General features: G+C 42.9%; 3 protein-coding genes and 2 non-coding genes across 7 annotated transcripts in view; 3 read left to right on the forward strand and 2 right to left on the reverse strand.

Moving 5' to 3' along the window:
- Positions 1–1472: 1472 nt before the first annotated feature.
- Positions 1473–10356, forward strand: tmem132a (transmembrane protein 132A). Its single transcript, XM_061085745.1, has 13 exons — positions 1473–1554; positions 2291–2517; positions 2632–2844; positions 2945–3150; positions 4476–4616; positions 4707–4973; positions 5946–6098; positions 6469–6664; positions 6809–6952; positions 7449–7651; positions 8156–8375; positions 8456–8647; positions 9385–10356. Exons 1-13 carry the CDS (start codon positions 1473–1475, stop codon positions 10354–10356), a joined length of 3216 nt encoding a protein of 1071 aa, XP_060941728.1.
- Positions 10357–14388: 4032 nt separating this feature from the next.
- On the reverse strand, positions 14389–45454 carry LOC133022843 (E3 ubiquitin-protein ligase DTX1-like). 2 transcript variants are annotated; one of them, XM_061089760.1, is made up of 12 exons: positions 45116–45454; positions 43835–44061; positions 30751–30965; positions 29725–30614; positions 20117–20178; positions 19833–19994; positions 19550–19611; positions 19286–19452; positions 19045–19198; positions 18852–18941; positions 18633–18731; positions 14389–18140 (listed from the first exon to the last, which is right to left on the reverse strand). In XM_061089760.1, exons 2-12 carry the CDS (start codon positions 44043–44045, stop codon positions 18009–18011), a joined length of 2244 nt encoding a protein of 747 aa, XP_060945743.1. In that variant the 5' UTR covers positions 44046–44061; positions 45116–45454; the 3' UTR covers positions 14389–18008. The 2 variants fall into 2 exon arrangements, with proteins under 2 accessions (XP_060945743.1, XP_060945735.1); XM_061089752.1 differs by lacking the exon at positions 45116–45454 and adding an exon at positions 44346–44744.
- On the reverse strand, positions 20981–21067 carry trnay-gua (transfer RNA tyrosine (anticodon GUA)). The gene is given in 2 exon segments: positions 20981–21016; positions 21031–21067. It is a non-coding gene; the product is annotated as a tRNA-Tyr (tRNA).
- Positions 45455–45966: 512 nt separating the features above from the next.
- trnat-ugu (transfer RNA threonine (anticodon UGU)) lies at positions 45967–46039 on the forward strand. The gene has a single exon. It is a non-coding gene; the product is annotated as a tRNA-Thr (tRNA).
- Positions 46040–64093: 18054 nt separating this feature from the next.
- Positions 64094–72089, forward strand: part of LOC133021370 (ribosomal protein S6 kinase beta-2-like) — an 11884-nt gene continuing 3888 nt past the window's right edge. Inside the window, exons 1-14 of one of the 2 annotated variants that reach the window (XM_061088202.1) lie at positions 64094–64271; positions 65105–65159; positions 65389–65426; positions 66300–66414; positions 66806–66874; positions 67105–67252; positions 67501–67558; positions 67713–67813; positions 68572–68662; positions 68977–69067; positions 69525–69632; positions 70589–70651; positions 71564–71641; positions 72047–72089. The exon at positions 72047–72089 is cut by the window's right edge and continues 65 nt beyond it. In XM_061088202.1, the coding sequence (XP_060944185.1) occupies positions 65106–65159; positions 65389–65426; positions 66300–66414; positions 66806–66874; positions 67105–67252; positions 67501–67558; positions 67713–67813; positions 68572–68662; positions 68977–69067; positions 69525–69632; positions 70589–70651; positions 71564–71641; positions 72047–72089 (1057 nt within the window). In that variant the 5' untranslated portion in view covers positions 64094–64271; position 65105. The remainder of the gene's footprint in view (positions 64272–65104; positions 65160–65388; positions 65427–66299; positions 66415–66805; positions 66875–67104; positions 67253–67500; positions 67559–67712; positions 67814–68571; positions 68663–68976; positions 69068–69524; positions 69633–70588; positions 70652–71563; positions 71642–72046) is intronic. The other variant, XM_061088194.1, reaches the window with a different exon arrangement.

Here is a 72089-nt window from a genome sequence, read left to right on the forward strand (position 1 = left end):
AGGGGTGGGTAAAAGAAGAAACCAAGAAAGGAGGGGTGAGAAAAGGGGGAAGAAAAAGAAGCAAAAAGGAAAAAATGTAATTGTAAAGAAGGGAAGAGAGACGGGATGTGGGGGAGGGAGGGGGATTATTTATCGCTTTAAACACATAAATCTGTATTGTGTGACTCTAGCTCAGAGAGGGAAAGGTTTACAGCTGCAGCAGAGCAGCAAAGTAGAGTGAGAGTAAAGAGCACATTACTGTTTACTTTGATATTAATTTTTAAAACAAGTTTTTCTAGCATCCTGGCGGGAGCTGTGATGTGGATCAGCCTGCTTAAAAATGTCTTGAGGAAAAGATGGAATCTGGAGGTGAAATAGGTAGGTGAAAGAACAGATGTGTGTGTGTGTGTGTGTGTGTGTGTGTGTGTGTGTGTGTGTGTGTGTGTGTGTGTGTGTGTGTGTGTGTGTGTGTGTTTGTGTGTATGTGTGTGTAGGAGGGGAGTGCACTATGTATTCTGTTATCTCATGTGTTACCATGTGAGAACATGTAATAACACACACATCTGATATATTTACTAAATCCACTGATTTAACTTTTTCTGCTGCAGAACACGGTGTCTGAATTTAATCCCATTTCTACCAGCTGACATGTTTGTGTGTTTGTGTGTGTATGTGTGTGTATGTTCACAGGACTAATATTGCTCATGTTTATCTGTCTATGATAAGTTTGCCTTGCGGAGGTTCTGGTTGGTGTGAAATTCTGTGCTCCTGCAGGTGCTGTATACCAGTTGTGAGCACAACCTATAAAACCTCTGTGTTTCTAACATTGACACACAAAGCACAACATGGAGCTGCTCTTTGTAAATGGTAAATGGTAAATGGTTTTGTTTTTATATAGCACTATTCTAGTCTGATGATGACCACTCATAGCTCTTTACAGTACAGTTTTACATTCACCCATTCACACACACATCTAACTCTATGTAGTCATCATCCATTCCTTTACTGGTTTACACTGGTTTTCAAAACAATCTCCAGTCAAGCACCATTGACCTGCATGTTCTAGAGCTTTTGACAGTATCGAATGGTCTTCCTCAACAGCTGATTTGTTCATATTCAGCAGTAGGTGTTCAAACCATTATCCTGAGCATTTCCAGGGCGTCTTGTTCATGTTGTCTTAAGAGCTGAACTCGACAGATTGTGAAAAACTGCCGATGAAGACTGGGATCTGCTCAGAAGCTGCAGAGGAAGCAAATAAACAAGATGAGACTGCTTTTGTTTACATGCAGGGACGGGACATTCCTTCATTATTATAACAGCATTAGCATGGTTCAGAAATATAAGAAATACTAAAAGCACCTGACTGAGGTTGGGAAAATATGGTTGAATATTTAAAGTGTGAATCATTGCATAGGTTTATCAAATGCAGAATAGTTTCCTAATGATTAAATGCAGCAGATCACATGATACTGTGTTGCACCAGGTCACAGGTGATGGCATGTGTCAGCGGGTCTGGTGTGTGGTGGGACAGAAGAGGAGGTAGCATGCTGCTGTTCTTTTGGATTTTCACAGCAGGTGAGTCTTTACTATGGGGATTAGTTTTCTGTCTGTAGAGTCTAACTGAGTTTGACTTCATGTACACGTGTCATACTGCCTGCATATCTGCTTGTGGAACTTTCTGCTTTATTCCTGCTTCATTCTTGTTCGGTTCTTCTCACATATTTTTCTTATTTTTACATTGTTCCAATCAAAGATCCTATCCAGACATTTACCAGTACTTTGTTTTCAACAATACAGTTTATCTAAAACGTTTCACTGCTGGGCACAGTGTGTCTTACTCACTGAAAATTCCATTCTTCAAGTTGTATAGTCCCTGGAAGGTTCTACTGGTGTTAAAGGTGGAGTTTTTATTATGAGCACAGAGAAACGTTCCACCTTCGACAAGAAACGATAAGTCACTCAGTAAAGCTCATACGTCTGCCAAGCTCCAACAGTCCCCTTATGGAACCAAATTTTAATTTATGCTACTAAATCTGAATGTTTATTTTGATCTGCACCAGATTAAACACACATTAATAACAGTCCCCATAAGAAATCATCATTTTTTTTATCACTTCCTGACTGTTGTGTAGTTTGACTATTGACAAATTAGGTTTATTTCCTGTTGTCTTCCTGTTGTCCCTTTATTAAGAAGAACAGGAAAAGGATAAGAGTGGGATTGTTTTCTTCATTGTGGACTTTCTTTCATGCCTCATTCTCTAAACATTTTGCTTCACAACTTTACCTTCTTTTTTCGTGTTTATCCCCTCAGTCCGCCCATCCCTCCTCCAGCCTCCTTTCCCTCTCTCCCTGCCAGTCCACATGTCAGTTATCCCTCATCCTTGGCAGTTCCTCCCTCTGTCCCAGGCAGAGCTTGGCCCTCTTTTCTCCAACTCCAGCCCCTTCTCTTTCTCAAAGAGCCTCTTCATGTTGTCCCCACCCAGCTGGGGCCCCAGACCGGGCCTCCAAGCTTCATTTGGCCCTTACTCAGTGACACAGGTAAGAGGAAAAGGACAGCTGAGATCTGTTGGTGGGTTAACTGTCGATGGTAATGCAAGCTAGTTCTGTTCCTACCTCAGGAAGCTAACTACCTAACTCTGTGTCTTTCCACAGCTCATATCAGAGGCTGTCCTCCCTCTCTCCCCCCCTTTGTCTGCCTCCCTCCTCTCAGAGCATGTAGAGAGAGGGAGGGATGAGGCAGGGCAGGAAAGGTTCCTGGTGAGGACACTGTTCCACAAGTGGGGTGACACAAGCACCCGAAGGACCTGTGTTACCCTGCATGCCTTTAAGGATACAGAGGAGCACAAGGCCTCCTGTGTAACACAGGTGAAAACTGCAGTGCTTTCTCTCCGTCTTTCGCAGTCATTCATTGCACCTTCTCCCTCAACTAGTTTTGATCTGTCCATCAACCTATCCTGTCTCCCAGCCTCCTCTAGGGCTATGTGTAGCTACTCTCACGCTGCCCAGTGACTGGTTTGAGGATCAGAACCCAAATCGATCACATCCGGATTTGCACAAGTGGCAAAGTAACGTCCACCCTCATAATCGCATCCACAGGCGGGAACGGCAGCGGAGTGGACATCATCACAGCAACCCCGTCAACCGTCAGCGTGTGTCTTCTCCTTCACTGAGGTGAGGTGCTAAAGTTTGTTATTTCTTCTTAAATAAGTTCTCACATTTATATTGGTCAGCCAAAGTCACACTACACACTACTCCGCCCCTCTGCTCCCTTCACTGGCTACGTGAGTACTAGTGTCTTGAAGCGAATGCAGGCACCCACTAGTACTTACGTACCGTTCTGTGAACGCATCGGGTCCAGCCTTCATCCAGGACATGGTCAGACTTTACACCAAGCCCGTCCACTCCGCTCTGCATCTGCATCCAATTGGCTTGCTGCTTTCTCACTAGTCACTCAACAAAATCATGACTGTTTGCTCCCCATTGACATCAGGACGTCTACAAATCTCAAACCCTGGCTAAAGACACTCTTCCGACTACACCTTGGTGAAGAAGATGATGTCTAATGAACCACCGTCAGCTCATTGAGAAAAAAAAAATCTGTTCAGTTGCACTCACAGGTAACACTTTGTAGTCTGGCTTTTTGAAGCAAATTGTACTTAATTGTTTCTTGCTGTTCACGGTTTTTACCCTCATGGTTGAATGCACTTATTGTAAGTCACTGTGGATACAGCGCCAGCTAAATGAGAAGTAATGTAGCATAAAGCCACTTCATGGTGAATATATAATTATGTTAACATTAATATTAACACAAAACAATAGATATGACAATGTCTTCAGAGTTTTTATTTTCTTAGTGCACAATGTGCTTGAACAAAGAGCAATTGTCTGAGTATATTCAATTATGTGTGGCTTTGTTCAAAGCTACGGAACAAGGAATGACTTCAATGTGTACCTCATGAATCAGGAATTGTGGTGGATGTTGGACATGTAACCACAAAGCTTGACTGGGACATTACTCACAATACACATTATATAATAGTAATCCTCTACATTATAGCAGAGATACTGGAACTGTAGTGCCTGTGTGTGTTAGTGTGGCAGGGATTGCACAGCTGCTGATGGTCATGATGTTGGATTCAACATTGTGATGATTGTTGGTATCATCCAGTGGCCAAACTCTATTCTCTACAACACCACAGTTCTGGAGAACTGTTTGCAGTGTGAAAATTATTTTTATTCTTTGCGTTCATCAGTAACAATAAATAAAGCCAATGAACAAACACCACAAACAAGCGAGACAGTTTACTAAATGTAACTTGGAACATAAGAAAAAGCGAGACTTTGAAACAGGATCATGAACATGTGGACATTCAAGCTTCAAGATTCATACACAGGTGTGTTTAAAGCCACAAATCCTAGTTGTCCTTCGTGAGCTGAAGATGATGACGATCCTTAGCAGTTACACGTGTGATACATGAATTTATGTCATGATTCAGGTACCATCCAGGTGTTGATGGGGACACCCACGCAGATGTTCCACAGGCCCTCAGATACCCAAGGGGCCCTACGAGAAGCCAAATACAGCTCTACTACTCCACTTTTGACACGGTGGCCAACCTGAAGCTGACACCACCAGGGTATGTTGCATTGAGTGTGATTCTCTCTCTGACTCTCTTCTCTCAACAATGTTTGTCTGATCTACTTGTACCCACTGAACATCCATCCAGATGTGTGGAGGACCGAGAGGCTCAGTCCCAGAGGCAGCTTCTTTATATCAAAGCAGTGGCACTGAGGGAGGAGGAGAGGGAGAAGAATACAGGGCAGAGGAGGACCAAAGAAAAAGAAGCCTGCTTGAACAGGCAGGATGGGGAGGAGCTTAGCTTGGACTCCCATGTCGTGATTCGCTACCACAGGGGACCAGTCCTGATAGGACAGCCAATCAGGATGTCTGTGAATCTAAGATCCAACTTCAGCGCCGAGTTTGTTGTCATAAGGTGAGCACTAAATTATATCAGTTTTTGTCAATTCTCAATTCAATTAGTATTAACGCCAAATCACAACATCATCTCGAGGCACTTTACATAGAAGGTCCAGACCCGACAGTATTATAGAGAAGCCCAGCAGTTCCCACAACAAGCAGCACTGATGACTGTGGAGAGAAAAAACTCAATTTTAACTGGATGGAAATTCTAGAACCAGACTCAATGTGGGCGGCCATCTGCCTCAACCTGTTGGGTGAGCGGAAGAAATGGGGTAGAGAGGAGAGGTGGGTAGGAGAGAGAGAGAGAGAGAGAGAGAGAGAGAGAGAGAGAGAGAGAGAGAGAGAGAGAGAGAGAGAGAGAGAGAGAGAGAGAGAGAGAGAGAGAAGAGAAAAGAGAAAAGTAACAGCTGTGTAACTGTTGTTTTAAAACAGACTGGTTGTTAAAATGATTTTTTTTAAAGATGTAATCATTTTATTAATGATAACCGAATTAGTTGATAGTATTAGTTGTAACAATATTCCTAATCATAATCAGATTTATAAAAGTAGTTATAATTGCAGATCTGGATCCTGCAGCTCTGGAGCCTGGTAGTTGAAGACCCTATCTCCCATTCTACTCATTCTAAGTGATCTATTTGGATAATACAGCTCTATGAGCTCTTTAGTATAGGATGGGACTTTGTCTGTGAAGAGCATGATCTTGAATTCTATTCTACTTTTACAGAGAGCAAATGCTGAGACATGAGTAATATGATGTCGTCTTCTAGGACCAGCTGGAGGATTTTCACAGACGTACTGGGACATTGTGATGTTAAGGAATATTTTCGCAATATTGAGCGGGTAGAAGAAGGCTGTCCTAGAGAATTATTTTATGTGCTAAGTCAAATGATGCATCCTGGTTTATGTTAGCATTTTTTAAATACTGCCAACAACCTCTTGCAGTTTTACGTTGTAGATCTGTGTTTGTGTTTGTGTGTGTCTTCAGGCTGAAGGTGAAGAAGGGCTTGGTGTCGATGGTGGCTCAGAGAACCCTGACCTCTGACCTGTGGGCAGTGACCTTGGAGAAAAGTCAAGGATCCAAACATGATGTGTTGTCCATCCTCTGCCACAAACACAGTACCCTCAAGCACTCGCACAAGTAGGCAGAGTTTATTTGAACCTCAATTTAGTCTGCCAGTAAAACACAGAGTGACGTTCTGTATAAATGAGAACACAGTTACAGCTAAGGGATGTAAAATCCAATAGTCGTTGAAATGTTTCTACCTCATGTGACCATAAAAGACCAGTTTTTTTATGTTTGGCATCTTTGAAATTTAGCATGTAATGCTGAGCACAGTATTTGGGACCAGCCTCAAGGCCTCAGTAAGCTTTCATTGAAGGACTATTTCAATGGTCTAAGCGCAAGTCACCTGTGTAATGAAGGTGGGATCTTCCCTCTGCAGCTACTGGGTTTCATTAGACGTACTGTGCTGACATACTGACAGCTCAGTCTCTGTGTCGTCCTGCAGTTCCACCCTTCTTCTGCAGGTAGTTTGTCTGTCAGTAGACGGTTTGAAGCGAAGCTTCGGTGTTGCCATGACAGTGTCAGCTAACTGGTGGGTTGAGTACTCTGGGCGCAGTAACCCACCATTGCCACGAGAGGGGACAGTTAGCGCCTTCTCATTCGCTGACAGACACATTGTTGGGATTGCTCCCATAACAGAGGTACTTTTTATACATTACTTTATATGTACTTAAACTTTCTTATTTAATGTATTTATTCATTCCCAAATATTTGAAATCTTCTTAAGGTCCCTCTAATATGATGTGTTTGAAGATAGTTTTGATTATCTGATCATCTGTCCTCAGAGTAACAAGATCATCAACACCGCCATACTGACAAACCAGCGAGTATCTCTTCCTGTCATTGTGCTGGCCATAAGCCATGATGGGAAGCTGTCAGATGTCACCGCTGCAGTCACATGTCACTCTACCAACGAGAACACTCTCAAGGTGCAACACACATCATTAGCCTGGCACACTGATTAATTACTCTATGTTCCTACATGTTTATTTAGACAAGTAAGACAAAAAGCTATCTTATCACACTGTCCCATACTGTATTAGATTTTTAGCAGCAGGTAACAATCAGCAATTTTTCCTGGAGATCCACATCAAATCTGTGAGTTTTAATCAGCAGTTTGGTTTATAGGAATGGTTCTGTGGGGTCAAGACACTTAGTACATAGACCTTACAATATAATAGAGAATCCCAGCAGTTGCCGCAACGAGCAGCACTGATGATTGTGGAGAGTCATGATTTTCCTGGTATATAATAGTATTTAGCCTTTGTTATTATAAATATACTGATGAATGCACCACTAATTTAATGCCATATTTACACATTCTTTTGTAACCCATCTCCTCTACTGACTTACTCGATATACTTTACTGTATACCTCCTGGTGTTTCTTACACTTGTCCTCTCTCCGTCTCCATCCTAACTACAGGTGTCCAGTGATTGCTCCACCCTCTTTGTGGATGGCAGCGAATCAGGTTTGGGCAACACGTGTGCAGTGGTGGAGTTTCTACTGGGCGCGCTCAGCGGCTCTGTGTGTCTGGAGGTCTGGGCTCCGTCTGTGCCCCTGAGAGTTTCCTTGTCAGACCCCATTCTGAACGCCATTAGTGGCTGGAACCACTTCACAGAGAATGGGTAAAAACCAGCTTGAATATGTCCTCACCTTTCAATCATGGTTTCTATATATACAACATGAATTACATTTAATTTAATTTGTGTCTAAAGTCTGAAGTAAATCTGAAAATATTTTAGAATGGTATATCTTTGGGAGCTTTTGAAAAACAGTCTGACTTATTGAGGGTAACTCTAAAAAAAACAAAACTGACCATCTGTGCAAAATCTCTGTGTGATGAGTGTTCAGGAATAATCCTCCTGTCACCACAGCTGTGATTTCTCATTTCTTAGTGACCAAAGAGTTAAGACAGTTTAGTGCTGAGTATGAAAGTGGGAAAAGCTCTTAGGGTCTGCTGAGCATTAACCCTCATCTGTAGTCTGAGGTCACATATGTAACTTCTGTAGGGGTGATCACATGCATCTTTGTAGTCTGCGTCCCTCTCTCACACACACACACACACACACACACACACACACACACGCATACACACACACTAGTTCCTCACGTGTCCCATGTTTCCTCAGGTGTGTGCCGGTGTATCAGCGCTCCACGGTTCAGGTTCTGGCTCAGTTCACAGCTCAGGACTCCCGCAGTAGAACGGTACACCTCCTAAACTCGTCTGATTGGTTCGTGGATGTGACAGAGCTGGTCCGTGAGTGGCTGAGAGTGGAGGACCCTGGAGTGGCTTCCCTCAGCACCCAGAACAACCTGATTGGTTTACGGCCAGGAAAGACTTCACTCTATGTAGGTGATAGTTGTGTATCATGTCAGTTGGATCTCTCTCCTCTATCATCATCATCATCATCTCTCTCTATCTCTCTCAGGTTGTCTCGGAGCAGTGGGATGGCGTGCTGGGCAGATGTGACATCACTGTGACCTCCGAGCCTGTTACCCCTGCAGACCTGTCAGTACAAGTGGTCAATGGCCTCGGCATGTCAGTCATGGGCGGCCCCACACACCCCTCCATTGTCACAACAACAGTGACGGCCTACAATATCCTGTACAACCACCACCAGGTAAGAGAGCAGCCATTTTTGATGTGTGTGTGTGATTTACACTCCTCATCTGCATAAGGCTCCTTCCCTCTAAACCTTTCCAACCTTGGATTTTCTGTAAATGGTCTGTATTTATATGGCACAGCCAACAGGGGCAAGTCTGGGTTCAGTGTTTGTAGTCAACTAGACATGCCTGTGTTTCTTGAAGATGATTCACCTCTCATCCAAATGGGTTGGCCCGCATGCTTAATATAACCACTCTCAGCATAGGTTAAACTCTCTCTTGTCAGTCAGAGCCAAAGCGCTTTGAGTGTTCATCAATACTAGATAAAAGGGTTATATAAATACAGATCACCTTTTAAAAAATACTGAAGAGGTCTAAACCTCTTCAAGAAATATAAGCAAGTCCAGAGGCCAATCTACACTAAATATGTGTAAGTCCTGAACATATAAGGGGAGAATCTTCACAGATATATCATATTAGTGCTCTGCTCTGTGATCGTTCTTTAAAATAAGCTGACCAAAATTCTCCCTCTGAGTGAGGGCTCAGCATCCTGTGTGCCTGTGTTAAGTTGACTGTGATCTTGTCTGTTGGGTTTACAGCTGTAATGAAGCTGAGGTTGGCCTTCTTTCATCCCTCTGATGCCACTATCTGGCTGATACTTGACAATAGTTAACTGTTAAGACAGGTGAGACAGTTAAGAGGACAATGACTTGTGAGGTCTAATTATAATTCCATGCATATCATTTCTCTACAGGAGGCTTCCATCAGCGTTTGGCTTCAGTTTAGCGATGACGCCGCCTCCCTCCTCTCCTCCTTCAGTGACCTTCCCCATTTCCTGCGTCTCTCCTCATTGGCTGAGACTGTGGTTGTGGTGACACCGGGCCCCAACCAACGCATCTTTGCCCAGGGCGATGGAGGTGGGCCGTTACTGCTAGCAGAACTTCTGGTTTCAACCTGCACTGACCAGCCAGTCACCTCCAACTTGATAATCGAAGGCAACACGGATTGGACAGACATAGGGGGAGGAGGCAGGATGACGAGGCTAGCAAGGGGATCTGGTTGGATAAGAGTTAACCTAGACCTGGGCTTCCTGCAGCCAGCAGGGGACAAGGGGGAGGAGGGGGAGGAGTTTGAGTTTGATATATCAGACATGCTGGTTGAGTCAGACAGCAATGTCTATACATCAAACTTTGATGAAGACAACAGTGGGAATGTGAGCAACGACTACTATGACAAGATAAGCGGGGGAGTGACTAATAGAAATTGGAACAAGGAGGGGAACAGAGGGATGGTCAGTCGCAACAATCTGGAAAGAGCTGTTCTGATGCCAAGCCAGAAGGAGGGCTCTGTGTACTTCTCTCCAAGCCATGAGATAGAGGGAGAGAGGGACGAGGAGGGTGGGCAAGGAACTCGAGAGCTGGAAGTTGGTGTCGGTGCCGTCCTCTCTCTGCTCTGTCTCTCTGCCGTCCTCTTCTTGGCAAACTGTCTGCCCTGTGCCCTGCGAGACAGGAGGAGGGCAACGGCTGAGGAGAGGGTGGAAGGGGAACTAGAGGGTGGCACAAAGGAAAAAGAGGAGGAGGAGACGATGAATGAAGAGGCAGAGGACATTGACACAGATGAGAGGAAGAGGACAGAGGGTGAAGACGAGATAAAGCAGAAGCAGCAGCAGGAAGAGGAGGACCAGGACAATAGAGAGGACATTAAAGAAGTGGAGATTATTTGCTGAAACATTCACAGGCTGATCTTCAAATCAAATCTGTCCTCATTCTTACACAAAAGCTACAACGAACATGACGCTGCATTTGAAACCTCTTGGAGGTCTAGCTGCTCCAAATGTCAAGCTAGGGACAGAAAGACGTCTCTGGGGCACTATTCAGAGATTAAACTTTTCCTTTAACCTCCGCGGTGGCTCTAGCACCAGAGCGTGTGTGATGACTATAAGAGGGTCATCCCTGTCTCCCTTTAACCCTGACCCTAACCCCCCGAAGATTCATATAGTGAAAGTACCAGTAACCATGTGATATGGGATATAATGCCAAAGCATTACTCCAATTCACCATTTACAGGTGGTGGTTGCTCATACCCCCAGTGCAACTGTGACATCACTTTGTTTTCGGGTGTTTTGTAGCGTCACTTGTGACACAATGTGAGGATGCACGCTAATGTGTAAATAAACAGGTAAGGTTGTTGGTTTGGATTCTTGAATCCATCTCACACTTGTTTTTCACTATTTCACTCAGATTCAGCTTTATAGTTTTAACTGTGCATAACTGTCATCCTTTGTCATTGGTTTATTTGACTTTAAGTTTTGAGTATGGATGTTTGTTCTATTTGCTATATTTTTCCTGATGCACCAGGGCAAATAACCATTTCACCTTTCAAACATTTGTACAAATTGATAAGGGGACAGCATCACCATCAGGTAGCTCCTAACTGGCTGATTAAGGAAAACCTACTTCGAACAAGGTCTTCCCAGTCCTTATTTAGAGACCTTGAATTTTTAAAGTATTTTACAGCATGACAGCTGAAACTGAGCAATGCTTCGAAAAATAATCTCATGGCCTAAACAGCTCAGTGTATCAGGGTTGGCTTTAGCCATCGCCGCACTTTCAATAAGGTTTAGAAATGTGGTCAAGGGAACATTTACATGTGCAAGGCAGTAGCTCGGCAAGAGCTCCATGTAGTAATCCTGCTGACGCTACAGAATTTATGGTTATAGTTTATACATTTATCAAATCAATCAGGTCTTCACTCAGTCGAACCATGATGCAGTTGTTGATGTGTGGTTATACACATCATTGGACTTGAAAGCAGGTTGACAGAACATGATTTGCTCTTATTAAATAAAATGAAAATTCGTAAGCAGATGAAATTTCCAGACAAGTTGTACCTCTGTGAATTGAGAGCTTTTGATCATCCAGTGTATACTATGTATTAACAGCACATTGAATAATGACTTTGTATTTTGAAACTACATATTTAAATCCAAACCTGAATCTTCTCTTTTCTTAATGTGTCATCTTGTCTGTTGTCTTTATCTGGTCTAAATAAAGTGTTTTTAAATTAAGTAATCGTTTTGAAGGACAGCTGCTCCCCCTGACTTGTAATGACAGAAGTTTGATGAAGTGGAGCTGTGAAACAGTGTGTGTTGTGCACATAGGACTGCATGAGATACGATTGTAAATGAACATGAATTAGACCCCAGACATTGTTTAACTGTCTAAATCTAACAAAAATATTCCATTACACATGTTTGATACAAGCTTGATATCCTTTTTTTATTTCTAGCAAAATTATCTCATCTCATCTTGTGGAATAGCTATTTTCATCCTGTGTCAAAGTCGTCACCTCTTGTATTTTAAAATGAATGGTAACTTGATGAGATTATAGTTAAATATTAATAACCAGCCATTTATATTATTTAATCCACAGTAACAAAGCGATTTATACATTAGTATTTATATGCTTCGCTGTGTAGAACCTTTGTGTTATGTTTGACTGGAACATTTGAACCCTGGCTTAGTTGATAGAGCGGTTGGTCCAACGAACCTGAAGGTCAGCCCTTTGATTCCTGCAGTGACTGATATCAGAGGCACCTAAATTCTATGAATTTGTGTGAGAATGTACAGTATACCCTTGACAAGACTGAACTACTTTTCCTTCCAGGGACAAACTCTCCCACCCATGACCTGACTATTAACTTTGACAACTCCGTGCTGACCCCCACTCAGACTGCTAGGAACCTGGGTGTGACACTCGACTGCCAACTCTCCCTTTCTGCCAACATTACTGCAACAACGCGGTCCTGTAGATTCATGCTTTACAACATCCGGAGAATACGCCCCCTTCTCACTCAGAAGGCGGTGCAGGTTCTGGTCCAGGCCCTGGTCATCTCACGCCTAGACTACTGTAACTCCCTCCTGGCAGGTCTACCTGCTACTGCCATCCGACCTTTGCAGCTCATTCAGAATGCAGCAGCTCGACTGGTTTTTAACCAACCTAAATTCACTCGCACTACTCCGCTCCTCCGCTCCCTACACTGGCTACCAGTGGCTGCCCGCATCCGGTTCAAAACACTAGTACTCGCATACCATGCTGTAAACAGATCAGGTCCGGTTTACATCCAGGACCTGGTCAAACACTACACACCAGCACGTTCACTCCGCTCTGCTTCAGCTAAACGACTCGTTGCTCCTTCACTGCAAGCTAAACACTCATCAAAATCACGACTGTTTGCTGTCCTAGCTCCTAAATAGTGGAATGAGCTCCCACTCGACATCCGGACATCTGAAAGTTTACACATCTTTCGCCGAAAACTAAAAACACACCTCTTCCGACTGTACCTTGAATAAAAAAAACAAACAAAAAAAAAAACTAACCACTTTTGAAAACTAACACTTTGGTAGCACTAAAATGGCACCTACTTATAGCACTTTGTAGTTTTGCTTTATTTCGAAGAAATTGTACTGTCTTGATTCTTGTTGTTCTTGGTTTGTACCCTCAGGGTTGAATGCACTTATTGTAAGTCGCTTTGGATAAAAGCGTCAGCTAAATGAAATGTAATGTAATGTAATAATGTATAGATTGGCTGGTCGTCAGATTTCAACAGGCCTCTGAAGATCGTTGTTTTTTACCGACAGCACTGAAAGACATCAGATTGCAGCGTCCTCTAGCGGCTTAATACTGAAATGTAATATGGAGAATTGGAGATCCAGGCAAACACCGAGTGTGAAGGTTGGAAAAAACACACACTAGCGTCCAGCGTCACACTCATACCCGGTAAATAGGGAGGTTTGAACCCTAAAGTACGCTAGTATCCTATATATAGGGAATGTGCCACGCACGTGAACCGGACAGCAGAGTGGCGCAGCGGAAGCGTGCTGGGCCCATAACCCAGAGGTCGATGGATCGAAACCATCCTCTGCTAGTGACGTTCTTTTTTCATCTCAATTTACAGAAGCTGTTTTTAGACGACGTGTCTACACATTATGCTCATTTACCACTTGCAAGTGCATTCGCGGATGAGATGAGGGACTGGAACGTACGGCCGTAAATTACGAGTCGGAGGGAAAAGCACTTTGCAGAGGAGGAAGTTGAAGACGGAGGGAAAACGTTGAGAAACTGAGTGAAATGAAGTAAAATGATCATAAACATTGATGCAGCTGCCTGTCATATGATGCAGCTCTGATTGTGTTAGTGTGGGAATCATGACACCTCTCTAGAGGCACGGCTCCACCAGTCTATGGGCTGGGCTTGGACAGGTGGAACCCTGACTGCAACATGTCTCTCAGAACTCTTCTCCAGTATTATGCATCTCTCAAATACCTCCCCAGTGTTAGACACCAGTTGGACAGCGACTTATCGACGATGCCATACTGCCAAATAGTACAACTTACATCTTTTAATGCTGGCTTTGAAATTAGATTTTTAATTGTGATTGTAATGATACACTTTATTTATATAACAATGTAAGACACATTTGTAACTATCAATATGTACACCTACACACAACTGGATGAGAATGTTCTTTTCTCATTGAATAAAATGATTGATATCATTTACAGCGATATGACAACGGCAGGGCAGGGTTGGGGGACAAAAGCTAATTAGTCGATAGAAGATGTGTAGATATAGACACAAACAATCAAATGAAATGTCTGTACAGGGTGGGAAATGCTGTTAAAATTGAATAGTGGATTTTTTTCAAGTTTAATGCAGCCTTGTATATGAATACAAAAAATGAGAACAACACAACAGATTTGTTTCATTCGTTCTTTTATTTCTTTTCTTGTATTAATCATTCGTACTCCAGCATTTATTTTTGCAATATTTACACTTTGTTTTTCTAATCACAGGTTTGGATGCTCTCTCTCCCGTGCAGCACCTATGATCCCCTCATCCCCAGCCTCCCCCCACAGGTGAGAAGACGACGTCACGGCAGGCCCTTGTCTGCAGACGTGTGGAGGAGACGCTGCCTTAAGTGGCGATGGGATGGAACGATGAGAAAGAAACCAACAACCGAAGGGAGAAAAACTGAAATGGTTAGTTACGCTGGTCATAGCTGTTTGCTACATTGCTGCCATGGCTGCAGACACTGCACACCATGGATCAGAGCCTTTACCCAACATTCATTCTCCTCCAAAATCATTTGCCGTTCATAATCGTAATTCATGCACCAGGATGAAGGTCTGCTAAAGAGGGACTACATCTCCTTTTAATTCCACAATAACAAAATCCTGATGTTATCAGATTCAGTTAATCTGATTTCACTAAATCAAAAGAAAAGTATTAAATATAGTAATGTTATTTAATTCAATTCCTTGTACACTGTTTGGAAACCAAACCCTTTATTTCTATAACACAAAGTCACATTGAAATCAATGCAAGTGACTATGTGATTATACAAAGTCAGTGTTTGAGCCAACAGAGAGAGTAAACTGCCACAAAACAAGGGGGCATTCATTATGAGATCTTAAAATAATCTGTTCCATCATGTGACCTGCACTTGAATCACTGCTGATAAAAGAGAGGACATGAGATCAGGGTCACTGTTGTTGGGAGTTGCAGTAAGAGACACTCAGTGCAGACCAGGAGCCGGACACATGATGTGTAGAGGAACAGAAGTATCCTCTACCTCACAGACAACGTGATATCATTATATTTCACACTCAGATAAAAGTCTACCATCAAATTCCTTTTCCAAAGAAAAGAACAATTCAGCTTAAAACCTGCTTAACTTCTGTACACAATTCAAATCAAGAACAATAGTGTCTTTGTAAACCAATTGTAACAAATGAAAGAGCGTTATTATTACTATAACATAAATGTAGGAAATGATAAAAAGGCAAAATAATCTATAATAGTGTAAATAAAATGCTAAACATGTAACTATATTTAATATTAAAAATCAATAAAGAAGTTACAGTACAGGGAGAAGCATCATAAATCATCAAAACAGTTTAAGGAGGATGTGATTCCCAAGTACCCAAATAATACTCATACCCGGGAGCATGTTTGTAGTATACACAGTACACAAATCCTCCTCTACACACACACACACACAAACACAAACACACACACACCCATACAGACTGGGAAGCATGGAGATGGCAGGAGAGTTACTGTTGCTGCTGAGATAAAATAAGTCGCTCATCTTTCTGATTAATCACAAATTAAAGGCCCCACATTTAAAATCTTTTCTCAGGCTCAAGATTAGGCTTTTCCTCCTGTTTTGTCCTGAAAACCACTGACCACCAGAGTAATAACCTAAAAGAAATCAAACCTTCTACAGGCTCACAACACTGAACCCGTATTGGCTGTCATCAGCAGCTCATCGCAGTCAAATACAGTCTGATGCTGCACACGGGCCTGATTTGCATTGCCAGTAGCAGCTCAGCTGACTGAAATATAACTTCGGTGATTAGATCTTGTACCTTGTTGTTATGTAAACAAGCGTGTACCTTTTTACCAGATATTTCCTAACATAGATCTTAATCTCTCATACTGATGATTAAACCAGGAGAACGCTGCGCCCATCCGAGTCCTAGAGGAGTGAGTCATGTAACTTTGTTAATTGGAAAAATCTGAGACTCAGGAACCAGGAGCAGCTGAGCATCCTCCCACTTCACAACTCTGAACGTTTTGTTAACTCAAGATTTCTCAACTTAAGTCTCCACTAAATGTCTTAGATTAAATATAAAAAGAGGTTTGAAAAGCATGTAAATATGGGATCTTTAAAAGTGATTTAATTTGACAGGAGCCAAGGTCCTGGTCCACCAGTGGGTCTTCAGTTTCATTGGTGATAATAACTTGATGGTGGATGGTGATTTCTTGCTAGTCAGCGTAAACCACAGATGTCCTGGGATTTCTGTGTATATGCTTCTAATTTGTTGATTTGTATATCACCCAGGACCAAGATACATTCATCTGAAACTTTCTTCTCCTGAGCAGCACCGTGTTTCATCACAGGAGCTTCAGCTCCTCCTCTCTCGATCTCTCCACCCTCTCCAGCCGCCAACTCTCACTCACCGTGAGGGACTTCCTAACTGTAAGACCAGCATCAGGCTCTTAGTTTATTTGTAAGACAGTGAAGCTCATTAAACAATAACTAAACACTGAGGCTTTGAAGCAAATCTTCAGTGCTTAATTCTGGGCAGAAACCCCAACCCCTCTTCATCACATACTCACTGGCTTCCCACTGTTGATAAGACACAGCCCCATCTACATCCAGTGAAACCTCAGGAAGCATCAAAAGGGACAAAAATAAAATAAAGATATACATGTAAATACTGGTACCTGTGTATTTAGGGTTAACTTGTACCACAGTGGCTCGATAGTAAGACTCCAAATATGCCCAAATGACGAGGTCTTGGTTTGGTCTTGTGTTTTTCAACATAGACGTACATTAACTCAGCTTACGTCATATAAACCCAATTCATAAGTAAGAGGTAATGCATGGAATGATGTTACATGAGGATTATAGCAATGATAAAAAATAAAAAGTATTGTTTTGATTCGTTACAGTAGCTTGCAGGCGGAGGTGTAGTTCACAAGGATCGCCGCCAGAGGGAGCACCAGCTCAATACTTCAGCCACAAGCAGGCAGGTGGTTTGAACAAAGCACAGATTTATCTGACCTTCCATCGCTCTTGGTTTCCATGCGTTTTTATTAAAAGCTCTAGTACCTGAACAGTACCACACAAGTTAGTTTTCTCTACTCTTATCCTATGCCACATTCACACACCATCTTGTCTCTTTCTGCTACATTTCTCCTGTTTTCCTTCCTTCAGTTACCTCCCCCACTGCTCCAACTTCTCCCTCCCTTTGTCCTTTCCCTCCCAGTTTTCATTGAACTGCTCAAACTTCCCACCATCTTTTTTTTATGTTACTCTTTTTCTCAGTAAAGTCAACTTGTTCTTGTTCTAAATGTTAGTTCTGGTTCATTCTTACTTTCTCACATTAGTACCTCGCTATAGAGTAGCTGAAACCATGAGAGCCCTTGTTTCTCTGCGTTATTTCTAATCCTCCTGTGCCTCTGCATTGCTTTCTGTGGTGCTGCTCCCGCAAACTTCAACTTGTGTGGATGTGCTTGCTCGAGAGCTGTGAAGTCTGAACTGACTCACACTGACGAGCGAATCCAACAGTGACTCCATCAACATCTAGATAAGTGGTTACCTCTGCAAAACAAACCCAATGTCTTCCATAACCCGAAACGTCCCCCTGCACCCTGTTTGAGTACTGGCAGAGTCTCAGTCCAGTTCCTCCTCTTTTTTCCTCCAGTTATTTTCACGGTGAGGCCCACTGCTCTCCCCATTCACCCGTTAACCCTTCACTGCTCTCTCACTGATGTCTCCTCCTTCTCTGCTGCTCGTTTGTCCGTTCACTTTTCCATCAGTGCGTCGTCCTCTGTGATGCCCTGAGCCCGGAGCTCTTCCAGGACGTTGTCGAGGTGTCCAGGGTCAGGGAAGCCGTGGCCGGTCAGATTGGAGCCAAACTCTGTCTTATGGTGGACCTTGAACACAAAGACAGAGTTGCATTTAGCTTCAGGGATGATAAATCTGATCACAAACCACAGTCACTCTGTATTGCAGTTGTAATTTCTTACCACCACTGTCTGTTAGTTTGTTAGGGTTAGTTAGTTGGTGTAATGGTTGCTTTGTCAGCCGGATAACTCAAAAAACTACTGAAAGGATTTCAGTGAAACTTGGTAGAAGACTTGGACATGGGTCAGGAGATAACCCAATACATTTAGGGACAGATTCAGGTTGTTTTTTTCAATATCTCTAATATTGTGAAGGAATTATTTTGACATTTTGGATCGTGATGAAAAAAATTTGGCATAATTTGGGGACGGTTAAGCACGAGTGTGCAGGTGCGGATCCAAATAAAAATCCAGATTTAAGGGATTTAAATTTGATTACTCGTCACGTTGTTTCACATGGCGAGATAGGGCCCTTGGTGGCGATATGCAGTCTACTGGGTGACATTCTAGTTGAACATGTACCTCATTCCAGATGACGGTGTCAGACTCTCCTGTAGTGCTTGAAGTACCAACTGAGAAGATCAACCTGCGGTCCCACGCTACTAGGAGCAGTCTCAGTACCTGACAAACAGAATTAGGTTCGGGATGAAAGGTTAATTTGAAAAACATGTATTAAAAATGTATCTCTGTTGACAACAGTTGCACATAAGTGTCTGTAACAGCACAGTGGGTTGGGTTTACCTTGCGTCCTTTTTCGCTGTCTGGGAGGTAGCAGTGTCGGGGAAAGCCTCTGGCAGTGAAGGGCTTCCCTGGGTTGGGATGTTCTGGTCCCTGAAAAGGAGAGTGGACACTCGTGCTGATCAGACTGACTCTGACAATGTATTACATCTGATAATAAAACAAACACCCCTGTCAGTCCAGTTCGTAGCAGTACCTGAATTCCTGGCGGTATGTTGTAGATGATGCGTATGGATTTGCTGTCAGGGTGTCCTGGTAGAGAGTGAGGGATGACGTGGTACTCCATCTTGCCTGCCGGTTGGTTGCCTGTCTTCACGCCGTAGATGGTTTTACATGTGGGACACTGAAGACTGAAAGAAAAGGTGGATATTGATAGAATATTGGGCTGATTTCATTTAATCCTCCGAGGGAATGAATGTGTTGAGTCTCTGATCTACCTGCCGTCCTTGTTCCCGTTGTTATACATGGCCACTAGACACTGGAAATGGTACTGATGTCCACACTGTGCCAGTCGCCCAACTGACTCTGCCTTAGAAACGGGCCCCACCCCTGGACCTTTGTACCCAGATGGACCCCCCAAAGGCTCCATACAAATGGTACAGTCCTGGGGGAGATGACAAAAGTGAAAGAAACTCATTATAAAAACATTATAATAAGCTACAGTAGAATTATGAAACACAAAGACAATACACAGGTCCTACCTCCTCTGGTGGACCTTTTACTTTCTGCAGGTACTTCTTTACCACCTCCTCTGGGGTTTTACCTGCAGACGAAGAGGACAGAGAACAGAGGGGAGTGATGAGTGTATGAAAGGCTAGAAAAAACTGTCCAGGCTGTAAACCTGTGTGGCAGCTGATGGACAGACATGACAGAAGGCTGATGATAAACACGAAGACGGAAATTCTTTCTCTCTTATCAGGCTGATGATTTGATGATTTAAAAAAATAACAGTATTTCCAGCACTTAGACTGTTTTCACTCTTACCCTTGCGAGCTTGTTTCTTGGTGGTCTTCCTGCAGCAGTGGCCAAAGTTTGGCACTGGTTTGATGTCGCTCTTGCTGACAGGTGGAGGATGCAGCACAAGTTTAGGAGGCCTGGTCAGACACACAGGCAGAGCGGCAGCACTCATCAAGATTCCTGTGATCCCTGAAATACCAAAGAAAAAAAATGAGATTTAAAAAAATGTGGTAAGAAGAGTGAAATTCAATGATTTTAATTTCCCGAATTAGAGATTTTTCCTCTCTTGGTAAATCAGAGCGTGTTTTTACCGGCAAGGGCAGGGTGAACAGGACTGGATCCGTTGAGGTTCTTCACTGGGACGGTTGGCACACTGCAATAGAAGACACAAACTCTTTAGTAAGGTGGATTTTCGAATTTCCTACAATTGCTTCCAGATCAGACGTTACAGGTTGGGAAAAGTCGACCAAACTGATAACTCACTTTGAAACACTGATGACAGTCATTCTTACAGTCAAAGGTCACAGTCAAGAAAACTAAAACTTCATGCAAAGATGAAAAAAGAAAACCGGCGAATTATGTCAGCTGAATAAATTAGCACCCTGTCCAACTTCCAAAAAAACCTTCAAAATGTGGTAACCAGGAAAGTTTTGGTTATCTTGTTCCTTTGTATTTTTTCTTTTTCACAGCGCTACTACTGTGTTTGCTGGCTGGAGAGCATATGAATGAGTACGCCGGGCTGTCGGTGTGTGTTTACGAGAGCTAATCCACGGAGTTTCCATCTGCTCACTGAGCTCAAAGAGACCGACGTCATACAGCTGCTAGCTGGGGATTACCTGCTGCATCACAAAGCCCATCATCATCATCATCATCATCATCATCATCATCTCTGACGGACAAACACACGTCTCCCACATTCAGACTCAGACCATCAGTTTTCGTAGAGTTGGACAGGATTTTACAGAGTCCAGTGTATTTGATGATAATACTCTGTGTATTTGTTTAGAAATATGAGCTTAATCTTAGAAATGAGTAAATAGTGTAAAGGGTATGATTTGATAACATGATTATACAAAATTGTGCTTAATGTGTTGAAGCACCAATCGCAGATGTGTTAACTAACAGCTTAAAATGTCTGAGTGTGATTATGAGGGGGGTCTAAACAAAAATCAACCTCCTTCGAGCCGGATTTGAACCAGCGACCTAAGGATACCAGCACTAGCCACTACAGTCCTCCGCTCTACCAACTGAGCTATCGAAGGGGATGAAGCTCACCTGTTCACAACCCCGTGTGCACAATGGTAGAGTCCTAACAGAAGGCTAGTGATCATGTTCTGTTTCCTGTTGAAGGTTTAGCTTTAACAGGCTCTGTGTTAGTGCACTAAGCTGCTTTCACTTAACCCTACTCAGTGACACATGACTACGCGCTAGTGAATGATTCACTGGTGTGTGTGTGTGTGTGTGTGTGTGTGTGTGTGTGTGTGTGTGTGTCACGCTGGGAAAGAGTACGAGGTAATGATTGTGTGTGTGTGAAATGAGGTGTTACTTTAGAGAGTAAAAGCAGAGTGTGAGTAGAAGAACAGTAAACATACAGAGTGAGGGGTAAACAACAGAAAGCAGTCATGATAGGAATGAGCAGATGACCCTGATCCACTCTGAGTTTCTTCAAAGTCAATACAATGATGAAATGATGCAATAACATTGGTGGTTTTCCCTTTTTGTCTAGCTCTATCATACGGAGTAGAGCACAGAGGGTCAGAGGAGTAAAGAGGGGGTGGGACTAGTTGCATCATACACAATTCTTCAAGACACATACAAACCAGACATTACAGGTCTCTGCTGTAAACACTGAGCTGCAGGGCCAAAACTTTAAGATAACAAAGAAACAATAAACTCATCCCAACATCTTTTCTTTATTTGTGTATATGATCTTTTTTGTGATATAAAAAAAATTGTGTTTAGCAATTAGAATGCAATATTGTTCAACTGCCATCCAGCCCCATGATTTCTGTGACCAACATCAACTGGGCTTCAAGAACAAGCCAATAGCTAGAGCAATGAAGCTACTGAACCCCCCCCCCCCCCCAGAAATACTGACTAAAATGCAATGAGTACTCTTTTTGGAAGTAAATACATGTAAATTAATACATTTATTGAGATCAGGTACATATCTGAGACACAGAAAAAGGTTCTGCTAACTGTTTACATTACACGCAGGACAACTATCCATTCTCTGACACAGTTGAAAGGATTTTTTGTATAGTACCTCTTATATAGCCCCTGGGACAACTCCACTATTCCTGAATCTGGATCTGTGCGAAAACTCTCTACTTATGCCTGATTTGATCAAAAATAACAAACTATTTGTTTTCTTGTTTAATCAGTGAGAGTACATGGCTGCATGCGGCTACGATCACGTAGTTAATGATAATACATTTCCATAGGCGATGATCCGATTAGTCCGAGCGTCGCTCTGTTTGATGAGTGTTGTGCTGTCGTATGCAGTTGAAGTAGTTTAAGTTCTTACTCTTGTCATCAAGATGTAATTATGACAGTCTCCTTTCAGCAGGCTAATGATGGATGGTAAACACATCTATTAGATAAGCCCAGGATCAAGGCAGTGAGTGACAATGACAGGGATCTCAAACATGCACTACTCACTTGTTGTCAATCACTACAGATCTATAAATAGCATGAATAACACGCTGCTGCGTTAGCAAGGTTGTATTTAGGGGGTGAGGTAAGGAGGAGAGCCAAGTCTGATCATAGATAAGCTTCATGCGGTTCATTTACACACTGATGTGCTGATGACACACACACACAAACACACACACACGCACACACACATACAAACACATTCCTTTGTTAACACAGCTGAGCCACTAAGCATGTTAGTTGCCACATTGGTGACGTTTGGTAAGTGTGTTTATACCTGGTACACATATGATGTAGTTCCTGTAGTATAGTTGACACCAACCTGTGAGAGGCCAAGATCCCTGACCTCAGACAAAAGTCAGGCCTTTTATTGAGGCTAATGGTCCATATTTATATAGACCACTGATTGTATTTAAAATATGCTTTACCACTGTCTCAACTCTAACTAGCCTATCATTCCAACACACAAATAAAGGCATGTGGTCTTTTTTATTTGTACAAAGAAGATTATATAGTTTATGTAGGCAACAATAACAAAAAAGGTGTCATTGTCCAGAGTTTTCCACTGAAGCTTCATGCAAGTTTTAATAAGTAGTACTGTAATGTGTGCTAACAAAAGCAGTCAGTCAGGTTCCTTCTGTACATATACTGTACAAAAGGTTTATATTATAATATGATTTATTTCCATTAATTGGTTTTCATCAAACTGATTTATTCCATTAAGTTTTAACATTCATGCAACAACATTCACAATCAAAAGTTACCTGGTACAAATAACAAATAACCCTATACCACAGCCCTGCAATGGGTACTATTTGTCATATCATGGGAACAGGCGTATTGTAGGACAGATGGTCGGACACCCCCAAAAATAATGCCTTTAGCCACAGCTGTTGCAGGGTGGAGGCATAGAAACAAGTATCCAAATCCCCAAATTCATAAACATTACCTGCCCAATGAACAAAAATCCAGTAGCCAGCTCAAATAAACACATATACATGTAGATGTCCCTATTCATCCTCCATAAAACTACAGAAACAAAGAAGGAGGAAGTATTAGTGGGGAAACAGGAAACCAGGAAGCTCTAAGGGAAAGTGAGACCAGTGAAAAAGAAAAGAACCTCGGGAACTTTAAAAGAGGACTATCCCGTCGCTGCCTGGGGGGGAAGGGCCTGAATGAGACTCCACTCTCTTGACCCCCAGTGACCTCAAATCCACCCTCCTACCCACTGCTCGCCTCCCACCAGATCACACACTCCCACAGCTTTGTCTTACACACTCCCTTTATCCCTCACCCTTCTGCTCCGTCTATTCCCCCAGGCCCAGATGGACATCGGCTGGACTGATTTAGACACCAGACAATAACACACTGACACACATTCTCACACACATCTTGCCACATGCAAATAAAGCTGCATCCACAGCCTCACACACACGCAACACGCAACATGCACACGCACACTACCTTACTATGTTTCAAGCATAGTGAGGTTGACTGGATGTGTCAAATTTCATAAAAACATATAAAATTCATAAAATTATCGAATGACATGCATTTTTTAATAATAATGACTTAATTAGCTCAACATATATGTTCTTCAGAGCCGTGGATGTTGAAAAATGTTCACTATGAAAGTAAAAATGACCAAACAAACATTTAAAAAATGTACTGATGGAAATAATCCCTGTAATGAAGTAACTACATAACGCAGACAGGCAGGCAAACACACAGACTCAGAGGAATCAGGACGGAGCAGCCATCAGCCTCTGACAACAAATGACACAGATGAGTGTTCTTCAGCCTTTTTTATACAGAGATTCCCACTGAATGGCGACGATGCAACAAAATACCTCCCTCTCCATGTTCATATAGAAAGGCGAGGCAGAATAAACATGAACAATTCCTTCCAATGGGTGTGGAGAAGAAGGTGTTTTAGTCTCTGTCAATGTTTTTCCATCCTATATTTTCCCTTTTTGCTTTTATATTGTTGGATATATAAATTTCAAAAGTATGAAAATCAACATAATATAACTTGTCAGCTGCCCAGCTACGGCCTTTACGTTAAAATATTCAATTCAATTCAATATTATTTGTATAGTGTCAGATACCAACATACATTATATTACACTTTGCATATTAAGGTCGAGACCTTAAATATTATACAAAAACGCAACAGTTCCCACAATGAGCAGCACTAAAAAACTCCCCGAATTTGACTTGTCATGTGTCTCCAATGACAACTTTTGATCAGATCTCACTTCCCTGCTCTCTACGTGTACTGCGTGTATGAGAGAGTGAGAGCAGGGTAGGGAAGAGCCGAGTAGTTAATCTGCTGCATACAAAATAAAGCCAATATGTGGGTCACAAACAATACGTCGTATGGTAAGTGTAAAAGTATTTTCAGTTCATTGTTAAACTGAAACAGGTCAGAGGAAACCAGCCGAGTATGCAGTGCTTCAGTGTGACCCAGAATGTGTCAACTTGCATCCGAGACCACCTCTTAATGTGTGTCCACACCTGAACTTAGGGCTGTACATTTGGGTTCAGATGTTAATTCAAGGTCAGAGCAAGGCCCTGAAAGGGTAGATGATAATTTTCGTGTTGACTGTCTTGGCAACAAAGAACTTTTCCTTCTTTAATATTATAACTTATGATGTTTTTTTGTATTTTAAATACATTGAATACATTTAAATTATTTTATGCACAAATATGAATTCATAGTATACAACAAATATTTTAATAAGCCAGATGTACAGATCATGCAGATTTTACACATAGATTCAGTGATCCTAATTGATTTTATTATAAGGATAAAATAGCACAGGGACCCTGGGTGTTACTGAACATATAAATGTCTCCAGGAACTGTGGATCTCTTTAATTTAGTGCTCCTGTTCAATCAAAATATTAAATGTCTAAAACGTACTTAAAAACATGTGAAATGTTCAAATACCAAAGATCACACAGAGACCACGGAAATCAAAATGTATCAGCCACCAGGAGAACAAACACAGCTGTGGAGACAGTTACCCTGGGAACTATCTGTTAAAGGCCATTATGATTGTTGCGGCATGTCATTTTGTATTTTATTCACCAGACCAGTCGCATTCTTTTCAAACATTCCAGGTTATCAGTTTTGTCCAAGGTTTCATTCTGCATGTTTTCTCTGAACGTGTAAAAAAGAAGTAGATAAGATTGGGTCCTACAGCTCCGCTCTGTGCAGGACGAGATAAGAATGAAGCTGCAGCCTGTTGGTGAACCCAACAGGTGCCAACACATTCTCACTGCCCATTTCTGCCTCTGTGTTCTCATCTGATCTGCTCAAACAAAGTCCGACTGTGCAACCACAGTGTGCGCCAGCCTCTCCTCAACATACCAGTTTCTTCTCCACTCATTCATTTCCTTTGTCTTGTTCCTATAATCCTCCACTGCAGAGAGAGCGAACATTCTTCTCGGCAGCTCCAATCAGAATTGTCAATATTTACCTTTTCTGTGTGGGAAAGGAGGACACTACGTGGTTGTGTGCGTGCACGTGTGTGTGTTTGTGTGTGGGTGAATCCATTCACAGCCAGGCATCACTTTGTGAGTGTGCATGTGTCACCTCCTCCTCTCAGTGTGGTGTTGTCCTGATTTCTTGCACCGCTGTGTGATCAATCTTTGACAGTTTGCTGACTCGTTTCTTTGTCTTGTACCCCCCCACCCCCTTCCCATCAGTCCCATGTCTCAGGGCACTGTCTGAGTCTGAGACTTTCTACACACACACACACACATGATTGTGTTTGTCTGGGGGTAGCAACAATGCTGACTGGACCAGCACCATTGTCTGTCTCTTCCCCACCGAAAAATAAAATTCATATTATGAATATGCTGGATCAGTAAAGCCATCTAAATTAGGGGTATTGATACAATGCTTCACCCACCTAAAGCAATTCAAACACCCCAATAAATACTATCAGGGTGAGCTTGAAAGAAAAATATCTATATTAACTGGGATAGCTATGTTTTAAACAGCCCAAACTCAGAAACCCTAAATACTAAAAGAAATGCGCACAGCATGAAATCATCAAAATGTGTTGTATGAGTGTAGTAGAAATACGTAGGAGAAATTAAAAAGAGAGAGCAGGCAGAGTATATGAAAGGGCCAGAGCAGAGAGGGAGAGAGGGGGGGAGAGAGGGGGAAGGAGAGCTGAAGAGAAGGAAGAGAGAAGTGGAGGCTTGACATTGTGCTTCTAATGCAGCCCAGACTTGGGTAATCCAACAAAGGTTACTGTGGAGACCAACAATGAGGCTCTGAGGGGCCCAGACTGCTGAGACGCAACGGGAGAGGCAAGAGGAGAGGAGCCAGGGAAGAGGAGGAGGAGGGGGTAGGGGAATGAGTGACAGGGCCAGGGGAGGGACTACAACTCCAAACTATCTGACCTTGATTTTAGTTCGAGGTGAATAAAAACTCATCATTATTTAAACTAGTAAAATGCATCACTTTTTCACGAAAGATGTGAAACAAACACCTGCAGTTTAGCATGGGAGTTTTTTTAATGAGATGTCTCTATTCATTGTTGTATGACATCATGACTGAAAGTTGGAAATGTCTCAGTGAAATCTAGTGAAATCTATTTTCTGTTCCACACAGAAAACTATTAATTAGCATAACTTTCCTCTCCATGGTACAACTGTGAGGTTTACATCTCATTCTTAGGTTACTTCTACACCACTCTGTAGGTTAAGAGCTGCTAAAAGGAAGTTTAGAAACACTGCTGGTCCCATTTTGGTTTTACAACTCCATGGTTGTGATTTAGTTTGGATGGTCAAAAATGGAGATGTTTGGGAACGATGACGTAGACACTCACAACGGCTTTCTGTGAATGGTCAGGCCAGCGCAGAACCCAACACAGATAATAAATTATAACCATTGCTGACCCTGTTGCCTTTGCTAACAGCTGTTGTGCAGCTAAATTCTGAATTATATAATGGTACTGCTTGCATGCATAGGAGACAAGCTATTATTCGAGCAAGCTGCGACAATGTACATAAGCAGTCACAAGATGTGCATTATCAGGCATGTTAGTCTGGAGGGGGATTACAACTGATACTGAGCCAAAACGCAAGCCTGACAAAGAGAATATTTCAGTTGGAAAAAGCCATTTTCAAACAAAAATGTAGTACTATGGATGCAGCAGGACAGCCCTCCTTCTGTTGTTATGACATTGGTGATCCCTAGTACTAGATTTCCCAACAAACTATCCAGTTGTAAAGAGATTCCACTCAAAACCACACATATGAACCTTGTGGTGGAAATCAGTAACGGAGTTTGTAGGATTTATAATGTAATACAGAAACCATGGTATACATCCAGCAATTGTTGAGAAATTTCTGTCAGGACAAAACTGGTCGAAGCAACTGATAGAGCAACATACACATTGTCATCTAAAGATAGTGTTCCTCATTAAATAACGATAGACTCTGGCAGCTCACCACAGTCTGATTAGTCCTGTGACAGTTTCAAAATGAAACAAAACAGTTTTTATACCACACTCATAATAACATCGAAGATAACGTGATGTTCATTTGATAATTTGCTATATTCTAGCGCTCTGTGCCGCAGATTGATTTGTTACACTTTTTCAACGACCTCCACAGATAGAATCCACTGCATAGAGAATCGATAACAGAACATATAAGCAGGCATTTCAAAAAAGGTCTAAAATATAATCTGCTGTATATGTGCATGTTAATTTTCTAAATAATAAAAATAATAACTTTAGCAGGATGGAAAGTTGACCCAGACCCACTGACATGAGAACCAACCAGAATGAAAGTGAAGGATGTCTACAACATGGATCTGCAAGGCAGCAGAAAGAGGTATACAAGACACAAGTTTCAGGACAAGAGATTTTGTTGGAAAGTTATCATACAGAAGAAAGTCAGAGAAACAAATACATGATAAAGGAGAAATGACAGGAAAGGAGAAGAGGAGGTCAGGGTCTTAACAGTGAATAAAAAGGAGCAGGTGTTGAAGGACAGTGTTCAGGCTGAGTGGAGAGAGGTGGTGGGGGAGGAGAGCAGCTAAGTCTTGCAGTTCACTTGTGTCAAATCCATTGCCTTGTCAGCTGACTCATTGTGTTCTTTACCATAAGTGTTTCCACACTATTACTGGCCATCAAACGAAAGTAAATCAGGTTACACTGACTACATGAACCCACAGACCTGAATTCAATCGACAGACTGAAAGTGCATAAAACTGGACTGTGGTTCCAGTAGGACTACGGGAAGATGGACAGAGGTGTGAGAGAAAAGAAGACTTAAAAGGTTTGTCTTTAAAGTGGAGCGTTGGTGTCTCACTATGATCCTTCAACTCAATTGAGTGCACAGTATATTTAATAGGGTCATTGTGTGATCACAGGTTAGTGGTTGAGACCTGAGACAGAGCTGCTTGCTACTCTTTGAACTTTGCATACCATATGTATTAAATCTTTTTCGAGACAAATTGCCACACACACAGGAATCCAACTAAGGTCAATCTAACTTGTTTTGAAGAATTTGTATTCTCATTAATCTACACAGATTCTTACTTTACATGGATTCAAAAATGTGTTTCACATTTCAAAACCCCCGAAATTCACTGGCTTCTGGTTCTGTTGACCCAAGACAGGATGAAAGGAGGGTGGTGCTGCTGAATCTCATTCATCTCCACTGCCTTCTGTCTGTTCATCTTTAACCTTCATGAGGAATTATTTCAAAACATCACTTTCCCCTGTGTTAATAACATCTGCCTCAACACACCGTATCTTTGATTAAAGATACGCACCAAACTAAATACCAAGATACACTTGGACAACAGCACAAAGAACCTAACATTTTCAAGCGGAATGAATGTGAATCTGAAGAATCACACCTGATATCACACCACTCATCGTCAGTGCAACACCACGCGTTACAACACTCACACATATGACACCCATCAGTGGGAGTGACAAGGGTTGTTTGGGTAAATGTTGGTGTGAATGTGAATATTTAGTGCTGCATGCCCAGGCCTGCTGGATATTTGCATGTTTCAACATGCACATGGGCATACGTCATTGCAGAGGATAGTATTCAGACTGATTACACCAGGACTGCATGATATCTACAAATGTCCAATATGAGATACACTGTAACAATTAAATTAGATGAAAATAAATAGTTCCACTGCCTCAGAAAATTGCTGAAAGTGAAGAAAATGCTTTAAATCAAGCTCCTGGTTCTGTGTGTGTGTTTCCTTCACTCACCCTGATGCTATGAGCGCTCTGGACTGGGCCATTGCAATCCTCTGTAACGCAGGTCTGCTCAGCCCGGCTAAGCTTGACCTCTGTGGCAACGGGGCATGGCACACTGTGGATGCAGACGATGGTGTACGCTGCGGATTCAACACCAATGGAGACGGAGATGGCACTGGAGAAGGGGGCGTGGTCACCTTGCAGGCAGGGGTTATTAATGTGGCAGTTGGCACTGAATCATTGGCTGTGGATGAGGAGTGCTTGGCTGGAATGGGCGGAGGGTTCAGGCCGGGGTTGGAGGATGGAGGCTGAGGAGGCGGGAGGGATGGCGGTGGAGGCCTGTTGGAAGACAAGGAGACACCCAGAGAGGACGTGCCAGCAGTAAGGGCGGCCAGCGACTGAGCGAAGAGCTGGGCGTTCCTTCTTGGCGAGGCTATGTTTCTAGAGATAGCCAGGCCGTGCGGAAGTGTCTGGTAGTAGTTGGAGTTCAGCTGCTGTCCTCGTCCCAGAGTAAATGATTTAGATGGACTCAGAGGTCTGGATGCGACGGGTGCTAAGTTCTTCGGCCGCTGCATGGTTAGTGAGCGTCTGCCAAGAGTCTGTATCCCCGCTGTCCCCCCCCCTGGTCCTACTGTGTTGGTCTTCACACTAAGGACCAATAAGCACTGCTGACAGGAACAGGGCTGACCCAGTCCAGGAGCTGACAAGCCTCCATTAGGGTAGACAGAGCTTCCAATCCCCATGCTGACCCCTGATACTCCCACGCCCAGCAAGGCTCCTGTTAGCCCTCCACCTACTCCAACACCTCCGCCTTTGGGTACAGGGAGCGGACCAGACACTAGAGGGTAGGCCATATCAGCACGTCTCTGGGTCCTCCGACACCTCTGGCTTTGTCTGTTCACCTGCAGCAGGGAAAACAGGTTCACAATGTTTTAACTTTCCAGCTTGAAAGCTTTGTATCATCTATTTGGTAAAAGAACTGGAGGAAGTGTCAAGTTGATTATGTAATTGATGTTGATGTAAAGAAATAAAACAAACCTGTGTCATGTTTTGAAAATCAATGAGGTAGCAGAAACCGAGTGGTGTCAGGTCGAGGCAAGGCTGCTGGCGGTTGTGAGCACTCTCAATGGCAATAGCCACCTCCATGTCATAGGGCGTCCATGAACCTGCATCGTTTTCCCACTCCCACTGCCAGCCCTGACCCGGGGCCGAAGCGGGGTCATAAAAACTCCTTCGTACCGGACGGATGGTTCCTGAGAAGCAAAAAAGAGGAACATTTTTAATTTAAGGAAAGACCTGATTCGGAAGATACAAGAAATAATTTGGCTGTAAACAATGCATTTTTTTTTTCTGATAATTATTCCCCCTTTTCTACCAAGGTCACAAAGAAGTTGTTGGTTGTATTAAAAGCCTTTAGCTCTTTATCACACCCGCACTCTATCTTACAGTTTATTGTGTGTTACGCACCAAATACACCCATGATTTATTTAGAGACAAAGTAAACAAAGACAACTAATTTGAACCATGCATCTGCCTGAGCGACCTTTCGAGGTCAAAAGTACCCAATCTGAAACATTCCCTCCACGTGCTTTAGACCACAAGCTTACATTGTCAAAATAGAGCCCATTATCCTTGAATGAGCACAAATTCAATAAAACAGGTGATGATACAACCTTTTACTTAACCACATTTAGCCTGACAACGAGGAGGCCGGCTTGTGGCAAACTACAAAACACAATGTTGACTTTCAAGAAAAGAGAAGTAGATGGGAAATGTCGCACTGCCATGAAACAAAAATATTTTCATGGCAGTAAAAGACGATTCACTGTGTCTTGTTTGAAGGGACGTGGTTACCGTAATGAAAATGGTCAATCAAGAGTTTGGTAAGAAGCTGAAACCTCATTCAAAATATTTGTGTTTGCAGGCAGTCCTTCACTGTGGCCACTGGCCAGGACCACATTCGTGTTCACACTGCTCAAAGATTGTGGCCACATGTGACCCAGACCACTGCCAAATGTGGTCTGACGTGACCATATCACTATCTGATCTGAGTGCATTCACACCTGTACTGACAGCTGTCCACAAAGCACATGTGAATACCAGGTCTTCACGAGGTCTGAGCGTGTTCTTACTCTGCATCAAAACAATCCTACTGTGACTGAATATTCTGCAAAGTTTGCAAAGTCCCTTCAGGCAGTTGGTGAGAGGTTTCGGTAAAAGAGATGTACCCAAAAGAACAGAACACATTTGTTAAGACTTAAAGTCTGGGACCAGCTGATGAAATCATTGAGCTGAACAACAATGCATAGCTCAAAGCTGCAGTAACAACCTCCTTCTGCTCCACTTCTATAACATATTCGTACACCAGGAGGCTTGCATTTCAATGTGAAAGGAAAATTAGGTACAAAACTAAAATTATGAAAAAGCACTTGAAGATACGTAAGCCATGATGTAGCCTTTCTAACTAGATGCAGTATTTTAATTTAACAATTTGCCTACTTGGGTGAGTGGGTGAACACATCCACCACAATAGTGTCAATAGTGGGGGTTGCCAGCCTCGTGGTCCCAAGTGGTGAGTTAAATAGTTCACAACACTTCATCAACTTTGCACTTTATTTCACATTCACAAACTCACATACTTGGGTTTTAACTTCCAGTCCGACCTATTATTGACAAAGGCACAAACAAGGCTAAACTAAATAAACACAGATGAATGAATAATTAAAAACACAAATATATATCCAGAACACAACAATGTCTCTCTGTCTCCCTGTGGGACAGAGGGATGGGAGGAGGGTCCCTCCACCAACCAACCACAAACCACTTCTTTCTCCAGGGGTAATTCAGTCAATGCCAGGACAAGGAGAGGAAGGTGTGTGTGTGTGTGTGTGTGTGTGTGTGTGTGTGTGTGTGTGTGTGTGTGTGTGTGTGTGTGTGTGTGTGTGTGTGTGTGTGTTTATGTGTGTGTGTGTGTGTGTGTGTGTTTGTGTTTGTGAGTGTGTGTGTTTGTGTGTGAGAGAGAGTAGAGAGACGAGTACAAAGCTCTGATATTGGCAGAGGGACACGGGCACACAGACATCAAGAGAAGTGGTTCAATAGATGGGGGCTGCATTTGTTTTGTGGATAGAGACAGTGAGAGGGTGAATAATTAAAACTGAATTATCACTCACTGAATTGTTTATTGTGTTGTACAGTCTGGCGGTGCAATATAACAATATATATTGTGTAGCGGCACAAAAAGTATTTTAGCATTATTTTTATCGTCTTTTCTTTTTGACACACATCCCCCTCCTTGTCCTAATTTGGACAGTGTGTTATGTTTTGCAGCATGGTACAGATGCAGGCAGGAAATTAGCCTGCAACCAAACAAACAAACATGGGAGTTTGGACATGACACAGAAGGAGGGCGATCTGAAGGATTCTGACCAGAGGAGACAAAACAAGCAGCATCAGCCTGAAACAGGGGCTACTTTCAGTTTGAGATCAGGACTTATTGATTTCATGTGCAGATTTTGGAACGCTCTCAACTCAAATATTTCCTGTCTTTTCTTAGATTCCCTGTGCTCCGGCCTCTAGTCGTGCTGCTGCTGTGTGCATGTCAAACCTCTGCTCTTAGTTTTTTATTTTTTCTGCACTTTGAAATTTTTGGTGCAACAAGTTAAACTATCCGGCCAATGAAATGCCAGGTGTAGTGTTGACGACTGAAATTGTCTGTGTGTTACCTTTATGTCTTTGAGAGCCCTGTATGGGCGGTTATTTAAACCAGATTCAACACTCCTGCCCTCCACTGATTACATCATCATCTATACTCGACCCACTGATTACATCATCATCTATACTCGACCCAATGATTACATCATCATCTATACTCGACCCATTGATTACTACAGTGAGTGAGTCTGTTCTGAGACCGAAGACTGAGACAGCTCCAGACAGTATAAAATAATGTTATCCCTCAAAGGTTTGTTTACTCCACAATAACTCCAGCACTGAATGCCAAATGCATCACATCTTTTAGCACTAAACTTAAAAAGTCATCAGAATAATGACATTACAGGATTATAGGGACACAACTACGGTGTGTGTGAGGGCTGCACCTGTGAGGTAAAGGATCAATATGATGAAGTTGAGAGAATAATTGTTTAGAGAAAGTGTTTTGCTTATTATATGATAGGGGCTTATTAATATGCATTCACAGAAAGTAATTTTATAATGACGTGTATCTGTTTTTCAAAGTGCTATTTATATTGTTACAAAACTGCTGACCATAGATGCACTGTATGAATGTTTGTGTGAATGGATGATTGGCAATAAACTGTACTACAAAGCGCTTTGAGTGGTCATCAAGCCTAGAAAATAATACAGACCATTTACCATTGAGAAAATATACAAATATACCATTTTGGAGCTCGTTATTTTAAATGAAAAGCAGCCATAATGTACAGATTTAGATGTTGCATATTCCTTTTAGTTGCACTCAGATTCCCGTCCTCGGAGAATGACTTTACCTCAGGGACTTGTTGTGGAGACAAACAGCTGAAAACCACCATCTATTAGAGGTGTCCAGTCCTAGAGGACTGTGTGCTCTTTTATAACCCTCTCCATTATACTAATAATAGAAGGAATAATGCTGAAGGGATATTCTCTTCATACGTACATGAATAAAGAAAGAGCCATAATGGGGAAAGGGAGATGTGCATCTTAAAATGACTGTCAAATAGCATCTGTGGATTTTTTGTGCATGAAGCTTTAGCTTTTTGTTCTGTACAGGACAATCAGGCCAAGGTCTGATCACAAAGAGGACACGCTGCTTTTGTCTCTTATCATGTTATCAACACTTGAATTCAGGATGCTTTGTATGTATGTGTGTGCATGTAAGTGTGTGCATTATCAAGGCTTGACATTGAATCTGCAGAGAATGGCGAGAATACTTACTTAGCACATTAATGGGAGTATTTTCCCATGATTATTCGCAGTTGTGCTTTTGAATTAGTGCAACATTTATTTACACATCTGTATCCCTGCAAGGCAGTGACATTTGATACAGAAATATGTTCAAGTCTGTGTGCCTAGTTTGTGGGGAAGCACTCCTGGTGATGAAAACGTTATTACAGCTGGAGTCATACTAAACTAAATATGTTGGGATAAAGTTTCCTCTGCAGAGTTGAGTGCAAGGCAGCATCCTGACAAATTCTTGTATAAGCAGCCATGGTTCTTGTCCTTTTGTCACTATGAAAGCCAAAACCAGTTGGCATGCAATGCCTGCAGGAGGTAAAGGCAGAGTGCTGCACACACACACACACGCACACACACACACACACACAACTCAGGAAATAGAATACTGTCATTTAAAGTACTGATAATAGTAAACTTGGTAAAATCAGGTCGTGTACCATCTTATTGGCTTAGTGAGTTTTAGAATTATGTTTCACATCAGGCACACTCAAGTCATGGCGTTCTGCCAACTCTGTCTTCGGTGCAAGAGCAATCCCTCTCCTCATGTTAACATAAATGAAAAAGAACCCAGTGATAACCTGAAAAAACAGATCTGTGGCATTGGATGGTGATCAATATCAGATACCAAAATAGCATGAAATAAAATATAACAATTGGTATTTGAAGAGAAGAAGTTGAATGGGTGCATCCTTACAGTACATATAGTGTAGTGCAGTAGATTAATTGCAACTTTAGAACCTTAAGACCCTTCTCGTGAATCATTCTCAACTGTTATCCCATTCGGTTAGCAAGCAAAGAGAATCTGTTTGTGTGTGATTGAGGTGAATGTGTTTCAACAATAAGGACAACATTTGGTCAGAAATGACGGTATAAATGGATGCATTTCTAAACCAAGGTTCAAATGAATAAATCTAACATTCACCTTAAAATAAAATAAAAGCCACCAATCCAATTTTGATGATAAAAGCTGACAAATTGATCAGAGTGTGGGGACTCTTCAGTATATTGCTCTTTACGAAATATTTCCAGACTTTGAACCAATCCTCAAAGGAAACATTGAATTTCTGTCATGGTGTGTTTATATAAACTAGTGCACTGACAGTACTAATTGTGCCACTGCAACTAAAGACCACAAAACCCTGAAGCTGCACCACAGCTGCTCATTTGCTTATTCAAATTCTATTCATATCAACCAGATCACATGTCCAAATCACACCTAATTAGACACTGCGCTTCCTTGGGCCCTTCACAATGTACACGGCAAGTGTGAAGCCGATAAGATGCACACTTCTCATGATATAGAAGCCACATACACACATAAATACCTTAACACATCCATACATACATACATGCATACATGCATACATACAAACATCCATACAAACATACAGCAGTGCAGACTAATTGAAAGAGATTTCTGGAATTATTAAATAGATTAGTTAGACGTAGTTATGCTAGGCTGTGCCCCTTTTCTACAAACCAACACTTATTTGATAAAAAGAGGTGTTAGTGGCTCTGAGAATTACAGCTGTAGGGATGAGTGTTTTTGGTATTTAAAAGAGAAGAAGTTGAATAGGTGCATCCATTCCATACAGTACATATAGTGCAGTAGATGAATTGTCACAAATTGACAACCAGTGCAGTATGTATCTGTGTACACAGCAAATACAATTATGGCAACGGCCTTGATCGTGCTGTGTTCTCACAGTACCACACCCCTTCTATGTTGTCTGTAACAACATGCTGCTGCTGCTTTCACATGGTAATAGATGGAATCAAATGCATGTGTCTAGGTGTGGTTCTGTGCTTTGGTCAAATACAATATTCATATGTTCATGCAGAGGTTTTAAACTGAAACCTATAGAAAATAGTTGTAAGCTCTGTATTGCAACCAAGAAAATCCACTCTTGAGCTTAAGGAATTGTGGAAAATCTGAAAGATGAAACAATCACCACGTTTGGAAGGGAACTTAAGGCAAAGGAAAACATGGGAAATACAGGGAGCAGTCGAGGAAATTAAAGTGTGTGAAGTGTATGAGAGAGGACAAAGAGGCCTGGGGCAGGTGGAGAGAGAGACAAGCCATCTGGTCTTTATTGTTCTCTCTGCCACTGACCCCTCCCTGCACACAGAAACACACACATACCCACACATAGCTCTAGACTGACCAGCCGGCAAGCGCATTTAAGGTTCGGCTGCTGTTTCATGCATGGCAGGATGGCCTTTAAGCTACTCTCCTAAAATCCAGATCACGATCGATGCACTGGGAAATTCAGCTTTTGAGACAAGTGTGCACTTTCTCTACGTTCTGCCAATTCTGGACACTCTCTCCGCAGTGTATTCAATTTCCATGTTACTTACTCCATGTCAGCATGTGCTTAGAAAGCATGAACCTGCCTTCGCCTCCTGTAGAACTATGCACTTTTCACGTGTTGTAAGTCCACATACTTCACTTCTTTACAGACCTCAACCAAATTAATTCTCAGACTCACTCTGAGATAAAAATCAATAGATACTAACAGGCTATTTCCTCACTGAGTTGTAATTAGCTGTTGTGAGTTGTTGTGTAGTGTGTGATTTCCCCAAAGGGTTCGTTGGTACTGCAGTGCCACATTTAAACATGTAAAGAAAAAGTATGTTAAATTAACAGTAAACTGAAACAGCCTCCACTGAAGCAGTTTCATGCCCAGCTAGAGGAGTTCATTCAATGTTTCAAATATTGTTTTCTTTTTGTCACATAATATCTGTTGTCATTTAAGATAACTAGTTTCTGTGTTTTCATATGTAAAACTATTTAAAATATTTTTAGCAAATTGGTTTTGTTTTATGATTACAATGATTCTTTGATTGATTTGTTGTTGTCTTTGTGTGGACCCCTTGACAATTTGCCATTTAAAGTAAGTCACAATAAGGACACAAAGCGACAACCAGTGCGGTATTTAGTCGAGCTGTTATAACATAATATTGCACTTATTCCCCTTAACAAAGACAAGTCCCCAGTGTGTTAACAAATATAGGTCACCAATCTAAAGTTAAGAGTAATGGAACACACATAAACATGTATTATGACCTCAATCCTCTGTGACTTCGTTTCCACCATCAGAAAAATTATCTTCACTTTCTGCCCATTTCTTTTCTAGTCTTAAACTTGACGTGAAACAGTTTCTGTCCTAACATGAACCCAGCCCTGGGCAGATGAGCTAAAATTGCAGTTATTCTCCAAGCAAAACCATACAGCCCCCTGAATAGTATCCCTTGACCTCTTACTCCCTTCTTCACTCAGTGCTTTCAGATACAGAGAAGATGGGAGTGAGGAGAGAGAGCCAAGCAATGTGGTAAAAGCATGAGCTAAAGAGTAGATCAAGGATACTCATAATTTAAAGGGTCAAGCTGACCCGAAGTGACACAGGCTAAACTTCTTTCCAACTTGCTATGTCGCCCTCCTGTTGTCTGATGCTGTCATTGTCTTTCTTTCATTTTGTCTGTTACTAACACCACATCAGTATATTTATATATAAAATATGTGAAATGGATGCATTCCTAAACCTAGGTTAAAATGACTAAATCTAACATTGATCTTAAAATTAAAAAAGGCTCCAAACCAGATTAGAAACGCTAACAAATTGATCAGAGTGTGGGGACTCTTCAGTAAATTGCTGTTTAAGAAAGATTTCCAGACATTGAACCAGTTCCTCAAACATAATGTCCGATTAAAAGTTACAGCCCTGATGGGTACATAATTTTCTTACATCGCTAGCTACCTAGACACATACTTTGTAAAGGAAAATAAAAACAGCAATAAGAAGAATAAAATGAGATAGATGTGGTTGTAATTCAGACACAGAAAAACAAGCTAATAGGCAGAATTACAAACATCACTTAGAGCCCACAAGCCCATTAAAAACTTCTTTCATACACCACAGTCTAGTTTGTAACACATGCTGGCAATTTTTTGAATTCACGAGTCATCTGGGTTATTTTATTCTACTTTAAAAAGCTGCCTCTACAGCCACAGAAGACTGTTTTACAATAGTTTTCATCGGGTGGAACTCCTCGTGACAAGTAAACTGAACAACATGAAATTTAGTGAGTACAATCAGAAAACGAATCACTGCTCCAGGCATTTGCTGATGTTACTTCAATATTTACTGAATATGATTTACTGGTCAGATTAGATCGAACAACCAACCTGTCTGTATGTCTACCCATCTATGAAATCTAAGTCATCAGTCACAGGCAATCCTGTGTGTTAGGGTCCATCATGATTGGACGGGATAGGAATGCGTTAATATTTTAAGACTTTTATTTAGTTCAAATTGAATTCAATTATATTAATGATTACATAACAGTTTCAGAGACAAAATGTACTTTCCCTTCTTTTTACTGGCACCTGGTAGTAAAATGCTCCTATTTTACAACAAAAGAACAGCGTGTTATTACCAGGCTTTGTTAAAATATGTGTAGCAGTGTAGGATTAAATGCTATACAAAGATGCAAAGCTATGATCTTTGAATAGCATGTGCTGCTACACATTATGTGTGCAAACACTGCCAGGTAAAGCCAACATATCATAGAATGGTTTGGTCTCTCTCTCTCTTTTACCTCCTTAACACAAAAGTACCTTTGATTCTTGAACTGGTTACGCTGTTGATCAGAATATTTGTAATTTAGGACCCATCACTAACTAGGGAGTTGCACATTGAAAATAAACAGTAGTCTCATATTCTTTGTTGCCTTCCTCGTCTCCTTGTTCTTACTTCTGGAATATGACACAGACACAGGTGTAATCATGGTTTGCTATGGATAACCTGATATTTTGGGGTCGAAAAGATTCAAAGAATTTGATAATTGTGTTTAATGAATATGTGGACCTGGCTAAGTTAAAGCTAATGCTCGGGCAATAGATATAGGCGGTTGACTTTGGGCTTGATGTGTTTTTCAAGTGAAGAATGCCAAGCTAAGATACTTTGAGGGAATCTTTGCTCATACAGTGAGATGCTTTCATGTGCTGAAGGTCTGCTGGTAGTGTGTGTGTCGCTGTGTGTGTTAGTGTGTTGTGGAGCAGGCAGTAATTGATGTCCCCCCAGAGGCCTCACAGTAACAGTAACTCGACACGCAGAGTTTCACAACAACTCAGAGAAAAAAAGGCTGCAGTATGACCTCTTCCTCTCCTTCATCTTCCTTCCTCTGGGTTTCCTGGTGATTTATGATGTGTCCACATACAAAACAGGACCCAGTCGGCTAACTTCAAGCTAGGTTAGTTCTACTCAGTCAAGGAACGGTGTGATTTCAGTGTATTTGTTGAATAAATGTTGATCAGGTAATGAGAGTTATTCATATTATATGTATAAAAACTTTTCAAACTTCTCATGCATTTGTACTTCCAGACAGATTTGTACACCATGTACTTCCTCACTATTTAACTTTCTATTGCCCTCTCCACACTGCCCCGTCAGCTCCGACTCTGTCATACTGCTACTTGTTTCAGCTCTCTCTTCCCCTTTGTCTCTACTCTGTCTCACCCTGAAAGGGTCCAGTCCCCTGAGTTTTGGGTTCAGGGTCAATTTTCAGCTGCAGTGTGTGACAGAGAGAAAGGCAAAGAAACAGAGAAAGAGACAGATCAGATGGACCAGAGGAAGTTAAAACAAAAAACAAGGCTTTAGGACAAACGGATAAAGGGGCCGACCTACTAGTCAATGTTTGACGTACGTATACATAAGAAAGTCCGATATAAATAAGGGAGCATCAATGACGCTATGATGGCTATGGAGATAAAAACATGGAAAGGTGGTATGTCAAACATATTTCCAGCTGTTCTGCTGCCCCGAAACAGTTCACAAGATCATTTTATACAAATAATTTCCACTTAGAATCAGGAACCATACAACCAAAGAATAGATAATGAAACTGATCAAAAATGTTCGCCTAGGTTTTGGTCTTCGATACAGTCTAATTTCAGTCAGTATAAAAACATATAGAGGGTACCTGGCACCATCATTACCAACAAATCAACAGTGTTTCCCCTTCAACTGCCTTGTTGGACCCTTAGAAGTTGGACTGTCTTTGTCCTTCCTCAGACACAACAATCACAGACAGTAGATTTCTCATCATCTCCAACCAAAGAGGAACAGAGGTTGACCCCAAACATCTTAAGGTCAGGCCAAATTACCCGAGTTTTCTTAAAGGACAGTCTGACGACAGGGGTAAAGCTGCTAGCAGCTCCTCTGCTGATGACAGAGGGGCTAGTCCTGACCAGAGCACTGGCTGCTCCCCTGCCGTTACATCAAAATGCACAGGAGGACAGGCTTTGACCCATCTTGGTTTTGAGTGAGGAAGCACTCATTCTGGATCGCCAGGACTGACACCAATCTTATTCTGTGATTTAAAGTCATAGCATGTAACCTGGTTTTGTAAACGCAGTCAGGGCTAATGTTTGGTTGAAGAGCCTCCCCCTCTCTAGCACAATCCACCTCCTCCCCTTCGTCTCTAGGGAGTCCCCAATCCAAACCCTACCCCCCTGTATGATGACCCCGATGCCCGAGGGCATTGTGGGGGTCTGGGAATGTATCTCCCTCAGCAGGACCAGCTGGAATCAGAGGAGGAACATGCTGTAGAGCAGGAAAAAGAAATGCCTTCAGACTTTGAACAATGCCTTGCAAAGAAAGCGATGACATGGAGAAACATAAAATCAAGACTTTCTGTTTGGAAGTTACAGTCCAAGACTGTCTTCAAACTAATGTGTTTTTTATCTAGAAGTTTCCTTTCACATATGAACAATGCAGCGGGAGGTTCTCCGGTCAGACACATTTACAAAAGCAACAAATACTCCCCATGATTCAGGTCAGGGGTGGTGCAGAAGGCAGAAGCTATGATGTATTCATTCTGTCGTGGAGATCACATGTTTTTGTTTACAGCACATCTAACACTTATGACTTCTTTGTCTGTGTTTTCGGCCCTGCTTTCGCATCCTGAAAATATTCTGTTTTTTTTTTTCATTTTTATCGTCTGTCATTTGTTCAAAGTGTCATCAAATGGACTGGATTTAGTCGGTTCAAAGAGGGTGAGCGATTTGCCAACATTCTAAGTCCAGTCCATTAATGTGATCTTTACAATGGTACATCATCAACAACTCAGGTTTAGGAACGATTATAAATGAGAACCCTGCTATGTTCAAATTCAAATATGCTAGTCAAATTGAAAAGTAGAAATATAAGAATAGGATAGAAAATTTAAGAAAAAGACAATTGAGCATCAGGCCATGACAGATGCAGATACTTTGACAACCTTAAACTGGACAAGTGGAAATAGCCACCAGTTTACAACTCTGTCGGTGACTGCTCTATTTTTCATTCTTTGTATTTCCTTCTTCTTCCACTGATGTGAACTTGACTAAACCATGGACCCCAAACCTGAACCCCCCCCCCCTCCGCCTCTTGGGGCTGGTCCGCTTCTCAGAACCCTCAGACTTTCCCCTCTTGTCTGTGTGTGTCTGTGTGTCTCACAGCCACAATGGAGTAGATCACATCTGTTCAACCAAATCCAACAATGGTGGAGGAGTGAAAGACGGGGAGGGAGATGGATGGAATACAGAAGACTCCCCAATTATCTCACTCTTTTGGCAACACCCCCACAACATACACTCATATCTTTCTATCTCTCATGTCCAAGCCGAAACTGAGTATTGATGGAACTCATCTCTTCTACAAGAGAGTGGAACAGTGGCAAAAGGACAAGAGACCCAAGGCAGAGATTGGGGGAAATAGTTAGCCGAGTGACCGGGGGAGGAGAACTCAAGTGAACTCTCTGTTCATTGGGCCTGAAATATTCTTTCCAGAGCATCATGGTCTCAGTTTCTTTACTTCATGTGACCTGTGTGCAGCTGCTTTGCACCTGTGTGTATGTGTGCATGCGTGTGTGTAGTGCCCATGGATAAGGGCTAAAGAATGCTGCTAAGTGGTGATCAGTGGTGCAATGGCCATTTGCAGCTGCCTCACATCATCATGCTGCTGGCTCTCAACCCAATCCACCCACCCTCTGAAAGAAGTTCCACACATAAGTCTAAACCATTGAAAAAGATGTTGCACCAATGCCAGATTCACTTTGAAAAAAACAAGTGAACAACACTTTATCTCGTGACTATAAGTGATGTCAGTGCAACACATAATTCTTACATCTAAAGAATCTTTAACATATCATGCCCTGAATGCAACTGTGCATGCAATCAATGATGTTTTTCCAGTCCAAGGTCTTTTGACCTATGGTACATCTTATAGGACATATAAGGATGGGATCATATTTCCCGAATGAACAGTATCAAAAGAAAAAAATATTTCCATGTCCGTGAAAATGATCCAACCACTATGTGTTACTGCTGAGAACAGATACAGATACAATGCTGACAAACTCAAACCATTGAAGTTACAAAGCTGGAGCCCACCATCACAGGTCAACTGACACGGACTAACACTAAAACAACCATGTTATCACTGGCTGGTATTATGGCTTTGTTTGATGACGACTGTGTGTTGGGGCCAACTTATACTTATAGGTTTACTGTTATGAATATTAATGCAGCTCACGTTTAATTGGTGGAAACCACTGAGGATTTGGTTGTTAACTAATCAGTCTGTGCTAATCTCTCCACTGATTTTGCTGACACCAGCACTGTTGCCACCTACACAAGTCACTGGACAGACTTGTAATGGGTTCTGCTGTTTCTATCAAAACAGATCCCCTGTCCCCTGACATATGTCCTCTGTATACTGTTGATGAGCCCAATCAAACTGCACTGAAAATAACCAAAACATGGGACATTGCAGTCTACATCTTCCCTATTAGGTTCAACCTGTATGCATGTAAGAATATGTGTTAAGCTATGATCAAATTAATCTCTAATAATCATCTAATGTTTTTATTTGGGAGATCCAGGCAGAGCAGAGTGCACAGGAGGAGCCCAACAGAGGTGATCACAAGTAAACAACACATGATAACTGAAAAGTCCTTGTTCAATGAAGCAAAGTACAATATGTTGCCATGACAGCATCCCACTCTTCTATGCCATTATGGAAGTTTTATGGCCCTGCATCGTGAATAAGAAGCAAACATGTAATCAGCATCCTCCCTCTCCACCTTCATCACCTCCAGCTTCACCCCCCTCCCCTCATCTTACCTGTGTCCTGTCTGAACTGGTGCATGGACTGGAGGTCTATGATGTATGGCGAGAGCCGGTTGTCCACCTGGCCGAGGACCACGCTCCCTCCGCGGGGGTCGCTGCCCCGTATGGCCGCCTCTATCTGGTGGGAGACGGCGGGGCTGTAGGGCCGCCACCGGCCGTGTTCGTTCAGCCATTCCCACACCACCACGGCCGAGGCCAGAAGCATGTTGTTATTGTTGGCCCTGGAGGAGAAGACACACGGTGAAACACCCGAAAACACACCGCGTCGTTAGCTGGTAGTGTCGCTGAGACCCTCGGAGACGAGCGGGAGGCTTGTTTGACAAAACAGAGCCTGACTGAGGCCAAACCACACAGGAACAAGGTGTCATTAGAACACAATACTCTTTTTTGATCTGATGTGTATTTTATTGTGGCCCTTGCTCTGTGTGTGACTGTCTGTCAGCCTCGTGATAAGTGAACGCAGGCCGACTGCACCCCGGAGCTAAAACAAAGCCAGGTTTCTTACATGGAGCCGCGGCTGAGCTAACTCCGGGAGGAAGCGCTGCATTCTTCTGCGGAGAGTCGAGCTCCTGGCACGGCCGAGGAGAGAGGGAGGCCACGGTCTGTGTTAAATCACCGTAATACGAGCTCTAGACCAGCCGCGAACAAAATGGACAATAGAGCGGCCTGAAGAGCTTGTGTTTCGCTGCCTCTTGCTCCAGACACGGTTAGCTTCTCCTGCGGGTCGTCGGTCTCCAGCGGCGGCCTGTGTTGTTCCGGACACGGTGGAAGAAACCTCCTCGATGCGGAGAAAATAAGACCGAACACTTGTCTTGCTTCCTTCTTGCGGAGCAGGAACTACACGTTTGTCGGCGTAAAAATCCCGACATTTGCCTCCACAGCTACAATGTGTGTGGATCTCGTAGTTTAGCGCAAACGAAATGTTGAGAAAGTCGCGGCTTCCAACAGCGCAACCTCAGATCCACTGTAACGACTCCCAGTCGGGGAGAGACCAGAACCGGTTCGACTGGTCTGTGTCCCGGGAACAGGAGCACAACACCGCAGGCTCGTATTACGAACAAACAGGTCAATGCACATCTGCTTTACCGTGTTATTATTCATAATATTAAGCGTTTGTTCGCACATCAGCTTCATATGTCATTATTTACTACAGTGTTGGTACTAGTTGTTTAGTGTTGCTCCACTGGTTTCTATGGTAGTTAGTCTATGTACACATCCATTTAATGACTCCAAACATGGATTGTCACCACTGCACAGAAATGATCCGCCACTCACCTGTTCGGATGAAAGTCTGGGTCCTCTCTCCTCTAAAGTAGAATCCAGGACCGTCTCAGACCTCTTCATGAATCAAATCTTTCGGCTCCACCATGGCTCCTTTCTTCTCTCCCCTTCACCTCAGGTGAACACACATGATATATTTCTCTTTAGAATAAAAACTAATCCAAACCGAGCGGGACCAGAATCACACTGGGAAGTTACGGGAGGTGAATAATGTGTCCGCGACGAGTTGGAATAAACTCCGCCATGTTGATCCCAACGCTATCCATTCGCGTCCATCTTCATGTGGTAGTAGGAACACTTGATGTGGGGCTACGGGGGGACATGGTGGACAGCGGCCCCCCGACTCTTTCTCCTCACCACGCCCAGAAACCCCCCCTGGTAACCGAGTCCCGTCAACCAATAGAAAGACAGACTCCAAAAACATTTCATGTCAGGGTCCCTGTTGATTCTAGTAGCCCGCACTCCTACTGCATGTGCGATGTTTGACCTGTTGGAGATCCTGTCAGAACCACCACCACACCACAGTTACATATGATTGAAGGGTTTATATCATTAACTCCTGCTGCAGTGAAATCAAACTGAATTTACTCTGAAGTACTTGAGTCAGCCTCCTCTGTCGAAGATGGACGCATGCTGCCACCTAGCGGATATAATAACTCAAATCGATGTAGTTTTAATAAAAATAAAAAAGGCTCTAACGTCACACTCTCTCCACTTAGGCTACATCTTCTTGTTGTTGACATGTGCTGACAACGCTGCCGTTTCATTTCCAATCACGAGAACTACCAAACAATGATAACATACCAAATTTAAAATTGGTTTATCGAGTGTGTTGCTGCACCACAGGCTCCATAGCTCAGGGGTTAGAGCACTGGTCTTGTAAACCAGGGGTCGCGAGTTCAAATCTCGCTGGGGCCTAAGAAACTTTTTTTTTTAGTGGTGATGCAGATACTTAACGTTGATTATCGAGGCTGCAGCTGCTGATGCAGTTACTATGAATGCACAGCATTAGCTAAATAAACCAAATAAAACAGCAACATCATATGTCTGTCTCTGTCTCTGAGTGACACTGATTAATTGAGTTTTATTAGTGAGTTTAACTTGATCATATGACTAAGTGATCAATCAAACTTACTGTTACTGTACCTAACTGTAATTAACTGATGTATTTTTAAATCTACCTATGCATATTTACACAAAATGGAGTGTAAATATGAATTTAGTGCATTCAAACGCAAGGAGCAGGAAAGTAAGAGAAATGTGGAAAAAACACTGTATAGATTTTACTCCCCTTCCATACTAACACATCTGAAAAGGTATATCATGTGACCACTCAAGCACAGTGGGCATGTACATGCCGGGTTAAAAAGAGTGCTCGGATAATAGTTTCCTATGCAATTTGGATAATTGTAAAATGCAGAATTTATCTGCACAACAGCAGTTAGGAATGACAACAGTGCAGTAACGCTTGTAATCGATTATCCTTACAGAATCCTTTAAAGGTCCCCTCGTATGCCCATTTTACCACAGTTGATATGGTTCCTTGGGGTCTTAATGAAATGTCTGTAACATTTTTTGGTCAAAATACCACAAGGATCATTTAAAACAACAGCCTTTTTACCCTGTCTAAAACAGCCCTCTTAAGATTGACCTCTTTTGAGTCCTACCCCCCCCCCCCTCTCACCGCCCCCCCCCCCCTGTCAATCACACACACACACACACACACACACATCCACTTTCACGTCTTAAATCTCTCCTTAGCATATGTAAGGTTGTTAAAATAATTTTAAGTCAATGTCCTGCACATATTTCTGTATTTGTTTGTTGTGTTTCTTCATTGAAGCTACAATTTTAAAACTACTACACCCTCTGATAAGGATGTACATTTATTTAAATACATGCATCAGATATGTGTGTATACAGTATATAATTGTATCTGAGCGCTCGCACACACACACACGCACACACACAGATAGACACAGACACACACAGGCAACGGGATGTGGGGGCTAGCCTTGGAAGCTAACACTGCTGCAACTTCTGCGGCGAAATGCACTTAAAACCCCGGGTATGAGTCTATCATAAAGCGAGCGACGGAGGCGGCAGCGACCTGCTGCTGACCGGCACCGGTTCGTGCAGCTCGGGCTGCGTGAGGCAAATCTGTAAGAGCCACAAAAGTTATAATGTGCAGCTCTCTGCCCCCCTCCTCCTCCTCCGCTTCGCCACCCTGGCGCTGAGCGAGCCCACCGGCACCGGTACAATGCAACCGGAGACCGGGGGGGGGTTCCTTGAACACGTTCCAATGCTAGTTTCTAACAAAGACAGACACACACAGAAGCTACGAGTCGGGTTAGCCTCCGAGTGCATTGGTTTCTATGAAAACGTGCTGCATGCCCGGGACGCCACAAACATACACACACACTGTCACACCGCGGTGAGGTTTGTCTTGTCTTGGGGTTTTTGTCTCGTAACTTCCTGTTTTATTTTGAAATCCTAACTCTCCTCTCGTTTCAGGTCACTTGCCCTTCCTCATGTGTCACCGGTCTGATTGTCTCTGATTGTTTCCACCTGTTCCCTTCACCCTCATGTGCTTATAGTCTGCGTCTCCCCTTTGTCTTGTGCCGAAGTGTTTCGTTCTTGTTCGTGCACCTAAGCCTTACCCACAGTCATTGTCGTTTTTGCCAAAGAGTTTCTTGCTACGCCACGTAAGTTGTTTTCGGTTTCCTCCTTGAGAGTGATTTTTTGTTTGTTAAAGTTTTCCAGTTTAGCTTTGTTTTGTGTTGTTTGTAAACTGTTTTTCTTCCTCCCTTTTGGAGCGATTTATGTTAAGAGAGATTTAGTTAGTTTGTTGAGCCTCCTGTTTAGGTGAGCCTTTTCTTTTGCCCCATTTATTAGTAGTTTGGTTTTCCTCCTTCGGGAGCGCTTTTGATTTCTTGCTCTTGCCATTTGTTTGTCCTCCTTCGGGAGTGGTTTATGTTTAAAAGCTTTTTCTTTTTCTAGTGTATGTTTTGTATTTATTAGGAAGTTCTTTTTCCCCAGTTATTGCTTGCCAAGTATTATATTATTATATAGATATAGTTAGTGAGATTTTCATAGCCTTCTTGTTTGTCACTCTGCATTGAGGTTCTGAAATCAATAAAGTGTGCTGGTACGTGATATTCTCTGCTTCTGAGTCCTCATTCCAGTCCAGGCCTGACATTACACTTCGGCCAGTATGGACTCAGCAGGGATGACACAACTCACGGCAGTCCTGCAAGCCCAAGAAGCCCGGCTCTCCCGTCAGGAGGAATTCCAGACCGCTATGGCATCCCAGATGGGGATTCTCTTGACACAACTTCAGAGCCTGAACGATTGTCTGGTGCAGATGACAATTACAGCACCCGAGCCTCCAGTAGCAGCGGATGCTACACCTGTGGTTCCCGTCCTGACTGTGCCAGCCGTTGGAGCGGGATGCAAGTTAGCCCCACCAGCACGATTTGCTGGTGAATTAGGATTATGCAAAACATTTCTCATAGACTGCTCCATACACTATGAACTAAACCCCAATGCTTTTCCTTCTAACCGAGCCAAGATTGCCTTTATGATTTCCCACCTTACCGGAAGAGCCAAGGCATGGGCCTCGGCAGAGTGGGCCCGGGATTCGCCAGTTTGCCAATCCCTCACAGACTTTGAAGCGGCGCTGCAGAAAACTTTCGACCCGGTAACGACCGACCGGGAGAAAGCTGGGGAGCTGAGCGGGCTGAGACAGGGCAGCGACTCCGTGTGTGATTACGCTATCCGTTTCCGCACTTTGTCGGCGGAGAGTGGCTGGAATACAACGGCCTTATACGACGTGTTCCTGAAGGGGCTGGCAGCTCCTATCCAAGACCTTCTGGTTCCCTTGGACCTACCCACAGATCTCGACTCACTCATCGCACTCGCAATCCGGACAAACAACAGAACCCGTCAACTCAGGCAGCAACGTCTTCCGAGACCCACAACGATGGAGAGACCCCGACGCACTCAAGCACCAGGATGGTCAACCACCCGTCGATCACCGCCAGAGCATCGTCATCATTCCCATCCGGAAGGAGAGGGAGAGCCCATGCAGCTAGGAAGAGCTCGACTAACACCCGGGGAACGACAGAAACGTCTGCAGGAGGGCCGGTGCTTCTACTGCGGTGAACCCGGTCATCTCGTCGCCACCTGCACTGCCAAACGGACCATGGTGGTGAGTGAATTCAAGGTTTCAGGCACCACCTCACGCACTCTCACGACAGTCCAGGTAATGCACCACACCACCACTGAACTCAAGGCGCTCATAGACTCAGGGGCTGATGAAAGCTTGATGGACTGGGAACTAGCAGAACAACTGGGCCTTAGCACAGAACTTTTAGCTAAGCCCATGAGAGCTAAAGCTCTTAATGGACAGAAACTGTTTACTATCACACATATCACAGCACCTCTCAAACTGTGCATTAACCATCACCGGGAAAACATTCGTTTCTATGTATTCAAGTCACCGTCACAGACTCTAATTTTGGGACAGCCATGGTTATTCCGTCACAATCCCCATATAAACTGGAGAACAGGAGAGATCCTGGGCTGGGGAGGGGACTGTGTGAGCAACTGTTTGAACCCCTCAGTTTGGGAGGAGGAAGTTACGAACATTAAATTGATCTCTGTCAATCCAGCCGCAGATCCCAATTACCCGGACCTGAACTCTGTGCCTTCCTGCTACCACCACCTCAAAGAAGTTTTTAACAAAACTAAAGCCCTCTCACTTCCTCCTCACCGACCCTATGATTGTGCCATTGAGCTGATTCCGGGCTCAACCATTCCCAAAGGCCGCCTGTACGCGATTTCTGGGCCAGAGAGGGCAGCCATGCGGGAGTACATCGAAACCTCCCTGAAAGCGGGTCTGATTCGCCCCTCATCATCATCAGCCGGAGCCGGTTTCTTCTTTGTGGGGAAGAAGGATGGCTCCCTAAGACCGTGCATTGACTACAGCCCACTCAATGACATCACTATAAAGAATCGCTATCCACTTCCTCTTATGTCATCCGTGTTTGACCAGCTCCAACAGGCCAAGATCTTCACCAAGTTGGATCTTCGCAACGCCTATCACTTGGTGCGGATCAGAGAAGGTGACGAGTGGAAGACTGGTTTTAATACACCCAGTGGACACTATGAATATAAAGTCATGCCTTTTGGTCTCACAAATGCTCCTGCTGTTTTCCAGGCTATGATAAATGACGTGTTAAGAGACTTTCTTGACCATTTCGTGTATGTTTATTTAGATGACATACTTATCTACTCCTCTGACCTGAAAAAACACCAAGACCATGTAACTCAGGTACTGAAAAGACTGCTAGAAAATAAACTATGTCAAAGCAGAAAAAAGTGAATTCCATGCCGACACTGTCTCCTTCCTGGGCTTCATCGTAGCCCCTGGAAGTGTACAGATGGACCCGGCTAAAATTAGCGCTGTGGTCGAGTGGCCTACACCTGATAGCCGCAAAAAGGTTCAACAGTTCCTTGGGTTTGCTAACTTTTACAGGCGGTTCATCAGAGGCTTCAGCGCAATAGCTTCCTCTCTCCATGCTCTTACCTCCACAAAGGTGCAGTTCCAGTGGTCTCCTGAAGCTGATGCTGCGTTTCGGATCCTCAAGCACCGCTTTACCTCGGCTCCCATCCTCACCCTGCCTGACCCTCAACGACAGTTCGTGGTAGAGGTGGACGCCTCCAACGAAGGAGTCGGGGCCATCCTCTCCCAGCGGTCAGAGCAGGATGGTAAGGTGCATCCTTGTGCCTTCCTGTCACGGCGGCTATCCAAGGCGGAGCGGAACTACGACGTTGGTAACCGGGAGTTGCTGGCGGTCAAACTCGCGTTGGAAGAGTGGAGACACTGGCTCGAGGGTGCTGAACATCCATTCATTGTCTGGACTGATCATAAAAATCTGGAATACATCAAGAAAGCCAAAAGACTCAATTCTCGCCAGGCCAGGTGGGCGCTATTTTTTAACAGATTCTCTTTTTCTCTCTCATACAGGCCGGAATCCAAGAACGTCAAGCCAGACGCCCTGTCTCGTCTCTTCGACCCCGAACCTGTTGCCAAGGACCCAGAAACGATCCTCCCACTTACCTGTGTGGTTGGAGCACTGACTTGGCAGATAGAAAATGAGGTTAAGCAGGCTAATGGTGAGGTCCCATCACCTAGTGGGTGCCCAGATAATCGTTTGTTTGTCCCAGTTGAATTGCGCCCACAGGTGATCCACTGGGCCCACACCACGCTGCTTTCCTGCCATCCGGGAGTTCGAAGAACGATGTTCGCTATCTCCCGGAGGTTCTGGTGGCCCTCCATGGAACCGGAGGTCCGGGAATACGTAGAGGCTTGTTCGGTCTGCGCCCGAAACAAGACGTCCTCCGGGTCACGCATGGGTCTTTTGCAGCCCCTTCCCATCCCCTCCAGACCGTGGTCCGACATCTCGGTAGACTTCGTCACGGGGCTTCCGGTCTCTCAAGATAACACCACTGTCCTCACAGTGGTGGACAGATTTTCCAAGATGGTTCGATTCATCGCTCTGCCAAAACTGCCCTCCGCCAAAGAAACGGCGGAGATCATGATGAACAATGTTTTTAAGGTTCACGGATTTCCCAAAGACATTGTCTCAGACCGGGGTCCCCAGTTCGTCTCCCGGTTCTGGAGGGAGTTCTGCCGGCTCATCGGAGCTAAGGCCAGCCTGACCTCGGGTTACCACCCGGAGGCCAACGGCCAGACCGAACGCCTAAACCAGCAGCTTGAAACCGGCCTCCGGTGTCTGGTCTCCCAGAATCCCTCGACATGGAGTAAACACCTGGTCTGGGTCGAGTATGCGCCAACCTACTGCCCACCTCGGCCACATGTATGTCACCATTCAAGTGTGCATTTGGTTACCAGCCCCCTGTTTTCGCAGACAACGAGTTGGAGGTGTCTGTGCCCTCCGCCCATGCCATGGTCCACCGCATCTGGGCAGCTGCCACGCAGGTATTGATTCGCCAAGGGGACAGAGTGAAGAAAACGGCGGACCGCAAGAGATGCCCCGCCCCCGCCTACCAGCCAGGACAGAGAGTGTGGCTCTCCGCCAGAGATCTACACCTTAAAGTCCCTTCCAAGAAGCTGGCGCCGCGGTTCGTGGGCCCGTTTCCCATCATCAAGCTCATCGGTCCTGCAGCAGTTCGCCTTCGCCTGCCCCGATCCCTCCGTGTTCACCCCACCTTCCATGTGAGCCGGGTTAAGCCCGTCAAGGAGAGTTCGATGGTTCCAGCCGCTACCCCTCCGCCACCCCCAGAAGTGATTGAAGGCGGTCCGGTATACAAGGTCAAGCAGTTGCTGGCGGTTCGCAACAGGGGTCGAGGTAAACAGTATCTGGTGGACTGGGTAGGATATGGTCCTGAGGAGAGGCAGTGGGTTCCGTCTCGTCACATTGTAGACTCTACACTCATTACAGACTTCCACAGGGACCACCCTGACCAGCCTGGGCCGTCAGGAGTCGGCCCTAGGGGGGGGGTACTGTCACACCGCGGTGAGGTTTGTCTTGTCTTGGGGTTTTTGTCTCGTAACTTCCTGTTTTATTTTGAAATCCTAACTCTCCTCTCGATTCAGGTCACTTGCCCTTCCTCATGTGTCACCGGTCTGATTGTCTCTGATTGTTTCCACCTGTTCCCTTCACCCTCATGTGCTTATAGTCTGCGTCTCCCCTTTGTCTTGTGCCGAAGTGTTTCGTTCTTGTTCGTGCACCTAAGCCTTACCCACAGTCATTGTCGTTTTTGCCAAAGAGTTTCTTGCTACGCCACGTAAGTTGTTTTCGGTTTCCTCCTTGAGAGTGATTTTTTGTTTGTTAAAGTTTTCCAGTTTAGCTTTGTTTTGTGTTGTTTGTAAACTGTTTTTCTTCCTCCCTTTTGGAGCGATTTATGTTAAGAGAGATTTAGTTAGTTTGTTGAGCCTCCTGTTTAGGTGAGCCTTTTCTTTTGCCCCATTTATTAGTAGTTTGGTTTTCCTCCTTCGGGAGCGCTTTTGATTTCTTGCTCTTGCCATTTGTTTGTCCTCCTTCGGGAGTGGTTTATGTTTAAAAGCTTTTTCTTTTTCTAGTGTATGTTTTGTATTTATTAGGAAGTTCTTTTTCCCCAGTTATTGCTTGCCAAGTATTATATTATTATATAGATATAGTTAGTGAGATTTTCATAGCCTTCTTGTTTGTCACTCTGCATTGAGGTTCTGAAATCAATAAAGTGTGCTGGTACGTGATATTCTCTGCTTCTGAGTCCTCATTCCAGTCCAGGCCTGACACACACAAGCTAGACTCCGAGAGCTAACAGCGGCACCTCCGAGGATCCCTCACCGGGACGTCCAGGAGCCCTCACCGGGACGTCCCCGGAGCTAACAGCGGCACCTCCAAGGAGCCCTCACCGGGACGTCCCCGGAGCTAACAGCGGCACCTCCGAGGATCCCTCACCGGGACGTCCCCGGAGCTAACAGCGGCACCTCCAAGGATCCCTCACCGGGACGTCCCAGAGCCCTTACCGGGACGTCCCCGGAGCTAACAGCGGCACCTCCAAGGAGCCCTCACCGGGACGTCCCCGGAGCTAACAGCGGCACCTCCAAGGAGCCCTCACCGGGACGTCCCGGACCCGACAGCGGCGGTGCACGGAGGTGCCGGTGCCGCAGCTAACGCTAGGCTAGCATTAGCGTCGCTAGCAGCAAGCTGTTTTGTATTCATACATGCTGCTTCCACCGGGGCAAAACACACACACAGAAGCCAGCGTTAGCTGCTGCTGCTAACAGCAACAAAGTCACATGCAGTTGAGGCAGCATAACCACAGCATCAACACAGTGAAGCAGCTCCGAGCTCCTACCTGGAAAAAACACCAACAGCTCACTCTCCCGGCTCCGGGCTCTCGCCTCCCGGGATCCAGGCTACGGGCTATGGGCTACGCGGTGGCTCTCGGTGGTCGAATTCGTTTCATGCTGCTAGATAGCTTATCCAAGTGTTTACAAGGCTCGCAAGAATGCAATCGCGGCGCAAACCGATGGACGGTCAATAAAGTGGGTGGTTCTTAAATCTATTGTGGTTCCATCGATTGGTGGGTCGAGTGTTGGTGGGGGTCTCTGCGCTGACGTAAAACTGCCAATGACGTAAAGATTGCCCATAACCCCATTGGACGCTCGCTAGTGCATACTTCCTGACATAGAGAAACCACACCAGATAGCGGGAGTTGGGTTTTTCCACAGTTTTTGGGACGGTAGACATGCCAGATACCCAAATTAACGTGTAGATGCACTACAAAAGTGGAATTTTCATACGATGGGACCTTTAAGTTAAACCTCAGAAACAGACTTGGTAAAAGTCACAATTGACCTTCTTAAAGGGGACATATGATGCCCGTTGTACCCCAAGTTGACCTGTAACATATTTTGGTCAAAATACCACAAGGATAATTTAAAACAGCACCCTTTTTACCCTGTCTAAACAGCCCTCCTCAGATTGACCAATATTGTCCAATCACGTTTCATAATTTCCATTTCTTGACAGCCAATCAGTAACGCCGGGTTTACACCGGACGCTGAAGCGACGCGTAAGTGACGCGTAAGCGCCAATCCCTAGCGCGCCGGCGCTTGGCTGGTCACAACGGACACCCTTAACGCCGCGGCGGTCATCCTGGGATTCCTCTCCGTGATCACACATACAGCTGATATTTGTCATTAACTGCAACGGCGTCCCAGCATTTGTCCTTTTTAATGTTGTCTTTATACAACATGTGCCAAGGATCATACAGCTCACTGTACTTCTCCACTTCAATTATAAATTTAATGTCATCCATCTTCAAGAACTTCTCCGCTGTTTGCTCCGTTCAATGTCGGGTGTCGAGGGTAAATTACGTATTCTTCACTCAAGCCTACGGGGAGAGTACGTAGACCCCCCCCTCTCTCTTTTTATCTTTATGACTGCTTGTGTGGCTGTAGTGGGGGCAGAGGGGGACATTTAATAATGTGATCGGTAAAATTGGTAAAATTGAAGACTCCAGGACAACAGAAGGGGAATACAAACTATGGGATGCATATTTGATCATTTATATAATATAAAATATGTCATCAATATCGATTAAAATCATTTTTCAGTGTGTTTCCTGCAGCGATACGCTCTCGTCAAGCGCAAAAAACAGACTCGACGGCGAAACGATCGCTGCACGGCGCTCGGCAGCCTTGGCGCAGCGCTGCACTTCAGCCTCTGGTGGGACCGGCACAAAGGATTAACATGGGAGTGGATGGGAGTCAGCTGTTATTTAAGGCATAGCGCCCGGTGTAAACCCGGCGTAAGTCCGTTCTCCATCTTTGACCTGACATCATTGTCACTGACAGCCAATCAATGAGTCCTGTTTTCCTCTTTGATGTGACATCACCGTAACTGACAGCCAATCAGTAAGTTCTGTTTCCATCTTTGACGTGACATCACAGTCACCGACAGCCAATCAGTAAGACCGTTCTCCATCTTTATCGGCTCTGTCACTGACAGCCAATCACCATGGCCCGTCTCCAACCATCGCTGTATCCACAGGTCCCGCCCTCCTCTAGTTGCTAACAGAAATTCGACCTGTTGAACTTCGTCACTTTGCTCATTATTTCCGAGAGGGAAGATGTTACCAATGTTCTTTTATTTAGTCAGGCATTTAGGTAGGTAGATTTGTATCACACCAACAATAGACTTTAACGATATGATTTGAATACATGCAACAGGTATTTGCGACCAATGTCTAGAACCAGAAACAATAGAACACATCCTTACCGTATGCAGGGAATCTACAAGAGAAAGGAAAGAACTGTATACAAAGGACTAGACCAGACATTCTCAAACTTCAGAATGTCGCGGCCCAATTTGAAAACTTAAAATAATCCTTCTAAGTTTAAGCAAAAACAATTAGCAAAGAGACAAATGTTAAACATTAAGTGCAAATAGTGGATTGTTAAACATACAGTCTTGCTAATGTAATATTACCCAGTCTATAACATGACAACCCAGAGTTGGGACCAGGAAGCAGAGCTGTAGTGCTTAACACTTCTCTGCGCTCCCTCTGGATCAGTCACACAACCACAACCCCATAGAGACTGTGTCCGTCCACCGTCCGATTAAATTATTGCAATTAAACAATAACAGAGCGAGAATTCCACAAAAAATCAAATACAAACTAGGACTGCAAAGCAGCACTTGGCAGGCCCGAGCACATGCATTTTGAAGCATTGCAAGCGTTTTCCTGAAAAAATTAAATAATGACAGAGCTATTCAGGCTTGGACTCTGATCATGAGACAGAAGTTTGGTGGTGATAGGACAATGCACAGTGGAGTTATGACAACATCGTCTCCTTTGGCGAAGGATGAACCTTCGCCGTACCTCAATGTTTACAGGGTTTGAGGAAATGTCCCAATTCTGAGAGAGAGAGAGAGAGAGAGACATCACCGTTGCAAAACATAAATATTCCTTTGATCTTTGACCACTGTCACTGCAGGAGTTGTTTGTTTACGGCTCAGCACCAAAGGATTCATGGTCCATGTATGGCATCGTGTTTAAATGGCGTGTAATCAAACTTTGCACCACGCCATGGTCACACCGTGTGACGGAAAATCGATCTTTGAGTTAGTTTGTATCTCCATCTTGTTGTGATGACACTCATCTCAATTTGAAGTTGATCTGATGTAGTCCCTGGTAGAAGTACCTCAAAGTAAAAATGTGGAATATGGCCAAAATGGCCACTGAAAGCAAAATAGCAGGCTTCCTGTTGCGTTTTTCCAATTGCACCTGTAACTTTTTAGTTTGTCTGGTCATGATACACCTGTGTATCGATTTTTGTGAAGATCGGTCAATGTGAACACATTCTCAGGGACGCACCGTTGAGCCATTTTGCGACGCCCATTGAAAATTCCTCCAGAATAGGTAAATTTTTACCACTTTGAGCATGTTAAAGCCCTCAAAAAGCCAACTCATTTGCCTGAATAATAATCCTTACAATTTCAATAGGGCCTCACGTGTGTCAGTGCCTCACTGCTCGGGCCCTAATAACACAACCTCTGCAACAACTCAGGAAACAAAGACTTTTAATTGTGGTCTTTAAACATAAGATCACTGTCATCAAAGGCTATTTTAGTTAATGAACTAGTCTCAGATCACAACATTGATTTATTGCCCTTCTCTGAGAAGTGGCTGCATCCTAATGACTATGTCAGCCTAAATTAATCTACTCCCCCCCCAGTCATATAAATTCACATGTTCCCAGAAAATTTGGCCGAGGAGGTGGAGTTGCTGCTATTTTTAACTCTAGTCTATCAATTAATCCTAAACCTAAACTCGGCTACAACTCATTTGAACTAATTTCAAAATAATCTCAGGGTTCTAAACCAACAACTTGTATCTTACATCCCATTCCTACAAAATTACTTAAAGAAATTCTGCCCCTAATTGATAGTTCATTACTGAACACAATCAGTCTGTCATTATCATCAGGATATGTACTACAGTCCTTTAAACTAGCTGTTATCAAACCCCTTCTCAAAAAAAACACCCTAGACCCAGAGGTTTTAGTCAATTACAGACCAATGTCTAATCTCACCTTCCTGTCTAAAATCCTAGAAAAAGTTGTAGCCAATCAGCTGTGCGAGTCTCCCAGGAAAATAATATATATGAAGACTTTCAGTCTGGGTTTAGAGCTAATCATAGCACAGAGACAGCCTTGGCAAAAGTCACTAATGACCTTCTAATAGCTTCAGATCAGGGACTTGTGTCTGTCCTTGTTCTGTTAGATCTCAGTGCAGCATTCAACAAAATTGACCATCACAATTTATTACAGAGACTAGAACAGTTAATTATCATTAAAGGAACTGCCCTAAACTGGTTTAAATCTTACTTTTCTGATCGCTTCCAATTCATGCATATTAATGATGAGTCATCTTTGCGCACCAAAGTTAACCATGGTGTTCCACAGTGCTCAGTGCTCTGCCCAATTTTATTCCCATTATATATGCTTCCACTAGGAAACATTATCAGGACACACTCGGTAAATTTCCACTGCTATGCAGATGACACCCAGTTATACTTGTCAATAAAACCTGAACAAAGTAATCAACTAACCAAACTCCAAGCATGTCTCAAGGACATAAAAACCTAGATGACCCGTGATTTTTCTATTATTGAACTCGATAAAACGGAGGTTATAATACTTGGCCCTTAACACGTTAGAGAAACATTATCTAATAATGATATGGCTGCGCTAGACGACATTGCCCTTGCTTCCATTGAAACAGTCAGGAACTTGGGAGTGATCTTCGATCCTGATTTGTCCTTTAATAGTCACTTAAAACAAATTTCTAGGAACGCCTTTTTCCACTTGCGTAATATCTAAAAAGTCAGACATGTCCTTTCGCAAAAAGATGCAGAAAAACTAGTCCACGCCTTTGTTACATTCAGACTGGTTTATTGTAATTCATTATTATCAGGCTGCAGCTGTAAGTCGTTAAAGACTCTGCTACACTGGCTTCCGGGTAAATCTAGAATATAATTAAAAATTATCCTCCTCACCTTCAAGGCCCTAATAATATGGCGCCATTTTACCTTAAAGAGCTGATAGTACCTTATCAACCTACTAGTGCACTGCGCTCCCAGAATTCAGGTTTACTTGTCTCTAAAGTCTCTAAAAGTAGAGTAGGAGCCAGAGCTTTCAGCCATCAAGCCCAAGCTGTGGAATAATCTGTCACTTTCAGTTCGGGGGGCAGACACCATCTGTACGTTTAAAAGTAGGCTTAAAACCTTCCTTTACGATTAAGCTTATAATTAGAGCTGGTCCGGGCTTGTCTTAGACCTGCCTATAGTTATGCTTCTATAGAAGGTCGGGGGACACGTGACACATGGAGCTTCTCTTTCCAGCTTCTCCTTCCTCTTCTCAAATCATTATCACATCAAAGTAATTCATATCTCATCAGTAGTAGTTGACAAATAAGGGTGAAACAGTATTTTTTTAATAAAGTTCTAATGAGGATTACAGTTGTATGAAATTATAATGTTCAAATGCTGAATTTTTTTAAACTGCTAGTGTTCCGTGGATTTTTGTATAATTTTATTGTGACACTTTCATCCTTGTGGCCATTTTGAGTCATTGCTATACAAGACTCAAAATGTGTTATGCTAACTGGATAACTGGATAATAACACAGTTTAACCTTAATATGTTTAATAACATTTTTTAAAATTTTTAACTACAGCCGTGTGACTACAGGACTCTCAAAAAATGACACATTCATTGTCTGGCAGAAAGAGTGACATTTATGAAATGAATAAGAGGTTAACAATCACCTTTCAACATACACAGTACATTCCAAAATCTGGGGGGCTTCCTGGTAGTGGGATAAACTAAGGGCCCCTATAGTTGTCCATGTAGCTGCCGTTTCAAAAATCTGATTTTCCATGTCACGCCACAGGACAGCATTTGTGTAACGAAAGTTATTTTGCTGTAAATACTAATATAATAGTTTTGTGCATATTAAAACCTAATATTAATAAAGCCATTATATACAATATAATGCCAAGGCAGTTATTACCTGCTCCAGATATTTCTGGTTTATTTTGTTAATATGTAAGTTTAATGCTTCTATGTTACGTCACACCGCAGGACATTTTTCGTATTCACCTTAAAATATAATCAAAACATAACAGATATTTCATACAAAATCATAAGTTTAAAACAAAGTACCGTAATATGCATCTAATCAATGTGTTGTTTAAGTGGTTAAATGCATCTAAATAAACATTCACACTTAATAACAGAAAAATCATGCGTCATGTCATCCACCCACTACTGACTTGACCCCTTCCCCGGAGTCCCTTTACCTTATCATCCTCAGATCCAGGTCTTTGGCCACATCATGGACTAAGATCTGTGGAATTGCGTATCAGAGATCGTAATGGTGGATCCAGTTTGGCGGATTCTGTATCATGCTGGCCGATCGTGATAATAATGGCAGATCCTTTATCGTGTTGACATCTGATAATGGTGGTGGACCACAATCGAGGTGGCAGCTGATGATGGATTCTAATTGGCGGCAGTGGACAATGACTGTGGACTATACTGGCATCCGATCTTGATGGTGGATCATAATCTTGCTGGCTGCTGACCATAGACTATGATTGCAGCAGGACTGTTAGATACAAAGTATTTCTCTTCAGATACTTGACCATTACTGACAATAATCCATCAATTCATTGACCTTCAGTTATCCTTCAAAATGTTTACCCTTATCAATGCTGCTAAAACCTTTATATTGATGATGTTCACCTCTACAATTGACATCTATTGCACTTCTGTCCGTCCTGGGAGAGGGATCCCTCACATGTGGCTCTCTCTGTGGTTTCTATGTTATTTTTACCCTGTTAAAATGTTTTTTAGTAGTTTTTCCTTACTCTTGCTGAGGGTTAAGGGCAGATGAGGTCACACCATGTTAAAGCCCTATGAGGCAAATTGTGATATGGGCTATACAAATTAAATTTGATTGATTGATTGATTACATTTCACAACAGTAATATCAGAAAGAAGAAAAACACATTTCCGTTGTAACCAAATATACTTGCGGCGCTTGAGGCACCCTGAAACAAAATCCCAGCTTGCTCTCACATGTTACATGCAGCGGTAATGTCAGTTTATGTACATGTGAAATGTACATAAACTGACATTACCACTGGATTCCCTCCAGTCTGAGACCTCAAGGAGTTTGTTTTGCTTTACTGGATATTGAATCACACATCGCGTAAAGTGACATGTAACTCACCTAATGACAGGGGGGATGTTGCCGCGTAGCTGGCTCAGAGATGCTCTAGATGGCAGCGCACTTTACATGGCCCCAGGGCCCCTCGTTTGCTTGCATCTAAGCGCACGGCACACGCACAGGCTTGGGGTTGTCCTCCGAGCCAGCACTCGTAAATCCCAGCGACTGGTACTCACTTAAGTACTTTCTGCGAATCCTCTTGTTTGTTTTGAATGATTCAGTTGGATTTTCTGATTCCCCTTCGTCATTAACAGTGTTGGAATTTCAAACTTTTTAACTATAGGTTGTGTCTGATTGAACTCCAACCAAATAAAGATAGAAGCATTTCAAATTATATTTGTACTCTTAACAATAAAGATAGGAACAGTTTTAGCTAGATAATAGGCTTTATACAAATGATTTTATAATAACCTTTTCCTCTCCTAATGTTTAATCTACAAATGTGTGTGCGTCATATTGATGGTCAGTCTCACAGCTGTCTTGATAGAAGGTCAGACAGAGTGACGTTGTTGACTTAATTTTGTATGTTGCTTTGGTTTCGAGGAGCCGAATGTTTACAGTCAGGATTGTGTTGATGAAGCAGAAAACATAATAATCTTTTCTCCAATTGTAAACACCTTTTGCCGACATCGCATCTGCTGGTTCAAGGTCTTTTATGAAGTAAACAGGTTGCCTAGCAACTATAGCGTCATTGGGAGTGTCTTCCTTTTCACTTCCGTATACCAAATGCCAGGAGGATGGCCTTAAGGCTCTTATATACTACTACGTGTCCGTTTCTCGGAGAGGTCTCAGCGGGGGGCAAAGAGTCTTTTTGATTTTTACTTCTCCGACACAGTCCGTCGGAAAAAATTCATCGCCAAACCCATAGGTGGCGCAACGGAAGACGAGCTCAGAGAATTTGGGAAGAAGAAGTCCACGTGTCTCTGTTTACATGTTAGCCTGCCTCCCACACACTGAACCATGGCAACTAACAGAACTAAATAAAGTGACACCCAGCGTGTCAAGATGCTGATGTTATCGTTTCTTAGCGCAGCGGTTCCCCGGTCTTGTTTCCGAACTGTGTTGCTGATTCCACAGCTTGAATCTGCTTGAGGCTACATGTAGCTAGAAGCTACACGGAGCTAGCTTTCCCCCCAGCTTCCACACACAGTCAGCAGGACTCCCGACACTAACTACTAGGGTTGGATACCGAGAACCGGTTCCAATATGGAACCGGTTCCAATACAACCGGTACCTACCCGGACCGAAATGAAACGGAGATTTCGGTGCCTCATTTCGGTACCTGAGCCAATGGAAGACTGAGGTCTCCGCTCGTCCCGCCTCCTCACACTTCCGCTCCTTCCTTCACGGGAAGCGGCGGCTCCCGCCGGGCCCCCGCGGCCGGTAGACAGACTCTTGTCCCCGCGCTTCCCGCCCCGCGTGCGTCAGGGCTCCCGTGCAGGTGGCAGGTGATCTCCTCGCGACACCTCTCCCCGGCGCTGCCCCCCCCCCCGCCGGGCGCAGGAACGGAGACCACGCCGAGAAATGTTTCATAAAAGCGACCGCATTTTAGGGGGGCGAAGGCGGGCCGAAGCCTGCCTGCGACAGCCCCCGCCGCGGAGACACGGGGGTCTCTGAGTGAAAAGCGACCCTCAGTCTTCATGAGTCACGAGTCAGAGTGTGTGTGTTTTGTATTTATTTTTATTTATTTAAGTATAGTGTCAACTTTTGTTAACAGTTCGTATGTTATTCATAGTTTTAAGTTAAAAAGGGTTGTGTATTTATTTAGATTTATAATCTACTTTAAACAGTTAATATATTTGGCAATAAAAAAAGCCTTTCTTAGTCAAGCATCGTTTCGTGCACTTTTTTGAAAAAAGTATCGGTTCAGGCACCGTTTAGGCACCGGTATCGTTTTAAAAGTATCGGTTAGGAACCGGTATCGGATAAAAACCAAACGATACCCATCCCTACTAACTACTACTATCCAGTGTTTGCTTCTAACCTGACGGTATTATAGAAACAGTGTCATGATAGAAGTGGAATTAAAGTCGTGACGGCGGGTTCTTGCACTGTTACCACCGCAGTTAGCATGGTGGCTAGCCTAGCCTGCTAGCGCCGTTTTGAAAGCTCGTTATAACCGTATGTGACCGTGCACACATGCCGTCAGTGCTCTAACGAGCCACCATCAGCCGGACAACTCCGCTGGCTTAACACACACGTCACATTAATCGTAGAATCATAGTTGTGTTCGTGTTTGTTGCTATAAGTAAACAGGAAGTTTGAGGTCTGGAAATACGGAAATGACGTCATACGGAAATGATGTCGTTCGCGGACCAATCACAGCCAAGAGCGGTCCGTCGGGTCTCCAACATGAAGACGGATAGTTAGAAAAATCAGACGTGTACGAAAAGCTGTCCGAAGCACTCGGAGAGGGCGTTTCACGACGGATAGGGCGGTCTTATCTGTCCGTAATAGAAAAAACGGAGAGGCATAAATTGGCCTTTAGCCTGCGCACTTCCGAGGAGGAGGAACGAAGAACTACTGTTATAAAATAGACAGACGCCGAATGTTCGTAGCGCTCTGATACAACTAATGTACTGGAAGCCCATTGTTTTGCTGTAACCTGTTCATTGTCTCTTAATAAATACTTTGATTGAGCAAACCAAATTCGGCTCGTCTTCTCTTAAAGAAGTAAAGAACACGCTGTTTCACAACAGCCACTGCTCCATCTTGCTCCATCTTGCTCGACCCAGCACATCTCAAATCTCCCTCACCTAGGATTCCCCGCTAATGATGCATTCACGTATTAATGTGACGGTCAACAAATACCATGACACCTGCTCTATAGGTCAGATAAAATAAGAATAACTTGGAATTTAAAAATGTTATAGCTTTGTTTCATTACCTGTGAAAATTACTTTTTTAAATCAATCATTCATATTTCGTGGTAATTTTGTGCTTATTTACAAATCTGAAACTTATTTTATTCATGCATTTTTTGATGACCTCTCACGGTCCACCTGCAGTGGCTTCACAGGCCACCAGGGGGCTGCAGCCCACACTTGGGGAATGACTGGAAGAGTAAGAATGAAACCGGAAGGGGGCAGTAATGCGACACTGTGGATGCCAGCTGACGTTAAGCCTCACAGAAGAAGAAGAAGAGGAGGAAGAAGAAGTCGTCATGCCGTACACAGAGTATGAAGGGGACCAGAACACCGCTGTTACGTTATTTGACTAAAATGTAACGAGAGCTTATAGCTGCTAGTCTATGAAAAGTAGCTTTGTTTCAGTTAAACTCTCGGACTACATACTCAGACGAGGCTCCACCGCATGAAACAGAGTTAACAGGTGAACCGCTAGCTAGGTTTAGCATGTTTTGTAGCTACCTGTCAAACCTGCTGTCAGCGCGGTAGTGGCTAACATTTAATGATTTCAGCCAGTTTAACCAGTCTGAGCTTGAAGGAGAAGGAGAAGAAGGAGTGGCACAGTAGTTGGTTAGAAGACCAACTGTGGGAGTCGGTCAGCTCCTTGGAATTTGCTGACATGGCCACTCTTGCTTTTGTTGTCGTGTGACTAACTAGCATGCTAACTTGAGAGCTTCTGTTAGCTCTGTGTGGACGCGTTTGACTCCGAAAGTGTGGAACAAGCCTCAGCTTCACTTGAAATCACATGTTTACACTCAAGAAACGATTGTCAAGATTTGCGTCAAGGTCTAAGATGGAGCTGTGTCATGTTTAACTCTAATTGACGACCTAGTGGTGGAGGCTAGGCGTCATGTTTTGACAGGGCTGGTTCTTTGTGTTTTCACTGAAGCACACCATCAGCTGCTCCGTCTCTTAAGTAAACGCTGCTGTTTTATTAACAGCTACAATAGACGCGCAGATAACTCAGTGGGACTCCAGTTGTCCCTGAAACACTTTAACAATCTTCTTGATGCACAGTAAACCAATCAACGATAATCACAAACATGGAATATAATGTTCATTGAAAGGTGGCTGAGCAGCAGTTTGCATTCCAGATAATTCACTTAGAGCAAACACGTGTGCTGCTGCAGTGTTCCTGGAAGGTCTGCTTGTCTTCTATGTACAAGGGCGATACTACATTCCCCAATGAGGTGAAAGTGTTAATAAGTCTTGGGTTCAGTGAAGCACAACAGACTCACTGTACAGTGTCTGTTTCAGGATGGCGGGTGTGTTCGACATAGACTTGGAGACGGAGGACATCAGTGATGCAGAGGTTTGTATCCCATGAACATAGATAAGACTACAGTGGATCATATCAAATGAATGTCACCGGGATAAATTGAAAAAAATAGTGAATTCTCTTCCTTATACAGTACTTAATAATTGGTGGCTTGTGTTTGTTAGATGGAATCTTCATTTGTTCATTTGAACAGGTTTTCAGTTTGTCATTTACCTTTGTCACTATTGTTCAACCCCCCTGGCTTGTTGTTCCTTGCCTGTAGGATGATGTCTGTGACTTCCCCGTGCCAGAACCAGAGAAGTAAGTTTAATTATTTATTTTAAACGTATTTATTTAATGCATTCACTTTAGAATTTTTTATTGCTGTTTTTCTGATTAAACGAGAGCGCCTACTTTCCAATCCCAATCATTTAGAGACATTTAGAGACATTTTGCATGCTCTCAGATGTGTGAATGCAAATGTATGAGTAACAGCCTCTGGCCTTTCTGCAAACTTTCTCCTTCCGGCCCCCGAGTATAAAGTCTGCAGATTGTCCAGAGGAGCCGATGTAAGAACACAGCAGGAGATGCTCCACGAAAGACGCAGAAATTAAATAAACTAAAGGAAAAGATATACCTCAGAGCCAAAAAGCGGAGCCATACACGTAGAAGACACTGACAGAGATGTCAAGAGAGCTTTTGGTAATAAGACAAACAGATGAAAGGACAATACAATAAAATAAAAATAGCAGCTTGGTTTCTGTGGGTTGAACAGTCACTATGCTGAGTTACGAACTTGTGAAAAAAACAACAGTCCAAGGTCTACTTGCGGTTCCACCTCTCACCTGAACAGTCCAGATATTTCTGTGTTGTCGTGAACACATCTGAGCAGTGATTCTCCTGCTGTGTTGTTAATATGTGAATTCTCCAGACATCCTCTAGAGGTCATGTCTAAAAATGGCTTTTGAGAGGTTCAAAGCATAATTGTCCTGCATGTGTTGCTCGAGCCAGTTTATGTTTTGGATTGGGTTTGTGACAGTGGGAGATACTTGTGTCTTTAGTAATACATGTGGCATTATTATTTTGTCGGTTTTATGCAGGCCCTAGGATTTAGTTTTCTCAGTTGAATGTCATTTTCAGTGTTTTTTAACCTTACCCTCTGTGTTACTGTGTCATTCTCCTCCTTTAACTTAGTGGTCAGGTAGAGGAGGTGGAACTGACCAGTGAGAGCGTCAACAGAGACAGTGAGAGAGTTGGGCCTGACTGCTTTGAGCTTCTTACTGTGCTGGGGAAAGGAGCCTATGGCAAGGTTTGTGTGTGTGTATGTGCATGTATCTGTGTGTTTCTGCATGTGTTTGCATGCTAGTGTTAACATGTACTCGTTTTAAAGGATCTATTTCTTTCTACCAAAAGTTAGAAAGATACAGTGTTTAGAGCTACCCACAAAATGTATCCGACAACACAGTAACATTGTAATTAAGTGTTTATAAGGTTAGATGTAAATGTCTATAGAAAAAAGGGAGAAAAAAAATTCTGAAAGGCGTTATTGCAGATATCTGCCTAAGACTCAGAACATAACCAGTTCACACTAATGTAAATCAGAGACAAAATTATTATAAGTAAATCTTGCACTGCGGAAAATATCCATTTCAGCACAGTCCTAAGTTACTCTGTACAACTCACTTCTGTTTTTCTTTAAGGTTTTCCAGGTGAGAAAGGTTCAAGGAGCCCAGATCGGGAAGATATTTGCCATGAAGGTGCTGAAAAAGGTACAGTGAAGGAGCTGACAACTTTCTCCTGATACACAACTCATCCGATATGAATTTTGCATTGATGTTCCTCCATTACTCTTCTCATTTCCCCCCCCTACCCTGTCCACTATCTGCCTACCATTTCCTCCATGTATTTGTCCTACCCCCCCACCCCACCCCACCCCGCCACCTCCCACACACACCTCTATTTTTCTTCCCTTCCCTCTTCTCAACATGTTTGTCATAAGGCTAAGATAGTGTGTAACGCTAAAGACACTGCTCACACACGAGCAGAGCGGGAGATCCTGGAGACGGTGAGACACCCGTTCCTCGTGGATCTGCTCTACGCCTTCCAGACGGGGGGAAAACTCTACCTCATACTCGAGTGTCTAAGTGGTGAGAAAGGGTTCCTTAAGGGTGGATTTATGGATGTGGAGGATTAGAAACATCAGAGAAGAGACAAGTGCCATGGACTAATTTCAGTGCAATTGTGCAGCGCTAATCAAATCCCTTCACTTTTAACATTTATGGCAGTAAAGTATTTGATTGCATAGCAAGGAAGCGGTTGTAGGAAAAAAAGATCTATAAAGGAATGTATGGGAGTAAAAATCTTTCACCGATGTGTACTGTTTTTCTTTCACCAGGGGGAGAGCTGTTCATGCAGTTGGAGAAGGAAGGCATCTTCATGGAAGACACTGCATGGTAAGGATGTCCTTCTGTCAACTCACTATTTGCGTTTAAGTTGTAATTTTGAGTTTGTACAACCTAAGTTTGGTAATGATATTGTTTCAGTGGAAATTATTTCTACTGTTTAATTTACTTTGTGTAGTTAAATAGCCTATGTGTGTGTGTGTAGTTTCTATCTAGGAGAGATCACATTGGCCATAGGTCACCTCCACTCGAATGGGATAATTTACAGAGACCTCAAACCTGAAAACATCATGCTTAATCACGAAGGTAACACACAATGTGTATGTATAGTGAATACTGTATATGTAAATATAATCACTCACTGCCTCAAAACTAATCATCAGACTAATCATTTGTCGATCTGAGTGATGCTGCTATAATGACTTAGAAGTCATTTTTAGTTCCTTTACTAAATTTGAAAAAATAAATAAAATGTTTTGACTGAAGTAGAAATCTTATGAATAATAATAAATATAACATATAATAGTTTGTGAAATACATGTACTTAATGTTGTATTATTGTTACGTTTCGAGTAAAGCTCTCAGATTTATGGAAATAGAATTGGGTAGATATAATTTAAATTATATTGATTCAGATGATGCTTATCGACTCTGCTTCTCCTTGACTCCTGGTTTCCATTCCAATTTGGTAAAAAAAGGAGGTCACAATAGGGTCAATAATCTTTTCATCGAGTGAACATTCACGGTTTAAATTTCTATTCCCTCAAAACTGTAATGCCATGACAGAGGCAATGTCTATTTATCATTTAAAATTAAAATGATTGGTTTTAATAGATTATAACGGAATTTATATTACCACTGTTCGTCAAAATGGAGAACAATGAGCAAGTCTAGAGTCCATCCCCTCTACCTCTCTTCTTCTGTCCCTCTCTCTTTTATCTTCTCTCTTAGCCATGCATGGTAGCTTGTATCTAAACAAAGGGGCACAATGTTGCATTGACACGTGACTTGTACTGGTATGTAACCTTTGTTTGCAATAATAAAGGGTCTTTCTCTGTTTATAGGTCACATCAAGCTAACTGACTTTGGCCTCTGTAAGGAATCGATTCACGAAGGATCGGTCACACACACCTTTTGTGGCACCATAGAATACATGTGGGTAACGCTCATAGACACACAGTGCTTTACTCTCATTTTCAAGATTTTTTGCACTTATGTGACCACAACAGCAAATGTTCCTCTCAAATAACACTTTGATAATATTTGCTCTGCTCTTGTTGGTGCTGTGGAATTTTATAATACAAATTTCACTTACAAACTTAATGATATTATGGGGGAATGCAAGTTGTAAATGAAGCAAACTAAGCTATTTGACTTTATATTTTATTTAGTATTATTTTTACACTCACAACCTATTCATTTTGTTTGTTTGTGTATGTCTCCCCTCTGTGTGTATTTTTCCCTTCCAGGGCTCCAGAGATCCTGACCAGGTTGGGTCACAACAGAGCAGTAGACTGGTGGAGCCTGGGGGCTCTGATGTATGATATGATGACTGGATCTGTAAGTGAGAACTGCTAGAGACTAAAGTTGTTTCAGTCAGACAACTCACATTTGAAATGGGTATTGCAGCAGCAGAACACACTTAGCAGAACCGACTTCATCACTCCCCAGATATGATTAAATATATATAATGGGAATAATGAGCAAATATTTATTACGCCCCTGTCGTAGCCTACAGGTGGATGCTTGGGTGGTGGCGGGGCTGAAACCACTGGCAGCAATCCTCAGTAACAGGGGGCAAGCAAAGGAAGTGATGGACATTCTTTGCAGCTTAAATAGACTGCCAAATTGGTTGGGTGTGTATTATAGAGGATTGCGGACTCACTCATTGCTACATGTGTGTTCAAACATTGTATTCTCTGGAGTTGAGCACATGTATAACAGCAGCATAATTGAGAAATGGCTGCTGGAGTCTGTTTATGTCCTTCACTGACACACTACTCTGATTTTCCACCAGCCTCCATTCACAGCTGAAAACAGGAAGAAGACCATTGATAAGATCTTGAAGTGTAAACTAAACCTACCCCCATACCTGACCATTGATGCCAGGGACCTCATTAAGAAGGTCTGTATCCTGCACATGCACCAAATGCGTTCACACACTGTAAACATTGCCATTACAACACAGAAATTGCCAATTTATATCAGAGTAAAAAAATGTTCTCCATTCAGGGTCCTCTATCAATTCTGTCTCTGAAAGTCTTTAAAATGTTTTTTCTATTTTATCATACACAACATTAATACATTTCTTTCTTTTTTGCTATGATTTCATGATCTGTGAAGGATGATTGAAGTTTGATAATTTAAATATTTGGCCAGTCGTGGTTCTTTATGTTCACTGCAGCCCATCATAAAGTTGAATTACAAGAACTGGGATCATATTTGATCTTCTTTGCAAAGTCTGTATTCATTTATATTTATAGTATTTTTATATAGGCTTTTCAAGTCTTGATGACCACATCTTACAAAACAATTCACAATAAGGAATGGAAAGTCAATTCTATCATTCAGTATCTTCGATGATGATTCTGCATAGTGCACATTAAAATAAATCCTGTAAAAAAACAAAACAATGCTTTTCCAGGATTTTCCATTAATTTAAGAAAATCACAACCTCCAGCTTAAACGCACTTAAAGCAATGCATACGCTGAAACAGGGATGTAGATCAGTCAAGACAAATCATTTAAATTCAGGTGGGTATAAGGAGCCACTGTCAGACCCATGTCTTGACATCTATTGCACTTCTGTCCGTCCTGAGAGAGGGATCCCTCACATGTGGCTCTCTCTAAGGAAAAACTACTAAAAACCCTTTTCACAGGTAAAAATATGTAGAAACCTCACTCTTGTTGAGGGTTAAGGACAGAGGATGTCACACAATGTTAAAGCCCCATGAGACGAATTGTTATTTGTGAATGTGGGCTATACAAATAAAACTTGATTGATTGATTGATGTTTGCATTAACTGTATAAATGAACTGATCAGGTCAAATAATATCAATTTGACATGTCTTTCTTTTCAGCTGTTGAAGAAGAATCCAGCCCAGAGACTTTGTTCCAGTAATTCAGACTGTGCTGATATCCAGGTGAGTAGTGCAATTGCTTTCTGCCTGGTTTTAGCATGTTTTCACTATGATTCTTTCTATGAAACTAGAAATACATAAAAAGCCCTGTGTCACGACCCAGGACATACTGAAATTGTGATAATTCTAAACAATCTCCCTGGGTCGAGTACTTCACTCCATCACAGGCAAAATATAAACTTTAACCGACTGGAGGTATGCAGGCAAATCAAACAGATACCAGGCGGATGCAGCAGTAACACACCTGACACTGATGCACTGTCCTGTTATTATGTGAATAAAGACACACAGGGTATCTATTGCCATTTCAAGAATTTGAAATAGCAAATTTCAAGAATTTGAAATGGCAGACATGCGTTACAGCCCAGTTTCCTCATTTGATCATTGAACTTTCTTCTCATTTGACCCTGAAAACATTTTGGTCCTTCATCTTGAAGCCATGAGCAAGTTCCCGTTAGACTATTCTCCATAGATGTCTATTACCTGACTGACACTGAACCCTGACTGCTCTGATACTACATAACAACATCATAAGATTGTTAAATGGACAAACCACTTTCAGATCTACTGTTATTTTCCCCTTTGAATCTGTAACTGGAATAATAATCAGAAAATCTGTTTCTGCAATTAAATACTGTGTAAAAACTTTGGCTAAAACAAATATCTAAAAAAAATAAAACATTCTTAACATATCCTTTTCTAAAAATCTTCTCAACAGAATATATACAATGCATGACATACAGTAAGAGATTGTTTGTGTATCTAGCCTCTGAAAAGTGAAACAATGATTGCACACACTGATCTGAGCACAGTATAAATGCAGAATCCATATATTTAATAAATGTGCAGATGTTTTTCAAACATTATAACATATTATAACAACCAACCAAACACAAAGGCTTTGTTCCTTTGCAGAAACATCCTTTCTTCAGGCACATTAACTGGGATGATCTTCTTAACAAGAGAGTGGAGCCGCCTTACAAGCCCCAGCTGGTAAGTCACTAGATGTCATTTTGTCCCCTTTATGCTACCAAACAACATGTTGAGGTACTAATAAGCCTGTTGTTCATCAAACTCTGCTTTTTTTCATATCTTCCTTATCTACAACCTGGAGTACATCCCTTCTATGTTCCCTGACCTCTCATTGTCTTTGTGTCACACACACACACACACACACACACACACACACACACACACACACACACACACACACACACACACACACACACACACACACACACACACACACACACACACACACACACACACACACACACACACACACACACACACACACACACACACACACACACACACACACATCCCTATCTTCAATCACCTTAATAAATCTTTTCTTCTGTGTCTAACTTTCAACTGCCCCTGTCTGGGTCTCTGTAGCACTCGGATGAGGATGTGAGCCAGTTTGACGTCAGGTTCACCA

This window comes from Limanda limanda, chromosome 2 (assembly GCF_963576545.1).
Source record: "Limanda limanda chromosome 2, fLimLim1.1, whole genome shotgun sequence".
In the NCBI taxonomy this organism is placed as follows: domain Eukaryota; kingdom Metazoa; phylum Chordata; class Actinopteri; order Pleuronectiformes; family Pleuronectidae; genus Limanda; species Limanda limanda.

Excerpts from the sequence above, each read along its gene's own strand:
- tmem132a (XM_061085745.1), top strand. The coding sequence starts at position 1,473 with ATGGCATGTGTCAGCGGGTCTGGTGTGTGGTGGGACAGAAGAGGAGGT. Across the intron at positions 2,518-2,631 it reads GCCCTTACTCAGTGACACAG|CTCATATCAGAGGCTGTCCT; the intron begins GTAAGAGGAAAA and ends GTCTTTCCACAG. Across the intron at positions 3,151-4,475 it reads GTGTCTTCTCCTTCACTGAG|GTACCATCCAGGTGTTGATG; the intron begins GTGAGGTGCTAA and ends GTCATGATTCAG.
- LOC133022843 (XM_061089752.1), bottom strand. Across the intron at positions 20,179-29,724 it reads AGAGCGCTCATAGCATCAGG|TGTGCCAACCGTCCCAGTGA; the intron begins GTGAGTGAAGGA and ends CTTCTATTGCAG. Across the intron at positions 18,942-19,044 it reads ACATACCGCCAGGAATTCAG|GGACCAGAACATCCCAACCC; the intron begins GTACTGCTACGA and ends TCTCCTTTTCAG.